This window comes from Oncorhynchus kisutch, linkage group LG11 (genome assembly GCF_002021735.2).
Source record: "Oncorhynchus kisutch isolate 150728-3 linkage group LG11, Okis_V2, whole genome shotgun sequence".
In the NCBI taxonomy this organism is placed as follows: Eukaryota; Metazoa; Chordata; class Actinopteri; order Salmoniformes; family Salmonidae; genus Oncorhynchus; species Oncorhynchus kisutch.
The window spans coordinates 83,423,146-83,495,234 of NC_034184.2; the positions used below are offsets into that span (position 1 = coordinate 83,423,146).

General features: G+C 42.6%; 1 protein-coding gene across 2 annotated transcripts; it reads left to right on the forward strand.

Moving 5' to 3' along the window:
* Nucleotides 1–23,132: 23,132 nt before the first annotated feature.
* LOC109875891 (polypyrimidine tract-binding protein 2-like) lies at nt 23,133–42,457 on the forward strand. Of its 2 annotated transcripts, none has more exons than XM_031836417.1 (13): nt 23,133–23,247; nt 24,038–24,065; nt 29,080–29,146; nt 30,091–30,293; nt 32,683–32,979; nt 34,202–34,312; nt 34,485–34,686; nt 35,045–35,160; nt 37,912–37,945; nt 38,485–38,577; nt 38,858–39,074; nt 39,656–39,733; nt 40,385–42,457. In XM_031836417.1, the coding sequence occupies exons 1-13, from the start codon at nt 23,240–23,242 to the stop codon at nt 40,512–40,514; spliced, it is 1,584 nt and encodes a 527-aa protein (XP_031692277.1). In that variant the 5' UTR covers nt 23,133–23,239; the 3' UTR covers nt 40,515–42,457. The 2 variants fall into 2 exon arrangements, with proteins under 2 accessions (XP_031692277.1, XP_031692278.1); XM_031836418.1 differs by lacking the exon at nt 23,133–23,247 and adding an exon at nt 23,850–23,867.
* Nucleotides 42,458–72,089: the final 29,632 nt, after the last annotated feature.

The following is a 72,089-nucleotide window of genomic DNA, read 5'->3' on the forward strand; positions in this document are numbered from 1 at the left end:
TTAAAACCTGTGACCCTTTATCATGTCTTATAATAACGATGTCTTATAATAAAAGGTACGCGAGAAGCAGCGACGGCCTCCTATAGTTCCATAGAGAGGAAATTGCTGCTATTGTTCACAGGCTGTGGTCAGCCAAGCCAACTGGGCTTCATGGTTTACAAGCCAATCGGGGCTTTAAGCTTCATTAATCAGGAACAACAGCATCCGAGCAGAGTAATTAATTAATCTATGTTAATCATATTGAACCACTACGATTCCATTACTTAGAGAGGCCTCTGGCTAGTCATGGAGGGGAAACACATGTAAGACTTTAGTCAGTGTGAGATGACATCTAGAGGTAAACCTCTAATTGAGACAGTCAGTGTGAGATGACATCTAGAGGTAAACCTCTAATTGAGACAGTCAGTGTGAGATGACATTCAGAGGTAAACCTCTAATTGAGACAGTCAGTGTGAGATGACATTCAGAGGTAAACCTCTAATTGAGACAGTCAGTGTGAGATGACATTCAGAGGTAAACCTCTAATTGAGACAGTCAGTGTGAGATGACATCTAGAGGTAAACCTCTAATTGAGACAGTCAGTGTGAGATGACATTCAGAGGTAAACCTCTAATTGAGACAGTCAGTGTGAGATGACATCTAGAGGTAAACCTCTAATTGAGACAGTCAGTGTGAGATGACATCTAGAGGTAAACCTCTAATTGAGACAGTCAGTGTGAGATGACATTCAGAGGTAAACCTCTAATTGAGACAGTCAGTGTGAGATGACATCTAGAGGTAAACCTCTAATTGAGACAGTCAGTGTGAGATGACATTCAGAGGTAAACCTCTAATTGAGACAGTCAGTGTGAGATGACATCTAGAGGTAAACCTCTAATTGAGACAGTCAGTGTGAGATGACATTCAGAGGTAAACCTCTAATTGAGACAGTCAGTGTGAGATGACATTCAGAGGTAAACCTCTAATTGAGACAGTCAGTGTGAGATGACATCTAGAGGTAAACCTCTAATTGAGACAGTCAGTGTGAGATGACATCTAGAGGTAAACCTCTAATTGAGACAGTCAGTGTGAGATGACATCTAGAGGTAAACCTCTAATTGAGACAGTCAGTGTGAGATGACATCTAGAGGTAAACCTCTAATTGAGACAGTCAGTGTGAGATGACATTCAGAGGTAAACCTCTAATTGAGACAGTCAGTGTGAGATGACATCTAGAGGTAAACCTCTAATTGAGACAGTCAGTGTGAGATGACATTCAGAGGTAAACCTCTAATTGAGACAGTCAGTGTGAGATGACATCTAGAGGTAAACCTCTAATTGAGACATTGTAGAGTCTAGAAAAACCTTGAAAACCTTGAAAAAGTATAGAAAATCCCCAAAATTGTCTTCTCACTGTGACTTTTGTTACCCTCTTAAAACAACATTAAAACAGTGTTTAAAACAACATTAAAACAGTGTTTAAAACAGCATTAAAACAGTGTTTAAAACAGCATTAAAACAGTGTTTAAAACAACATTAAAACAGTGTTTAAAACAGCATTAAAACAGTGTTTAAAACAGCATTAAAACAGTATTAAAACAGCATTAAAACAATATTAAAACAGCAGTAAAACAGCATTAAAACAGTATTAAAATAGTATTTAAACATCATTAAAAGAGCATTAAAACAGTATTGAATGTACCCGGAGGAGCACTTTGAATTTATTTCATCATTGGATTTATTGCGCTGCCAGACTCAGAAGAAGACGAAATCCATGTCTGTGGTTTTTTGGCGAGTTGTTTATGGGATAGCTAGCAACTTGTAAACAATTACCCATTCCTTTATGACTACTATTTTAATAGCAATATTGAATAATACAATACAATAATACAATCTTCAACCTAGCCTAAAACTTCAATCTTCTGATATTTAAAAAAAGGTTCCAAATGTAACCCCTCCCATCAGAAAAAGGTTCCAAATGTAACCCCTCCCATCAGAAAAAGGTTCCAAATGTAACCCCTCCCATCAGAAAAGGTTCCAAATGTAACCCCTCCCATCAGAAAAAGGTTCCAAATGTAACCCCTCCCATCAGAAAAGGTTCCAAATGTAACCCCTCCCATCAGAAAAGGTTCCAAATGTAACCCCTCCCATCAGAAAAGGTTCCAAATGTAACCCCTCTCATCAGAAAAGGTTCCAAATGTAACCCCTCCCATCAGAAAAAAGTTCCAAATGTAACCCCTCCCATCAGAAAAGGTTCCAAATGTAACCCCTCCCATCAGAAAAGGTTCCAAATGTAACCCCTCCCATCAGAAAAGGTTCCAAATGTAACCCCTCCCATCAGAAAAAGGTTCCAGTTCAACAAGAACAGCAACAGTACAACAAGAACAGCAACAGCACAACAAGAACAGCAACAGCAACAGTACAACAAGAACAGCAACAGCACAACAAGAACGGCAACAGTACAACAAGAACAGCAACAGTACAACAAGAACAGCAACAGCACAACAAGAACAGCAACAGTACAACAAGAACAGCAGCCGATCCAATGCAGCGTCTCATTTAGTTTGTTTTCCGTTTCTCATCCAAACTCTCCACATTCATTATAGCAGGGACTGTCTATGCCTGATAAAGCCAAACTATTACAGCTAAACACACAATGCTGGAATGATTAAATGGGCCCCTAAAACCCTGTCTGGGTCCCTGACAGCGACGATGGAAATATGACTATAAGCTTCAACAAAACCAGACAAAAAAGGTAAAAAAATATATATATATTTAAAAGGCTGAACATTGACTGCTGCCTCAGGTATTTCTCTTTACTTTTACATTTTTAACCTTTATTTAACCAGGTCAGCCAGTTGAGAACAAGTTCTCATTTACAACTGTGACCTGGCCAAAGAGAAAGCAAAGCAGTGCGAAACAAACAACAACACAGAGTTACACATGGAATAAACAAAACATACAGTCATTTGCACAATAGAAGAAGTACATCTGTATACAGTGTGTACTAGAACGTAGACACAGAAACTACAGGCCGTCTCTAGGCACACTGTACATGTCACGACTTCCTCCGAAGTCGCCCCCCCCCCCCCCCCCCCTCCTTGTTCGGCGGTCGACGTCACCGGCTTCCTAGTCACCACCGATCCATGTTTCAATTTCGTTTTGTTTTGTCTATATTAAACACACACCTGGTTTCAATTCCCATATCATGTATGTGTATGTTCCTATTCCCATTTCCTATGTGGAATTTTGTTTGACTTTTGTGAGTAAACTCTGTTGTGTTGCTCAAACCTGTGTCCTGCTCCTGGCTCCGCCTACATCTCGGCACCCAATCGCTGACAGTACATTTAATACACCGTTACACAGTGAAGTGAACACACCAGATATGCTACAATACCCACACTAGCATAGGCCTACTATTAACAATGCATTTCCAATGGATGGTGTCATTGTGTTCTACTGTGGATACTGGAACGGAGTCACCATCTACAACAGCATGTATTGATAACCATAATGTAAACAGGGCCACAGCAATACATAGTGAATAACCAGAACGTCACAGGGAAAACAAGGGACATGTGTCTTCCCACTAATACGTATTCATGCTTCTACACCTGCATTGCTTGCTGTTTGGGGGTTTTAGGCTGGGTTTCTGTACAGCACTTTGAGATATCAGCTGATGTACGAAGGGCTATATAAATAAATTAGATTTGTTATACAATGTTGTAAGTCATTTATGTGTCAGCTGATATTGCTCTCTTGCAAAGAGATGATTTATGAAATCACAGATTGTAACAATCAGATCATATCATTACATCATATTTGAGAGGTAATGAAAATATCAAGTTGTCCTTTATTGGAAATGTGAAATAGTCACTTAAGGAAGGACAAGATGGGGCAAGCTGTTCCTAGTACAATAGGGAATAATGGGGCAAGCTGTTCCTAGTACAATAGGGAATAATGGGGCAAGCTGTTCCTAGTACAATAGGGAATAATGAGGCAAGCTGTTCCTAGTACAATAGGGAATAATGGGGCAACTGTTCCTAGTACAATAGGGAATAATGGGGCAAGCTGTTCCTAGTACAATAGGGAATAAGTACTTACTTAGCCAATAGGAGACAATGCCAATAGTGTACAAAGCTGTCATCAAGGCAAAGGTGGCTACTTTGAAGAATTTCAAATAAAAAATATATTTTGATTTGTTTAACGCTTTTTTTTGGTTACTACATGATTCCATGTGTGTTATTTCATCGTTTTGATGTCTTCACTATTATTCTACAATGTAGAAAATAGTTTAAAAAAAAGTTTTTACAAGTTTGGTGTGTCCAAACTTGTTCAAATTGAAATATGGGTAGGTCTACTAGGAGTTACCACGACTAAGAATTAATATGTAAAACTGTGGTGTCCAGATTATTAATTCTCCCCAAAAAACAGTTACCCTTTTAAGAAGAGCTACCGAGAGTACGGAGAGAGCTCCAATGTTCCCCAGTACAGACACATTGCACAATATTTATGCATGACCGTTCCCTCTCTCATGCGCTCTCTCTCTCTCTCTCTCTCTCTGACCTCTCCTCACTCTCTACCTCTACCTCAGGGACACACAGAGAGACTTTTTGGCATTCTCAATTATCCAAATCACCCTTCATTTGAATCACCCATCATTCATGGTTAACACCCCAGCCGTCCTATAATCTAAACTAGAACAACCCTAAATCCTCTTAGATATCATCCTGACCAATTTGCCCTCTAAATACACCTTTGCTGTCTTCAACCAGGATCTCAGCAATCACTGCCTCATTGCCTACCTTAATAATGGGTCCGCAGTCAAACGACCACCCCTCATCACTGTCAAACGCTCCCTAAAACAGCGAGCCTTTCTAATCGGGTATCCTAGAATGATATTGACCTAATCATCAGTAGAGGATGCCTGGTTGCTCTTTAAAAGTGTTTTCCTCACCATATTAAATAAGCATGCCCCCATTAAAAAAATGCAGAACTAAGAACAGATACAGCCCTTGGTTCACCCCAGACTTGACTGCCCTTGACCAGCACAACAAACATCCTGTGGCGTTCTGCATTAGCATCGAATAGCCCCCGCGATATGCAACTGTTCAGGGAAGTCAGGATCCAATATACTCAGTCAGAATAAGAGCACCTCCCCCCAGCTGCACACTGCACTGAGGCTAGTTTACACTGTCACCACCGATAAATCTACGATAATTAATACTTTTTCTACGGCTGGCCATGCTTTCCACCTGGCTACCCCTACCCCGGCCAACAGCTCTGCAGCAACTTGCCCAAGACCCCCCCCCCCCCCGGCTTCTCCTTCGTCCAAATCCAGACAGCTGATCTTCTGAAAGTGCTGCAAAATCTGGACTCGTACAAATCAGCTGGGCTAGACAATCTGGACCCACTCTTTCTAAAATTATCTACCGGAATTGTTGCAACCGGTATTACTAGCCTGTTCAACCTCTATTTTGTATTGTCTGAGATTGGATTGGAATCAAAGATTGGAAAGCTTCCGTGGTCATCCCCCTCTCCAAAGGGGGACATTCTAGACCCAAACTCTTATAGACCTATATCCATCCTTCCCTGCCTTTCTAAAATCTTCGAATGCCAAGCTAACAAACAGATTACCGACCATTCCGAATCACACAGTACCTTCTCCACTATGCATTCTGGTTTCCGAGCTGGTCATGGGAGGATCTCAGCCACGCTCAAGGTCCTAAACGATATCATAACCGCCATCGATAAAAGACAGTACTGTGCAGCCGTCAACATGTGTCAAATCGGATGACTCCTTGCTGTCCCCAGTCCACCTGACCGTGCTGCTGCTCCAGTTTCAACTGTTCTGCCTTATTATTATTCGACCATGCTGGTCATTTATGAACATTTGAACATCTTGGCCATGTTCTGTTATAATCTCCACCCGGCACAGCCAGAAGAGGACTGGCCACCCAACATAGCCTGGTTCCTCTCTAGGTTTCTTCCTAGGTTTTGGCCTTTCTAGGGAGTTTTTCCTAGCCACCGTGCTTCTACACCTGCATTGCTTGCTGTTTGGGGTTTTAGGCTGGGTTTCTGTACAGCACTTTGAGATATCAGCTGATGTACGAAGGGCTATATAAATACATTTGATTTGATTTGATTTGATAAGAGTCCAGCTCCAGAGATTTTTGCAGTTCGTTCCAGTCATTGGCAGCAAAGAACTGGAAGGAAAGGCGGCCAAAAGAGGAATTGGCTTTGGGGGTGACCAGTGAGATATTCCTGCTGGAGCGTGTGTCAACAGAGAACTTTCTGCCCTCATCCGCACGCCCGACCTGCATCACTACTCTGGACGGTTCTGACTTAGAATATGTGGACATCTACAAATACCTAGGTGTCTGGTTAGATGGTAAACTCTCCTTCCAGACTCACATAAATCATCTCCAATCCAAAATTAAACATATTGGAATAAAACCTCCTTCACTCAGACTGCCAAACATACCATCATAAAACGGACTATCCTACCGATCCTTGACTTCGGCGATGTCATTTACAAAACAGCCTCCAGCACTCTACTCAGCAAACTGGATGTTGTCTATCACAGTGGCATCCATTTTGTCACCAAAGCCCCATATACTACCCAACACTGCGACCTTTACGCTCTCGTTGGCTGGCCCTCACTACATATTCGTCGCCAGACCCACTGGCTCCAGGTCATCTATAAGTCTTTGCTAGGTAAAGCCCCGCCTTTTCTCAGCTCATTGGTCACCATAGCAACACCCACCTGTAGCACGCGCTCCAGCAGGTATATTTCACTGGTCATCCCCAAATCCAACACTTACTTTGGTCGCCTTTCCTTCCAGTTGTTGTATGTGTCTCACTGCTTTGCTTTATCTTGGCCAGGTCGCAGTTGTAAATGAGAACTTGTTCTCAACTAACCTACTTGGTTAAATAAAAGGTGAAATCAAATCAAATAAATACATTTGGTGTGTGTGAGTAAGAAGTCGAACATTGAGAAATAAACCCTTCACTTACAGAAATTAGCATTTTGCATTGATGAATTCTCATATGGCATGCTGACGCACCTGCATATTAAAAACATAATCTCTGATCTTTATTAATGGTGTGCGTAAAGAGGCAGGTAGATGGGGAAACAGTTCCATACACCCCTGATCTGATTCAGATGAGAAGTTGCAAACCTCTCTGTCACTGGGAGGACCAGATGTCCACATGAAGGAGAGAGGAGTCAAAATGGTCAAATGAAATGTATTTGAAGGGTACCTTCACCCATTCTTCTGCAGAAGTGTGTAACGGCGTTCTTCGTTTGTAGAAAGAGAGTCGGACCGAAATGCAGCGTGGTGGTTAATCATGATCTTTAATGAAAAAAGTGACACATGAAATAACTATACAAATACGAAAACAACAAACGGAACGTGAAACCTAATTACAGCCTATCTGGTGAAACTACACAGAGACAGGAACAATCACCCACGAAATACAAAGTGAAACTCAGGCTACCTAAATACGGTTCCCAATCCGAGACAACGAGAATCACCTGACTCTGATTGAGAACCGCCTCAGGCAGCCAAGCCTACACTCGACACACCCCTAATCAACCACAATCCGAATGCCTACAAAAAAAACAATACGACAACACAATAACCCATGTCACACCCTGGCCTGAACAAATAATTAAAGAAAACACAAAATACTAAGACCAAGGCGTGACAAAGTGTCTTACTGTATTCTGCTCCACTTCTGTTTTTCTTATTTCTGAACGCAAAACATTCATTAGTATTGTATTATGAATTATTATTAATTAGTATTGTTCTCCACAAAGTGTTGTTTACCCATTACATCTATTGGTGGTTGGAGAAATACAAAATGTAAACAATGATCTGTTCTAAGGAACCCATCCGTCTGAATACAGATTAAGCTGTCTTTGGTGGCCACTTGATTGAGATGTCAATGACCAAAATATTCAATATGCTTCCATTGTGGTGATAGTTTCTCTGTGAGTGAATCAGAATATTTGGCAGTGTCATATCTGGACTGAGCTAGACCCCAGAGGATAACCACGGGAGCCATGTTGGACTGCATATATCTGTGTAAATCACGTGTAAACATTGCTGGGTTGATGCTGAGGGAAAAAACACTCAGGGCCAATCAGTTAAACGTCTGTGAACACATCTCACAGAAATGATTTATTTGTGCTTTCCCTTGCACTCAAGGACACACACATTGAGCAAAAACCATCGCTACAATTTGAAAAGATGATCCAAGGTCAGTTCCAAATACTCGCATACAAGTGAAAGCAGTGAGATAAAGTCATTGGGAAACTGAATATGAGTGAAGTCATAATTCACAATCTGTTAAATGGCCACTGACTAGGTTATTCTTCACTGACACAGGGACCCCGCTGGTCACAAACTGGTTGAATCAAAAGTTGTTTCCATGTAATTTCTCAACGTGTTGTGACGCGGAATCTCCGTGGAAAATACAATGGATTTGAAAAAAGTAATCAACTTAAACTGTTGATTTGAGTTATGAAGACAATATAAAAAAGGAGACTGGAGACTGGAGACTGGAGAGGGGAGAGGGGAGAGGGGATACAGGAGACTGGAGAGGGGAGACTGGATACAGGAGAGGGGAGACTGGAGAGGGGAGACTGGAGACTGGAGAGGGGAGACTGGATACTGGAGAGGGGAGATGGGAGACTGGAGAGGGGAGACTGGAGACTGGAGAGGGGAGACTGGAGAGGGGAGACTGGAGAGGGGAGAGGGGAGACTGGAGAGGGGAGACGGGATACAGGAGACTGGAGAGGGGAGAGGGGAGACTGGAGAGGGGAGACTGGAGAGGGGAGACTGGAGACTGGAGACTGGAGAGGGGAGATGGGAGACTGGAGACTAGAGAGGGGAGACTGGAGAGGGGAGAGGGGAGATGGGAGACGGGAGAGGGGAGACGAGAGACTGGAGACAGGAGACTGGAGACTGGAGAGGGGAGATGGGAGACTGGAGACTGGAGACTTGAGAGGGGAGATTGGAGACTGGAGAGGGGATACAGGAGACTGGAGACTGGAGACTGGAGAGGGGAGATGGGAGACTGGAGACTGGAGAGGGGATACAGGAGACTGGAGACAGGAGACTGGAGAGGGGATACAGGAGACTGGAGACTGGATACAGGAGACTGGATACTGGAGAGGGGATACAGGAGACTGGAGACAGGAGAGGGGAGACAGGAGAGGGGAGACTGGAGACTGGAGAGGGGATATAGGAGACTGGAGACAGGAGACTGGAGACTGGAGAGGGGAGACTGGAGATGGGAGACTGGAGACTGGAGAGGGGATACAGGAGACTGGAGACAGGAGACTGGAGACTGGAGACTGGAGAGGGGATACAGGAGACTGGAGACAGGAGACTGGAGACTGGAGACTGGAGAGGGGATACAGGAGACTGGAGACAGGAGACTGGAGACTGGAGACTGGAGAGGGGATACAGGAGACTGGAGACTGGAGAGGGGATACAGGAGACTGGAGACAGGAGAGGGGAGACAGGAGAGGGGAGACTGGAGAGGGGAGACGAGAGACTGGAGACAGGAGAGGGGAGATGGGAGACTGGAGAGGGGAGACTGGAGAGGGGAGACTGGAGACTGGAGAGGGGAGACTGGAGAGGGGAGACTGGAGAGGGGAGACTGGAGACAGGAGACTGGAGAGGGGAGACTGGAGAGGGGAGACTGGAGACAGGAGACTGGAGAGGGGAGACTGGAGAGTGGAGAGGGGAGAGGGGAGACTGGAGACAGGAGACTTGGAGAGGGGAGACTGGAGAGGGGAGACTGGAGACAGGAGACGGGAGACAGCTTGCAGCTCTGTTTCGCCTCATATCCATCATCATTCTATAGCTGCAGCTGTGATCATAAGGCGTTCTATAGCTTCAGCTGTGATCATAAGGCGTTCTATAGCTTCAGCTGTGATCATAAGGCGTTCTATAGCTTCAAGTGTGATCATAAGGCGTTCTATAGCTTCAGCTGTGATCATAAGGCGTTCTATAGCTTCAGCTGTGATCATAAGGCGTTCTATAGCTTCAGCTGTGATCATAAGGCGTTCTATAGCTTCAGCTGTGATCATAAGGCGTTCTATAGCTTCAGCTGTGATCATAAGGCGTTCTATAGCTTCAGCTGTGATCATAAGGCGTTCTATAGCTTCAGCTGTGATCATAAGGCGTTCTATAGCTTCAGCTGTGATCATAAGGCGTTCTATAGCTTCAGCTGTGATCATAAGGCGTTCTATAGCTTCAGCTGTGACAATATTGTGCAGTGGGTGACACGTCAGGGAAAAACATGATTCTATTACTCTGTAAGTATCCAGGTATAGTCTCCTACTGGCAAGCACAGGGTGGGATGTGCTGCTAAATAGGAGGCTGGAGGATTACTAAACATTGGAACAAATTTTGAAAGATTCAAACAAATTCCATTTCCCTCTTCAGTCGGTCTGTACTATTCAGCATACGGCTAAATTGATAACAAACTAATGTCATAAGCAAGTTAGAAGAAGATTTAAAAAAAGATAGCAACATGTGCATTGAAGGCAGGAAATGAAACAGGAAGTTAGATATACAGTACACTTTCCAATACTCTCCCTTTACAGTAGCGGTCTATTGGTAAAATCACTGGGGAAGCAACGACAGAGGAAAAGCCATATTATAACCTGCTAGTTCGTAGGCCTTCGGGAACAGTGTTATATAGGCCTATGGACGAGAAAATAAGAAGACACAAATTGAACCACATCTTTGTTTCATCACAAAACAGGAGCGCAACCAGTGTCTGGTGAAGTCCACAAAACAGGAGCACAACCGGTGTCTGGTGAAGTCCACAAAACAGGAGCACAACCGGTGTCTGGTGAAGTCCACAAAACAGGAGCACAACCAGTGTCTGGTGAAGTCCACACAACAGGAGCACAACCAGTGTCTGGTGAAGTCCACAAAACATGTGGTATGTAACAAACAGTTACATTTTTATTTGTTTTTATCCCAATTAGCTATCGCCAAGGCATCAGTTACTCTTCCTGGGGTCCAAACACATAACATAACATGACATGACATTATTACACCACTACATCTACAATACAAAATGTATAATACCACCATACAACAATATTACAATGTACAGTACCAGTCAAAAGTTTGGACACACCTACTCATTCAAGGATTTTTCTTTTTTTTTTATTACTATTTTCTACATTGTAGAATAATAGTGAAGACATCAAAACTATGAAATAACACATGGAATCATGTAGTAACCAAAAATGTTTTAAAATCAAAATCTATTTTATATTTGAGGTTATTCAAAATAGCCAACAACTTTCTTTGATGACAGCTTTGCAAACTCTTGGCATTCTCTCAACCAGCTTCACCTAGAATGCTTCTCCAACAGTCTTGAAGGAGTTCCCACATATGCTGAGCACTTGTTGGCTGCTTTTCCTTCACTCTGGGGTCCAACTCATCCCAAACCATCTCAATTGGGTTGAGGTCGGGTGATTGTGGAGGCCAGGTCATCTGATGAAGCACTCCATCACTCTCCTTCTTGGTCAAATAGCCCATACACAGCCTGGAGGTGTGTTGGGTCATTGTCCGGTTGAAAAACAAATGATTGTCCCTCTAAGCGCAAACCAGATGGGATGGCGTATTGCTGCAGAATGCTGTGGTAGCCATGCTGGTTAAGTGTGCCTTAAATTCTAAATAAATCACAGACTTTGTCACCAGCAAAGCACCCCCACACCATCACCAGATTTCCACCGGTTTAATGTCCATTGCTTGTGTTTCTTGGCCCAAGCAAGTCTCTTCTTATTATTGCCATGCGGTAGCAGAGAAAACAGTCTATGTCTTGGGTGACTGGAGTATCTGACAATTTATGGGCTTTCCTCTGACACCGCCTATTATATAGGTCATGGATTGCAGGAAGCTTGGCCCCAGTGATGTACTGGGCAGTACACACTACCCTCTGTTCGCCTTATAGTCAGATGCTGAGCAGTTGCCATACCAGGCGGTGATGCAACCGGTCAGGATGCTCTCGATGGTGCAGCTGTAGAACTTTTTGAGGATCTCTAGTGGCATGTCTTGTGCATGGATGCCTGAGCTGTGGGCCAGTGGTTTAAACAGACAGCTCAGTGCAATCAGCTTGTCACCACTTCATACAAAAACAAAACAGTGATGAAGTCAATCTCTCTTCTACTTTGAGTAATGAGTGATTGACATGTACAGTTGGAAGTTGGAAGTTGGAAGTTAACATACACTTAAGTTGGAGTTAGGGCTAGGCGTCTCGTCAGAGGGACACCTGTCGACAACTTCTGGTGAAACTGGAGGGTGCGCAATTTAAATAAATAATCATTAAAATTATGGATATTAAACATTTAGGAACATACAAGTGTCTTATTTCGGGTTAAAAGCTTAACTTCTTGCGTCGAGCCATCCTGGATCCGGGATCGTGAATACAGCCTCAAGCTCATTACCATAACGCAACGTTAACTATTCATGAAAATCGCCATAGCAAAACAAGCATTTGTGTAACAGCTAGCGCAGCTAGCGTAGCATTTAGCGTTAGCATTAGCAGGCAACATTTTCACAAAAAACAGAAAATCATTCAAATAAAATCATTACCTTTGAAGAACTTCAGATGTTTTCAATGAGGAGACTCTCAGTTAGATAGCAAATGCTCAGTTTTTCCTGAAAGATTATTTGTTTAGGAGAAATTGCTCCGTTTGGTGCATCACGTTTGGCTACCAAAAAAAAATGAAAATTCAGTCTTCAAAACGCCAAACTTTTTTCCAAATTAACTCCATAATATCGACTGAAACATGGTAAACGTTGTTTAGAATCAATCCTCAAGGTGTTTTTCACATATCTCTTCATGATATATCGTTCGTTGAAAGCCTCCTCTCTCCTCTCAATCACTGGATGACTGCGTGCAGCTTGTAGATTACGCACCAATTTAGACAAAGGACACCGGGCAGACCCCTGGTAAATGTAGTCTCTTATGGCCAATCTTCCAATGATATGCCTACAAATACGTCACAATGCTGCAGACACCTTGGAGAAACGATAGAAAAGGCAGGCTCATTCCCGGCGCATTCACAGCCATATAAGGAGACAATGGAAAACAGAGCTTCAAAAATTCTGCCCATTTCCTGGTTGAAGTTTCATCTTGGTTTCGCCTGTAGCATGAGTTCTGTGGCACTCACAGATAATATCTTTGCAGTTTTGGAAACATTAGAGTGTTGTCTTTCCAAAGCTGCCAATTATATGCATAGTCAAGCATCTTTTCGTGACAAAATATTGCGCTTAAAATGGGTACGTTTTTTTATCAATAAATTAAAAGAGCGCCCCCTATATCCAAGAAGTTAAAATCTTGTTCATCTAACTGCATTGTCCAATTTACAATAGGCTTTACAGTTAAAGTATGCCATGCGATTGTTAGAAGATGGTGTTAGAAGACGATGCCCCACATCAAAAAATTTTTTAACCATCACAGGCTTCATAAAATCACAAATAGCGATTAAATATTCACTTACTTTTTGAAAATCTTCCTCTGATTTGTCATCCAAAGCGTCCCAGCTATAACATGTAGTGTCGTTTTGTTCCTTCTTTATATCCCAAAAAGTCAGTTTAGTTGGCGCCATCGATTTGAGCAATCCACTCTTTCATCATGCAGAGAAAGGAACTTAAAAAACTACTGCTAAACTTTGTTAAAACAAGTCTAAATAAGTTTCTATTTCATTCTCAGGTACCCTAAAATGTAATTAAACTATAATATTTCATATAGAAAGAAGTATGTTCAATAGAATAGCAAAATAAGCAGGTGCGCGTCTTCTTTGTCGCGATCGCACAGACTGATTTCTGACTCCCAGTACCAAAACTCAAAATTCCTCATCGTTTGGGAAGAAACAAGCCTGTAACCTTTAATAAAGACTGTTGGCATCTAGTGGAAGTCATAGGAATTGTAGTCTGGGAGCTGGAATTACATATGACCTATAGCTTTCCATTGTTAGAGCTCTCAAAAATAAAGAAAAATAGACCCTAGCCTGAAGAAGTTAAAACCAGTTAAGTGTTAGGGGGCGCTATTTAAATTTTTGGATGAAAAACGTTGCCGTTTTAAACAAGAAAAGATGCTCGACTATGCATATAATTGACAGCTTTGGATAGAAGACACTCTGACGTTTCCAAAACTGCAAAGATATTGTCTGTAAGTGCAACAGAACGGATGTTACAGGCGAAACCCAGATAAAAATCCAACCAGGAAGTGCCGCATTTTTTAAAACCGCCTCATGCCAATGACTCCTTATATGGCTGTGAATGAGCTACGAATGAGCTTACGTTTTCCACGTATTCCTCAAGGTGTCTACAGCATTGTGACGTCTTTTTACACATTTCCATTGAAGAATTTCCGTAAGGGACCATATTTAGCAAGTGGTCACATGGTGTCTCCCGCAGAAAATCTTGCGTAAAATACTGAGGTAGCCATTTTTCCAATTGCTTCTTATGAGAAACCAATTGCCTCGACGGATATATTATCGAATATATATGTTAAAACCACCTTGAGGATTGATCCTAAACAACGTTTGCCGTGTTTCTGTCGTTCATCTGTTCATCTATAAGCCCTGACCTCAATCCTATTCATAATGTGTAATAGTAAAATACTATAGAAAATGTGTGGGCAGAACTGAAAAAACGTGTGCGAGCAAGGAGGCCTACAAACCTGACTCAGTTACACCAGCTCTGTCAGAAGGATTTAGCCAAAAATCACCCAACTTATTGTGCGAAGCTTGTGTAAGGCTACCTGAAATGTTTGACCCAAGTTAAACAATTTAAAGGCAATGCTACCAAATACTAATTGAGTGTCTGTAAACTTCTGACCCACTGGGAATATGATGAAAGAAATAAAAGCTGAAATAAATCATTCTCTCTACTATTATTCTAACATTTCACATTCTTTAAATAAATTGGTGATCCTAATTGACCTAAAACAGGGAATTTTTACTTGTATTAAATTTCAGGAATTGTGAAACTGGGTTTACATGTATTTGGCAAAATGTATCTAAACTTCCGACTTCAACTGTATATAATTAATGTTAGCTCTCCATGTACTTTTAAGGGACAGTCATGCTGCCATGTTCTGTGCCAATTGTCATTTTCACAAGTCCCTCTTTGTGGCACCTGACCACATGACTGGACAGTAGTCCAGGTGCGTCAAAATTATAGGAACTGACTTGTTGAGCTGTTATTAAGAAGGCAGATCAGCGCTTTATTACGTACAGATTTGTTAGCTACTGATGCATCAATATGTTTTGACCATGACAGTTTTACAATCCAGGGTTACTCCAAGCAGTTTAGTCACCTCAACTTGCTCAATTTCCAAATCATTCATTACAAGATTTAGTTGAGGTTCAGGGTCTAGTGGGTATTTGTCCCAAATGCAATGCTTTTAGTTTTTTAAATATTTATGACTACCTTGTTCCTTGCCACTCATTTTGAAACTAACTGCAGCTCCTTGTTAAGATTTGCAGTCATTTCAGTTGCTGTTGTAGCTAAATGTATAGTGTTCAGTCATCCGCATACATAGAAACACTGGCTTTACTCAAAGCTAGTGGCATGTCGTTAGAAAAGATTGAAAAAAGTAGGGGGCCTACACAAGGGCCTACACAGTTGCCCTGGGGAATTCCTGATTCTAACTGGATTATGTTGGAGAGGGTTTATTTAATGAACACCGTCTGTGTTCTGTAGACAGGTACCTTTTTTATCCACCTTATAGCAGGGGGTGTAGAGCAATGACACATACATTTTTTCAGCAGCAGACTATGATCGATAACGTCAAAAGTCACACTGAAGTCTAACAAGACAGCCCCCACAATATTGTTATCATCAATTTCTCTCAGGCAATCATCAATCATTTGTATAAGTGCTGTGCTTGTTGAATGTCCTTCCATACAAGTGTGCTGAAAGTCTGTTGTCAATTTGTTTACTGTAAAATAGCATTGAATCTGGTCAAATACGTTTTTTTCCAAAAGTTTACTAAGGGTTGGTAACAGGCTGATTGGTCTGCTATTTGAGATAGTAAAGGGGGCTTTACTATTCTTGGGTAACGGAATGACTTTGGGCACACACACACCCTGAGGGCACACACTTTCTAGTAGGCTTAAATTGAAGATGTGGCAAATAGGAGTGGCAATATCGTCTGCAATTATCCTCAGCAATTTTCCATCCAGGTTGTCAGACCACGGTGGCTTGTCATTGTTTTTCCCCTCTTTCATAACTCACTTTACGGAATTCAAAAGTACAATTCTTGTCTCTCATAATTCGGTCAGATATACTTGGATGTGTACTGTAGTGTCAGCATTTGTTGCTGGCATGTCATGCCTGAGTTTGATCATATTGCCAATGAAAAAATCTTTATAGTAGTCTGCAATATCAGTGGGTCTTGTGATGAATGAGATATCTGATTCAATGAATGATGGAGCCAAGTTTGCCTTTTTGCCCAAAATGTAATTTAAGGTGCTCCAAAGCATTTTACTATCATTCTTTCTATAATTTATTTTTGTTTCATAGTATAGTTTCTTATTCTTTTTATTCAGTTTAGTCACATGATTTCTCAATTTGCAGTACGTTTGCCAATTGGTTGTGTGACCTCTTATACACTATTTAAGGCCCAGCGTTAGGATCTTTGGTTCTCCTAGATATGGCTCCTATATTGTGATCACTACATCCAATAGATTTGGATACATTAGTAAAGATGTGATCAATATATGTTAATGATTTAATTCCTGTTCTGTTTGTAACTACCCTGGTAGGTTGAATGATAACCTGAACCAGGTTGCAGGCACTGGTTAGAGTTGGAAGCTTTTTCTTGAGTGGGGAAGGTTGATGAAAGCCAGTCAATATGTAAATCACCCGGGTGCAGTGCTAGCTGTGCCACCAGAGATTCTGGGTTCGAGTCCAGGCTCTGTCGCAGCCGGCAGAGACCGGGAGGCCCATGGGGCGGCGCACAATTGGCCCAGCGTGGTCCTGGTTAGGGAGGGTTTGGCCGGCAGGGATATCCTTGTCTCATCGCTCTCTAGCGACTCCTGTGGCAGGCCTGGCACAGTGCACGCTGACCAGGTCGCCAGGTGTACAGTGTTTCCTCCGACACATTGGTGTGGCTGGCTTCCAGGTTGGATGGGCATTGTGTCAAGAAGCAGTGCTGCTTGGTTGGGTTGTGTTTCGGAGGATGCATGCCTCTCCCGAGTCCGTACGGGAGTTGCAGCGATGAGACAAGACTGTAACTACTACCAATTGATATCACAGACATTATCAAGCATTTCACACGTTATCCAGATACTGACTGTTAGCACTTGGTGGTCTATAGCAGCTTCCTGCAAGAATGTGCTTTAGGTGAAGTCATATTACTTCAACAGTATTTAACATGAGATCCTCTCTAAGCTTTACAGGAATGTGGTTCTGAATATAAACAGCAACACCGCCCCCATTGGCATTTCTGTATTTTCTGTAGATGTTATAACCATGTATTGCTACCACTGTATCATCAAATGTATTATCTTAGTGTGTTTCAGAGATAGAATATGAATGTAATCTGTTACAAGAAAGTTATTGACTTCATGAACCTTGTTTCTTATATGTTAATATGGGCCATTTTTTGGCACTTTTCTGGGTTGCTTGATTGCTTTTAATGGTTTACTGGAAGCTAATCAGAAGTAAACTTGCTCATGTTATTTATATTGGAGCTGATAGTGCAGGGTGAGCTGCACAAAGTGGACTTTTTTCTTTCAATTATGTTTTGCTTTCGATGTGATTGGTGTGAAGCCAAATCCAAACTGGCTTCCCTTGGTACTTTTTTGGGGGCGCCCCAAGACCATTCACGGTTGAGTCACTCAGTTTAGCTTAACGCTGATTGGCTATTATTGTATTTTTTTATTTTTTTATCAAGGGAGGCCAAATGCTGGTTGGCTTCCCTTGCATTCAGTGATGTCAGCAACAATGTCATACTCTTGTTGACCAGACAGCATCAGATAGATTGGCTACACATACTGAGACAGATGGGTGCTGTTTCTTTCGCTCAGATACTTTCTCCAATGAGATACGTTTAGCCTCTTTCAAATTTAATACATTTTATTAAACAGAAAGACGAAAGATACATTATTTTATGTTTTTTAATGTTTTTTTCTTCTTTTTCAATCTTTTGGAGAAGCCCGGCTTCCCTTGGCATCCATAAATACACACCACTGTCCCTATATGATATAAAATGCATTATTTTGTGTCCTCCTCCCATGCAAAACCATTAAAGCATTCAGAATGACTTGTCTGCTACCAAAGAGGATTCACCCTGGTTCCGCCACTCTCCAAGATACCCCCGTCCGTCCGCCCGTCCGTCCGTCCGTCTGTCTGTCTGTCCTATAAACAGAACCAAGTGGAGCAGCTGTCTGCATGTGAGGTTGTCCTTCAGCTCAGCTGCAACACCTCTACATTCATATTTCATCACACAATCACACATTGACCTTGTTGGTATGCCCATTTCGTAGCTATTCGTTAGATGTAAAAATGCAATCTCACAACTCCTATTCACCACCAAAGCAAACAATAATGAAAGAAAATATAAACAATATTTTATTTATTTTATTATTTTTTATTTTACCTTTATTTAACCAGGTAGGCTAGTTGAGAACACCTTTATTTAACCAGGTAGGCTAGTTGAGAACACCTTTATTTAACCAGGTAGGCTAGTTGAGAACACCTTTATTTAACCAGGTAGGCTAGTTGAGAACACCTTTATTTAACCAGGTAGGCTAGTTGAGAACACCTTTATTTAACCAGGTAGGCTAGTTGAGAACACCTTTATTTAACCAGGTAGGCTAGTTGAGAACACCTTTATTTAACCAGGTAGGCTAGTTGAGAACACCTTTATTTAACCAGGTAGGCTAGTTGAGAACACCTTTATTTAACCAGGTAGGCTAGTTGAGAACACCTTTATTTAACCAGGTAGGCTAGTTGAGAACACCTTTATTTAACCAGGTAGGCTAGTTGAGAACACCTTTATTTAACCAGGTAGGCCAGTTGAGAACACCTTTATTTAACCAGGTAGGCAAGTTGAGAACACCTTTATTTAACCAGGTAGGCAAGTTGAGAACACCTTTATTTAACCAGGTAGGCAAGTTGAGAACACCTTTATTTAACCAGGTAGGCAAGTTGAGAACACCTTTATTTAACCAGGTAGGCTAGTTGAGAACACCTTTATTTAACCAGGTAGGCAAGTTGAGAACACCTTTATTTAACCAGGTAGGCTAGTTGAGAACACCTTTATTTAACCAGGTAGGCTAGTTGAGAACACCTTTATTTAACCAGGTAGGCTAGTTGAGAACACCTTTATTTAACCAGGTAGGCTAGTTGAGAACACCTTTATTTAACCAGGTAGGCTAGTTGAGAACACCTTTATTTAACCAGGTAGGCCAGTTGAGAACACCTTTATTTAACCAGGTAGGCAAGTTGAGAACACCTTTATTTAACCAGGTAGGCTAGTTGAGAACACCTTTATTTAACCAGGTAGGCTAGTTGAGAACACCTTTATTTAACCAGGTAGGCTAGTTGAGAACACCTTTATTTAACCAGGTAGGCTAGTTGAGAACACCTTTATTTAACCAGGTAGGCTAGTTGAGAACACCTTTATTTAACCAGGTAGGCTAGTTGAGAACACCTTTATTTAACCAGGTAGGCTAGTTGAGAACACCTTTATTTAACCAGGTAGGCTAGTTGAGAACACCTTTATTTAACCAGGTAGGCTAGTTGAGAACACCTTTATTTAACCAGGTAGGCTAGTTGAGAACACCTTTATTTAACCAGGTAGGCTAGTTGAGAACACCTTTATTTAACCAGGTAGGCTAGTTGAGAACACCTTTATTTAACCAGGTGGGCTAGTTGAGAACACCTTTATTTAACCAGGTAGGCTAGTTGAGAACACCTTTATTTAACCAGGTAGGCCAGTTGAGAACACCTTTATTTAACCAGGTAGGCTAGTTGAGAACACCTTTATTTAACCAGGTAGGCAAGTTGAGAACAAGTTCTCATTTACAATTGCGACCTGGCCAAGATAAAGCAAAGCAGTTCGACAGATAAAACGACACAGAGTTACACATGGAGTAAAAACAAACATACAGTCAATAATGCAGTATAAACAAGTCGAATAACTCCTTCGGGTAGATAACGTCGGCAGTCCAGGGAATCATTTAATATTCTTTCAGTCCCCCATGATCTCTACTACTTTGTTATTTAAAAAAATAATCAAGGACATTTAAAAAGCTCTATGACATCTAGAGAAAAATATGACTTGGTTGGGAAAATACTTCTCTTGCCATCTAAAGTCACGGGCTGAGTTCCGCACTCAACCTTTCATAGATGCACAACATATATTAGTGCTGGCCTAATGTTCACCCTGAAAATGCCTTGTATCATCGTCATAGATATCTTTTTTTCACATTCGGCACCTACATGTCTTATCACAAGATTTGGAACAGAGGACATAGACTTCAGTGAATAGACGCATAAAAACCAAACACGTCATCTACTGTATATACACACTCGCATATCCCACAGCGCTGGCAAGACCCTCTGCGTCGACAGACAGCACAAGAAAGATGTCTTCAATAGAGCACCGAATTGGAAATAGAGTAGTAGAGAATACTGAAGGTTTTGCCAGGGCTATTAACACATTGACACATGGAACAGCTTCACATACTTCTGGGAGACTCAAAAAAAATTTAAGCAGAAAATTGTAAATCAATACAGGTGTATCACTAGCAAAAACAGTGCAATTTTAGCTACAGAAGTGACGGCAGGTCTTATGTTGTCATTAATCCTTGGGGGGAGGGAGGGGGGTGTTCTAATAAACAAAAAAATAATATTTCATGAAACATTGAATTTGGCCTTACTGGTATTAGCCCATAGACACACATTGAATAATATATGCATACACGGAAAAACAGATTACAAAATAAATCAAATCTTTCTATCTGCAAATTAAATGTAGGCCTAACCATACTTTATGAATCATATATAATCAATTATACTAATTAGACCCATATAGCATTCACGAAAGTCATCAACAGCTATCGTTTCAATTCAACCCAGTGGTTCAACTAAAAATAACAACACATAAAGGCCTAGGGATTCAAGCTTCGGTTGTCATTTTCAAGGTAATCATTTATATCTTGGATTCACTTCTCTATCTGTTTTAAGATGGTCATACCATGGATCATTTAGCGATTTGACTTTAAATTATAGGAACCCTGAAGGTATCAAATCTGTTTAATTAATTCCTTTTAATTATGTGAACAAATATAGAATTTGGCCTTTACTACTATAGCCCATAGAAACACATTGAATAACACATTCAAAAATGGCCAAACAAACAGTAAAAAAAAACCAGTTTTGAAATGTCTTTCCTACTTCTCGGAGATATAAGAATTAAATAATTTTCTTTTTTTGGACACATTTCACCTTGTTTTTGTCGCCACAAAACTATTTCCATTCTTCCATTATAATTTTTAAAACCGGTACTGGGTTTACCTTCAGATGAGTGCCGTGAAACGGAGAACACTATCGTGTTCGTGAGACTCTCCCCTTTCCATAGTGGGGTGGTATTAGTTTGTAAACCCAAACGGTTCTGACGCTACAGACGGAAGTTGGTACCGACTTCAGACGAGTCCCATGTTCCTGAGAATCTCATCTTTCCATAGAGGATACTGAACAAAAAAATTAACGCAACATGCAACAATTTCAAAGATTTTTTACTTAGTTCATATAAGGAAATCAGTCAATGGAAATAAATTCATTAGGTCCTAATCTATGGATTTCACATGACTGGGAATACAGAGATGCATCTGTTGGTCACAGATACCTTAAAAAAAAGTAGGGATGTGGATCAGAAAACCCGTCGGTATCTGGTGTGACCAATATTGGTCTCATGTAGCACGACATCTCCTTCTCAAAGAGTTGATCAGGCTGTCGATTGTGGCCTGTGGAATGTTGTCCCCACTCCTCTTCAATTGCTGTGCTCAGTTGCTGGATATTAGCGTGGACTGGAACACGCTGTCGTACACATGGGTCCAGAGCATCCCAAACATGCTCAATGGGTGACATGACTGGTGAGTATGCAGGCCATGGAAGAACTGGGACATTTTCAGCTTCCAGGAATTTTGTACAGATCCTTGTGACATGTGGCCATGCATTATCATGCTGAAACATGAGGTGATGGCGGCGGATGAATGGAACGACAATGGGCCTCACGAACTCGTCACAGTATTTTTGTGCATTCAAATTGCCATCGATAAAATGCAATTGTGTTCGTTGTCCATGGCTTATGCCTGCTCATACCATAACCCCACCACCACGTGGCACTCTGTTCACAACATTGACATACATACAACGCCATACATGTGGTCTGCGTTTGTGAGGCCAGTTTGACATACTGCCAAATTCTCTAAACGAAGTTGGAGGCGGCTTATGGTAGAGAAATGAACATTAGATTATCTAGCAACAGCTCTGATGGACATTCCCGCAGTCAGCATGCCAATCACATGCTCCCTCAAAACGTGAGATATCTGTGGCATTGTGTTGTGTGACAAAACTTCACATTTTAGAGTGGCCTTTTATTGTCCCCAGTACAAGGTGCACCTGTGTAATGAACATGCTGTTTCATCAGCTTCTTGATATGCCACACCTGTCTGGTGGATGGATTATCTTGGCAAAAGAGAAATGCTCACTAATACGGATGTAAACAAATGTATGCACAAGATGTGAGAGAAACCAACACTTTACATGTTGGGCTTATATTTGTGTTCAGTGTATGTGTGTAATATAGCCAAGCCCGTGTTTGATATAGGCACAAGTAGCACAACCTAGAGTCACATTAAAAGGATAAACAAACAGACCTACAGCCTAAAAAATAAAACCCAACAACTCAATATCCACAGCAAATGATGTAGACTAATTAATGACAATGCATCAATTTTAATGCCTTTATGAAATACAAAATAGCGTACCATTGTGTCTTAAAATGTTAAAATTGGTTTTACAGAGAAAAATATATGCTGCTGCGTGTAAAACGAAACACGTTTTTTTGTTCGACTATTTCCGCCGGGTTCGACTATTTCCGCCAAGCTCTCAAGTCCCTCCATTTTGTTGTATGTGCTGTTGGCAAGAGAAGTGCAAAAAAAACAACTGTTGTCGTTTATAACGATATTCTAGCAATGGACGGGTATGTATTGGCCATCTATGTGTTTTTCATGAACGATTAATCATCTTCGGCAAGATTTAGTTGTTTCAATTCGAGTAGCTTGCTTACCTCACCCTAGCTTGGTTTTTATGTATTTAAGCTAAAGGTAGCTAGCTAACGTTACGTTAGCTTGGCTAGCTAACGCTAGCTAACTCCTGGATGGACATGTGAACTGCCAGACGACGATGGCTAGTTAGCTTTAGTTAGAGAACTAAAATTATATTTTGTTTATGTAACGGTTAATAAACTAGCTAATAAATTGACTGGGCAATCACGTTCAGCTAACGTTAGTTAACTAGCTAGCTCAAGCGGCTAGCTCTGGCTAGTCTTAAGAGATGAGGACCATTCGAGCATGACAGGGTGTGTCGTCACTTGTCCGGTGATCATTCATTTTATCCTTTGTTGATCGGAAATGTAGCTAGCGTACGCTATGCACTAAAGAAAAACTATCAACATCATTAAACTACAAAATCACTGGCTAATGTGCATTGCCATACAGGTTACCCATTTTATAGGTAGTCAACGTGTGTAGGTGACTAGCTATGTTGTAACTAGGAGTTAACTAGCTGGTGTGGAGAGAAAGAGAGAAACGTTTGTCATTGGTGGGTTTCTTTGTTTTGCGTGTATCCACGGCACTAACGTTAGCCTGCTAGCTAACTTCCTTAGCTACTAGCTAGTTGAACTCCAGATGAGTAAAGCAGCATGCTGCTATAATTGTGGGAAGATTTGGCTTAACGAGGTAGCTAATCATTCTGTTCCCTCTCTTTTTCAGTATGGGAGATGTTGCAGTTGGTGTGAAGGTAAGCTTCAGTCCAATGCCCTCTATATGGCAAGTAGCCTAGTGTTTAGACCGAAAGGTTGCTGGCTCGAATCCCGGAGCGGACAAGGTACAAATATGTCGTTCTGCCCCTGAACCAGGTGTGCCCGATGTGAAATGGCTGGGTCCCTGGTTCGAGCCTAGGTTGGGGTGAGGAGAGGGACGGAAGCTATACTGTTACACACTGTTCCCTGGTAGACTGTCAATGTAAATAAGAACTTGTCTAGTTAAATAAAGGTAAAAAAAAATATATATATATTTATGGCAAAGGTTATAGCTAGTTAGATAAATGGAAACCATATCTTGAAATTCCCTTTCATTGCTATGGCAATACAAACACATTTTTTCTTACCCAGTTGAGTTGTTGCTACTGACACACTTCTCTACAGCAAACAAACATACTGAACAATGTACCAGTCTTCCGGCGCCGACAGAGATGGCCGCCTCGCTTCGCGTTCCTAGGAAACTATGCAGTTTTTTGGTTTTTTACGTGTTATTTCTTACACTAGTACCCCAGGTCATCTTCGGTTTCATCACATACAGCCGAGAAGAACTACTGAATATAAGATCAGCGTCAACTCACCACCAGTACGACCAAGAATATGTTTTTCGCGATGCGGATCCTGTGTTCTGCCTTACAACCAGCGCCACGGGATGGTTCCCATGCAGCGACCCAAAAAAACGACTCAGAAAAAGAGGGAAACGAAGCGGTCTTCTGGTCAGACTCCGGAGACGGGCACATCGTGCACCACTCCCTAGCATTCTTCTTGCCAATGTCCAGTCTCTTGACAACAAGGTTGATGAAATCCGAGCAAGGGTAGCATTCCAGAGGGACATCAGAGACTGTAACGTTCTCTGTTTCACGGAAACGTGGCTCACTGGAGAGACGCAATCCGAAGCGGTGCAGCCAGCGTGTTTCTCCACGCATCGCGCGGACAGAAACGAACATCTTTCTGGTAAGAAGAGGGGCGGGGGCGTATGCCTTATGGCCAACGTGACATGGTGTGATGAAAGAAACATACAGGAACTCAAATCCTTCTGTTCACCTGATTTAGAATTCCTCACAATCAAATGTAGACCGCATTATCTACCAAGAGAATTCTCTTCGATTATAATCACAGCCGTATATATCCCCCCCAAGCAGACACATCGATGGCTCTGAACGAACTTTATTTAACTCTCTGCAAACTGGAAACGATTTATCCGGAGGCTGCATTCATTGTAGCTGGGGATTTTAACAAGGCTAATCTGAAAACAAGACTCCCTAAATTTTATCAGCATATCGATTGCGCAACCAGGGGTGGAAAGACCCTGGATCATTGTTACTCTAACTTCCGCGACGCAAATAAGGCCCTGCCCTGCCCCCCTTTCGGAAAAGCTGACCACGACTCCATTTTGTTGATCCCTGCCTACAGACAGAAACTAAAACAAGAAGCTCCCACGCTGAGGTCTGTCCAACGCTGGTCCGACCAAGCTGACTCCACACTCCAAGACTGCTTCCATCACGTGGACTGGGAGATGTTTCGTATTGCGTCAGCCAACAACATTGACGAATACGCTGATTCGGTGTGCGAGTTCATTAGAACGTGCGTTGAAGATGTCGTTCCCATAGCAACGATTAAAACATTCCCCAACCAGAAACCGTGGATTGATGGCAGCATTCGTGTGGAACTGAAGGCGCGAACCACTGCTTTTAATCAGGGCAAGGTGTCTGGTAACATGACTGAATACAAACAGCGCAGCTATTCCCTCCGCAAACTCCGCTATCAAACAAGCTAAGCGCCAGTACAGAGACAAAGTAGAATCTCAATTCAACGGCTCAGACACAAGAGGCATGTGGCAGGGTCTACAGTCAATCACGGACTACAGGAAGAAACCCAGCCCAGTCACGGACCAGGATGTCTTGCTCCCAGGCAGACTAAACAACTTTTTTGCCCGCTTTGAGGACAATACAGTGCCACTGACACGGCCTGCAACGAAAACATGCGGTCTCTCCTTCACTGCAGCCGAAGTGAGTAAGACATTTAAACGTGTTAACCCTCGCAAGGCTGCAGGCCCAGACGGCATCCCCAGCCGCGCCCTCAGAGCATGCGCAGACCAGCTGGCCGGTGTGTTTACGGACATATTCAACCAATCCCTATACCAGTCTGCTGTTCCCACATGCTTCAAGAGGGCCACCATTGTTCCTGTTCCCAAGAAAGCTAAGGTAACTGAGCTAAACGACTACCGCCCCGTAGCACTCACATCCGTCATCATGAAGTGCTTTGAGAGACTAGTCAAGGACCATATCACCTCCACCCTACCTGACACCCTTGACCCACTCCAATTTGCTTACCGCCCAAATAGGTCCACAGACGATGCAATCTCAACCACACTGCACACTGCCCTAACCCATCTGGACAAGAGGAATACCTATGTGAGAATGCTGTTCATCGACTACAGCTCGGCATTCAACACCATAGTACCCTCCAAGCTCGTCATCAAGCTCGAGACCCTGGGTCTCGACCCCGCCCTGTGCAACTGGGTACTGGACTTCCTGACGGGCCGCCCCCAGGTGGTGAGGGTAGGCAACAACATCTCCTCCCCGCTGATCCTCAACACTGGGGCCCCACAAGGGTGCGTTCTGAGCCCTCTCCTGTACTCCCTGTTCACCCACGACTGCGTGGCCACGCACGCCTCCAACTCAATCATCAAGTTTGCGGACGACACAACAGTGGTAGGCTTGATTACCAACAACGACGAGACGGCCTACAGGGAGGAGGTGAGGGCCCTCGGAGTGTGGTGTCAGGAAAATAACCTCACACTCAACGTCAACAAAACTAAGGAGATGATTGTGGACTTCAGGAAACAGCAGAGGGAACACCCCCCCCCCCCCCATCCACATCGATGGAACAGTAGTGGAGAGGGTAGCAAGTTTTAAGTTCCTCGGCATACACATCACAGACAAACTGAATTGGTCCACTCACACAGACAGCATCGTGAGGAAGGCGCAGCAGCGCCTCTTCAACCTCAGGAGGCTGAAGAAATTCGGCTTGTCACCAAAAGCACTCACAAACTTCTACAGCTGCACAATCGAGAGCATCCTGGCGGGCTGTATCACCGCCTGGTATGGCAACTGCACCGCTCTCCAGAGGGTAGTGAGGTCTGCACAACGCATCACCGGGGGCAAACTACCTGCCCTCCAGGACACCTACACCACCCGATGCTACAGGAAGGCCATAAAGATCATCAAGGACATCAACCACCCGAGCCACTGCCTGTTCACCCCGCTGTCATCCAGAAGGCGAGGTCAGTACAGGTGCATCAAAGCTGGGACCGAGAGACTGAAAAACAGCTTCTATCTCAAGGCCATCAGACTGTTAAACAGCCACCACTAACATTGAGTGGCTACTGCCAACACACTGTCAATGCCACTGACTCTACTCCAGCCACTTTAATCATGGGAAATGATGTAAATATATCACTAGCCACTTTAAACAATGCTACCTTATATAATGTTACTTACCCTACATTATTCATCTCATATGCATACGTAGATACTGTACTCTATATCATCGACTGCATCCTTATGTAATACATGTATCACTAGCCACTTTAACTATGCCACTTGGTTTACATACTCATCTCATATGTATATACTGTACTCGATATCATCTACTGTATCTTGCCTATGCTGCTCTGTACCATCACTCATTCATATATCTTTATGTACATATTCTTTATCCCCTTACACTGTGTATAAGACAGTAGTTTTTTTTGGAATTGTTAGTTAGATCACTTGTTCGTTATTACTGCATTGTCGGAACTAGAAGCACAAGCATTTCGCTACACTCGCATTAACATCTGCTAACCATGTGTATGTGACAAATAAATTTGATTTGATTTGACATTAATCTGATGTAGCCTAATGTATCTCACGCTGGTCAAATTTTGCCTCCATGCAGTTTGTTGAACCCCTAGAGTACTTTATGGGCAGATACCTAACACTGACACACAACTCAAATTTACCTCTCTCCCATTGACGACAATTGTTTAAAAAAAGTTGTGCTTTCAAGTCAGGATCTGGGCATAGGCCTACTGGTATGAGTACAGAATCCTAAATGTAACTTACTACTGTTGAGAGAGTATGTTGTATCGGGGCCCACAAAAAAAAGGTCCTAATTTCTAGCTTTCATGATATTAGATACTAAATAGGAACAACGTAAGTCGCATCTGTTTAGGGAGAAACTTGTTCTCTTATAAATGCTTCGTGATCCTGTACCCTTCCAACTTGATTTACGTCCAATAACCCTTGTTCCATCTGGTGCAAAACAAAAGTGACTTCCTCTTAACGGAAATACTCTTTGCCTCTGTTTATTTCATCAATGTTTCACGTACAAAATAAAGTTTGCTTTGAGAAACATTCGTTTCAGTTACATTCCCTGCCCTGGTGTGAATTAGCCTTGGCCTAGTTGTCACGTTTTTAAGTTGGACAACTTACTAAAATGTATTTGTGAACTCTGGTCCTTCAGAGTTATTGTGTCTATACATTTTTGTTAGAGATAAAGAAATATTCAGACAAAAAGAGAAAAAAGCTCTGGTCTGTCTCTAATGGCTCCAGGCATAGCGTAGTTGTCATAGCGTAGTTGTCATAGCGTAGTTGTCATAGCGTAGTTTTAGCGGAACTCTGAACACGTCAACCACCAACTGCGGCCCAGCGGACAGGCGCTTGCTGAGGCCCAGCAAACAGGCGCTTGCTGCGGCCCGGCGGCTCAGAGCCTTTGGGGATTTCCCAGATGAAATGACATGCCTGACATCTTGAGACTCCATGAGATTAGACTGACTGACACTAGAAAAAATAAAATGAGGCAACTCTTTCTGGTGTTTTATGTTCCCCCCCCCCCCCCTCTGTATTCTCTACCTGTCCAGAGAGAGATCTGTATTTCATTGTTGTCTTTCAGGGGCTCTGCTTGCTCTCAATTTCTTTCTCTCCCTCTCTCTTTGTTTTCTTTCTCCAGAGAGGATCAGATGAGCTGATGTCAACCAGTGTCTACAACAGTGGATCTGACATGAGCAGTATCGGTGGTAAGTTTTTGGATTTTTTTTGTTGCCAGCCCTCTCTGAAGGGATATTTGCATAAGTAATTTGACCGTGTTCCAACGGCATTCAAATAAGTCAAAGGATTAATGAATGTTTGAAGTAGAACGGCTGTATTGGTCAATGTCTTCCTCGCGGCGGGTGTTTCAGTATGTGTAGGTGGGAACACGCTAGCATGTGACTGAAATAGAGTTGCGGTGCAATAGGTTGTATCTCTTCAGAACACAGCTGTAATGTCTTAGAGAAACTATAGTATGGTATTTATTTATTTTTCCTTTTAAAAAACAACATTTTTACCGGGCAAGTCAGTTAAGAGCACATTCTTATTTGCAATGACGGATTACCGAGGAGCGGTGGGTTGACTTCCTTGTTCAGGGGCAGAACGACAGATATTTACCTTGTCAGCTCAGGGATTCGATCCAGCAACCTTTCGGTTACTGGCCCAACGCTCTAACCACTAAGCTGCCTGCCGCCGGGGCTGAAGAGAATGAAGCCTGACACGGGTTGACTGGATTGACATGGGTTGATTGGGTTGGGTTGAAAGGACATTCAGCCAGGTTGACAAAACTGTGGGAAGCATTTAGATCAACATGGGCCAGCATCTCTGTAAAACGCTTTTGACACCTTGTAGAGTCCATGCCCTGATGAATTGAGGCTGTTCTTCGGACAAAAGAGGGGGTGGGGGGGTTCCTAATGTTTTGTACACTCAGTGTATATTGCATTCAGATGCTAAATATAGTATTATACTTTAAATGTTTGAGCAACACTAATACTGAAGTTCAGGTATGACGTGTTCGTCCATCGTAAGAGGATGGAGTCTCGTGGTGTTCATTCCGTGCTCCTCTCAAGTAAGTGGGTGTTTTGTGCTTTCTGGGGGGGTGGCTTTAGAGCAGAGCAGGATTGGGACAATAAAAGCTGTGTCTTCTATCTAGATGTCACAGCCAATGGGAGCGACAGTAAATCCAATGGGAGCGACAGTAAAAAGCTGAGAGTGGAAGACCGGATGGAGGCTCCTCCCTCTCGTGTGCTGCACATCAGAAAACTGCCCAATGAAACTTCAGAATCGGAGGTCATTGCCCTGGGGTTACCTTTCGGGAAGGTCACAAATATCCTGACGCTTAAGGGGAAAAACCAGGTGAGTGTGCCGATCGAACAGGCGATCAGCAATGTTTTACTCTGCCCAAAATCTTTACGAAAAATAAGCTCACAATGTGAATAATTTTTGTGTGTAGGTTAATGAGTGTCGAATTTGGTTAATAAAAAATGTAATTGCTAATTTGCTACGTGAGTTATACTCGATCTAATAGAAGTTACGTAATGGTTAGGTTGTTACAAATGCACTGATATAAGTGGACATGTGGCATTTTGCGAGTGGGGTGAGGGAGGGTTGAAGAGGAAGAGGAGGCTTGGCTTGAAACGCTGGGCATCTTGTTATGTATTAGGTCCACACAGTTATACTGTCTTAACTTCTGAAAGTTAACGTTGGACTAACAAGTTTGTATGCAGAGTGGCACCAGAATTAAAATAAAAACATCTATTTTTTTAGTTAATAAATCCTATTTAAATGTTACCTTTATTTAACTACGCAAGTCGGTTAAGAACAAATTCTTATTTACAATGACGGCCAAACCCGGACGGCGCTGGACCAATTGTGCGCCGCCCTATAGGGCACCTGATCATGGCCAGTTGTGATACAGCCTGGATTTGAACCTGGGTGTCTTGTGACACCTCTAGCACTGAGATGCAGTGCCATAGACAGCTGTGCCGCTCATGTCTTCTTTAATAAAAAAATCTCTCCCTAATTTCTGAATCGAGTAATGTCAGTAGGCTACAGTAGCATATGTTTCAGAAGGGCAGGTAGCCTACACAGGCACAAACACTGGCAAAGATTTTCAATTGGCAGGCAGACGCTGGAACATGTATCTGAGTGACAGAGTAAGGGCTTTGCATAGGCACTATGTTGTTATTAACTGGTTCCCATGCTTTTAAAATAAAGGTTCTCTTCCGTAACAGTGTAGATCACTTTCGTTCCTGGTTCTGATTCTGTTCCTTGACAAATTAATTTTTCTGTTCTCTTCCTTGAACCGGTTCCAACCCCTGCTTGAAAGAGGAGATGGCCTCAATGGCGCTGCCCCAGCTGTCACGGACACTAATATGGCACAGTAACAAAGATACTATGGCCTGTAGTTCACATGCGTATCTGCCCTCTCATTGGCTAGAAGGGTCCCACCTGATCTCCCCTGCCTTCCATCTTTGAGGACATCTTTTTCCATTGTTAGAGCGATCGGTCAGTCGACTGTCCTGTCAATTTAATAGACGATCTTTGGCCCAGAATAATACAGCGGCCAATTTAGATTGTGTTCTCTGTCATGGGGCTTGCTAAAGATTGAGTGTCTATCTTTCAAGAGTAGGCTGTGGTCGGTTGGCCCTTCCTCCTTTCTTGTTTGACCTGTGTTTTAATCCATTGGTATTCCTTGTCACAAGGATAAAAAAACAAACATTGGCTGTGTTTGTTTGTCTGACATGAATGTCGTGTTCACAATTTTGTTTTATTAATCGCTATGTTTTCTTCGTTTATGTCCCACTCCCTGTCTATAAAGTATTTTATGATACCAGAGTTCCATGACTGCTACCATTTGAATCACATTTTGCGGCCCTTTGACTTGGGCTTAGCAAGTAAAAAAAACTTTTAGGAGGTTAAAACCATGTTCTGGTCAAACCGTAAAGTACATTATCCACATGATTCCTGTGATGAGTGTCTACCTGGACCCCCCCCGGTACCTGTTTCCTACTGACGCAGTCGCGCGAACCACTCTTATTTCCTGGGGGGGGGGGGGTGCTCTCGGAAAAAGAAAAGCGTTTTTGGATTGTATAACAAAATTGCCTGAAACACAGCTCTCCTGTTGTCACAGTTGAAGAAAGTTATTATTATTATTCGTTTTCTGTAGGTATGAATACCCCCCCCCCTCGCCCCTTTTTCTCTCTGCTCTCAATTTTGAGCTCAATAGCAACTATCTTACAACCAAGATATATGATATGACTTTGAGATACGGAGCGAGCGAACTGCGCATTTGGTCTTTGCGATTTTTCATAGGCCTTCATTGAGTGGTAGACGACAACGGCAAAGTTCTTTCAGACATGGACAGAATTGTTAGCTCAATACCTGGCTACTAGCAGTGGGTATTATATTTACAGTTAGGCATCTAGCTAATGTGTTTTAGTTATTCAGGTGGAGAATTCTCTAAAATAAATTAGAATATGATGTTGGTGCACATAAAGATGTAGGCAAATTCATTTTATTGAACATTAAAAAAATAAAAATAAATGATAAAAAAAAATATGCTAAGTGTTTTTGTTGAGGGGTGTGAACAAATTGTGGGCTTGTGCCACCAGGGGAAAATGTTTGAACCTTGGATACTGACACGGTACAGTTTCATTGAACCGTATCCTAAGGCTTCCCAGGATGCCGTTGGGTATTTCACCTAACAGAAGTCTTAATGCTGTTCCTATCTATTGGTCTTCAGGCTTTCTTGGAGCTGGGCACAGAGGAAGCAGCGATAACCATGATCAACTACTACTCTACTGTGACACCGCATGTTCGGAACGTCCCCGTATTCATTCAGTATTCCAACCACAAAGAACTCAAAACAGATAGTGGAAACCAGCGTGCCCAGGCGGTCCTGCAGGCGGTGTCAGCGGTCCAAGGAGGAGGTACTCCTGCGTCTGGCTCCATTGTAGATCTAACCGCTGCGTCCAGCCCTGTGCTCAGAATAATCATCGACAACATGTTCTACCCGGTCACTCTGGATGTGCTGCAGCAGGTAACCTACATTCACTATGTATTCTTAGTTTTTCTCATAGATTTGACAGAGGGCAGATTTATGAATGTAATATACAATATTTTTTTTATCCTCCATTTTGTAGACGTGATCCGAATCAATGGCGCTGTACTAGATGGCAGCCGTTTTGCTCCGACCAAACGTTGCTATTTGTGATTTTTAGTTTCTTTTTGCTTTCTTTTCATTCACTATTAATTAATTCTTACAACCGACAATAACTTTTGAACATCAGACCGGCAGTTACTTACTCTAATTCAGTCTTCAACTTCTACTCATCTTCCCTGGACTCTCTGTAATTCTGACCTAATTTTCGGGCTACCCAAGTGGAAACGCCGGCTTCAGAGGCGAAAGGGGTGGAGGATTCTGGTGAGATTAAGGCAAAGGTAAAAACCGGCCACCTCTGCCCCCCCCCTCCAACCCGCTGGCCAAGATAGTCACTCGACAATAAGATGGATGACCTCCGATCGCAGATTTGCTACCAACAAGACTCGAAACGCCCCCCCCATACACATCGACAGGCCTGCAGGTCGAGAGCTTCGTGGTCCTCGGTGTCCAAATCACTAGAGACTTAAACAAAGACGCAGCGGCGTTGAGACAGATGAAACGGGCCCCTCAAATTCCTCGGAGCCGTTGAGAGCATTTTGATTGGCTGTATCACTGCCTGGTATGGCACCGCCCTCCATCGCATGGTTCCACAGAGGGTGGTGTGGACGGCCCAGTACATCACTGGGGCCCGGCTCCCTGCCATCCAGGACCTCTATATCAGGAGGTGTGGTAGGAAGACCTGGAAAATCATTAGACTCCAACCATGAGGGGAGGGGGCGCGCAAAACCAGACAGGAAGACTCAACCCACTCAAGTGACACACCCCTCATAGGGACGGCATGGAAGAGCACCAGTAAGCCAGTGACTCGGCCCCTGTAATAGGGTTAGAGGCAGAGAATCCCAGTGGAGAGCGAGGGGGAACCGGCCAGGCAGAGACAGTGCCTTGCCAATTCACATTGTTATTGATTATTGGTTTGATTTTGAGTTTGCATGAAAGGCATTTCACTGTACTTTTGACATGACAACTTGACTATCTCTTCTGCCCTTTTATCTCATCACTGTAGTTTCATATTACATCTGATAGTTATACATCAGCTATTTCGTAGAGGTTGTCTTCTCAATATTTTTGTATTGCTGCTGTTTTTTTGGGGGGGGGTCAGATCTTCTCAAAGTTCGGAACAGTCATGAAGATCATCACATTCACCAAGAACAACCAGTTCCAGGCTCTGCTGCAGTTCAACGACCCACCCACCGCCCAGCAAGCCAAAATAGTGAGTGGGACTTTTCATTGTTCATTATCAATTTGTTATGTATGGAATTTTATAATTTCATTACACGTTTGTGTGCAAATAAAGTAAATTTGTATAGTTGCTGTTTTGATTTCCGGTATTTCCGGTACACTTATCAAATAACCCCACCTGGAATCCTTCCATTGTTCCTCAGGCCCTGGATGGTCAGAACATCTACAACTCATGCTGTACGCTCCGCATCGACTACTCCAAGCTGGTCAACCTGAACGTGAAGTACAACAACGACAAGAGCCGTGACTACACCCGGCCAGAGCTCCCTGCAGGGGACGGACAGCCTGCCATGGATCCCAGCATGGCTGCTGCCTTCCAAGGCAAGGACTCCAACTCTCTGCTCGGTAAGATCTCAGGTAGCCCCCCTCTGCTTGGTAAGATCCCAGGTAGACCCCCCCCCCCCCTCACCTGCTTGGTAAGGAGCCCCTCTGCTCGGTAAGATCTCAGGTAGACCCCCCCCCCCCCTCTGCTCGGTAAGATCCCAGGTAGACAACCCCCCCTCTCTGCTCGGTAAGATCCCAGGTAGATGCCTGACTGCCGGGGAAACATTCGTTTCACATCGCCCAGGGCTCTGGGTGGGTGGACTTTGCTTATTTTCCACCATTGTGTTGGTCCTAAAGGGAAATCTCTGCCCTCACTAGCCCAGGGTGAGCTGAAATTGATCCTGTTGGGTCTAAATCCTGACCCCTCTGACCTCTCCAGGTGGCCTGAGCCCGCTGAATGCTGCCGCGGCGGCGGCTGCTGCTGCAGGGAGGGTAGCTCTGTCCGGTCACTCTGGCGCCAGTGGCGTGCTCCTGGCCTCCAATCTTAACGAAGAGGTCAGTAATGATCTTTCTACCCCCTCCAGACGGAACTCTTATCACAAACCAACACTATCTCCACTTTGTCTCTCTCCTCTCCATCTCTCTCTCCTCTCCATCTCTCTCTCTCTCTCCTCTCCATCTCTCTCCTCTCTCTCCTCTCCATCTCTCTCCTCTCTCTCCTCTCCATCTCTCTCCTCTCTCTCCTCTCCATCTCTCTCCTCTCTCTCCTCTCCATCTCTCTTCTCTCTCTCCTCTCCATCTCTCTCTCCTCTCCATCTCTCTCTCCTCTCCATCTCTCTCTTCTCTCTCTCCTCTCCATCTCTCTCTCCTCTCCATCTCTCTCTCCTCTCCATCTCTCTCTCCTCTCCATCTCTCTCTCTCCATCTCTCTCTCCTCTCCATCTCTCTCTCTCCATCTCTCTCTCCTCTCCATCTCTCTCTCTCCATCTCTCTCTCTCCATCTCTCTCTCCTCTCCATCTCTCTCTCCTCTCCATCTCGCTCTCCTCTCCATCTCGCTCTCCTCTCCATCTCGCTCTCCTCTCCATCTCGCTCTCCTCTCCATCTCGCTCTCCTCTCCATCTCGCTCTCCTCTCCATCTCGCTCTCCTCTCCATCTCGCTCTCCTCTCCATCTCTCGCTCTCCTCTCCATCCCTCGCTCTCCTCTCCATCTCTCCATATAAATGTCGAAGCCTGCCAGTGCAGACTGAGTCTCTCGTTCTCCTCCTCTGCCATGTTAACACTCTAATCCCTCCTCCTCTGCCATGTTAACACTAATCTCTCCTCCTCTCTGCCATGTTAACACTCTAATCTCTCCTCCTCTCTGCCATGTTAACACTCTAATCCCTCCTCCTCTGCCATGTTAACACTCTAATCACTCCTCCTCTCTGCCATGTTAACACTCTAATCACTCCTCCTCTCTGCCATGTTAACACTCTAATCCCTCCTCCTCTCTGCCATGTTAACACTCTAATCCCTCCTCCTCTCTGCCATGTTAACACTCTAATCCCTCCTCCTCTCTGCCATGTTAACACTCTAATCTCTCCTCCTCTCTGCCATGTTAACACTCTAATCACTCCTCCTCTCTGCCATGTTAACACTCTAATCCCTCCTCCTCTGCCATGTTAACACTCTAATCCCTCCTCCTCTCTGCCATGTTAACACTCTAATCCCTCCTCCTCTGCCATGTTAACACTAATCTCTCCTCCTCTCTGCCATGTTAACACTCTAATCTCTCCTCCTCTCTGCCATGTTAACACTCTAATCCCTCCTCCTCTGCCATGTTAACACTCTAATCACTCCTCCTCTCTGCCATGTTAACACTCTAATCCCTCCTCCTCTCTGCCATGTTAACACTCTAATCCCTCCTCCTCTCTGCCATGTTAACACTCTAATCCCTCCTCCTCTGCCATGTTAACACTCTAATCTCTCCTCCTCTCTGCCATGTTAACACTCTAATCACTCCTCCTCTCTGCCATGTTAACACTCTAATCCCTCCTCCTCTCTGCCATGTTAACACTCTAATCCCTCCTCCTCTCTGCCATGTTAACACTCTAATCCCTCCTCCTCTCTGCCATGTTAACACTCTAATCCCTCCTCCTCTCTGCCATGTTAACACTCTAATCTCTCCTCCTCTCTGCCATGTTAACACTCTAATCTCTCCTCCTCCTCTCTGCCATGTTGAGCTGAAGCTGGTTAACACTCTCCTATTCTCTCTTTCTCCTTTGAGCTGAAATGTAACTGTCTCTCTCCTCTCTGCACTCTCTCCTATCCTGACTTCACCTCTCTGTCTCCATGGAGAGGACCCTGTATTTCACATACTTAATACTTATATTTTTATTTGGGCCCCACACCCTGTTGACATGTATGTCTGTGGGGGTCAAACATGATCTATGGTTGCCATAGTGCTTCCAGGTGGTTTCATATCTGTTTCTTGCATGTCGATGACACTAAACAGAGATTTGACTGCATGCCCTTTTCTACCAGTTATCTTCATTTCACCCCCTTTTTTTTACTATGTACCGATTGATCCTGGACTTCATGCGTTAGCCTATCGCATGCCTTTTTGTTTGTTCATTGCTAGGCTATAACTCGTATGTTTATGATTTTGACATTGACTGTACCTTATCCGTGTTTGTCAATGGGATGATATACATTTGGCCCAGTCGATTTGCTTATTTAGTTGTGATAAAGTACATGAACCAGTCAGTCTGACCAAACTCCTGCATCATTTCCTGTGTACTGACCTGTATTTTAATTTGTCTCCCTCCCTCACTTTGTTTTTTTACATTTACATTTTCCTTCCCTCTCTCCCTCCCCACCTAATTACCCTTCATATCTCTCTCTCCCCCTCTCTCTCTCCACCTACCTTCCCTCCCTCTCTCCCCCTACCTACCTACTGACTCTTCATCCCTCTCTCTCCCTCCCCAACTACCTACTCTTCATCCCTCTCTCTCCCTCCCCAACTACCTACTCTTCATCCCTCACTCCCTCCCTCCCCATCTACCTAACCTTCATCCCTCTCGCGCTCTCTCTCCTCCACCCACCCCCCCATGCTCATGCTTGGTGCTTGAACAAAACCTGTTCCCTCGGACCAACCTTTATCCCCAAATTTAACTGCCTTGAACCATACTCCATGACCACCTTCACCATTCTACGGGAAACCACCCTCCTGGATGATCTGTCCACCTCCGCTCTCTCTACCTCCGCTCCGACTCTTCTACCTGTCTTCCTGTCTTCTGCTGCTTGCTCTCTTCTCCTCTTCTAAAGATGGTTACGCCCCAAAGTCTGTTTACTCTCTTCGGTATGTTGTTGTTAGCTCTCTGTTGCTCTTCTGTTGTTGCTTATTTCTGTTCCAAAGAGACATTCACTTTCTTATTTTATTTTTGTTCATTTCCATATTGCAGTAATTGTTTTTGACTTTTTAGTTTTGTTGTTGTTGCTCCTCGGTTATCATTTGGTTTGGTTCTGTCTCTCTCTTTGGCTATCGAAATTGATCCCATCCATAGATTTCTGTTAAAATGCATGGTACATTGATTTGGCATAGCCTGTACAGTAGTTTAATTAGCCAGACATGTCATTAACGTATCTGTTTATGGGGTGTCTCAATCTGTCCTTAATATATACACACACACACCTCTTGCTCAACTCTCTTCAAATGTTAATTCCGATGAATGATCTCTAGCCTACATTCAGTCTCTCTCTCTCTCTCTATCTAGCCTCTTACTCTGTCTCTGCCTTGCCTAAACTTTCCCTCTATCTCAAGTGCTAAAGTGTTTCCTCACTGTCTCCTCTTCCTCCTCTTCCTCGCCCTCCTCTCGTCTGCTCATGACTTTAACCTAGGGGTGTATGGTGATGCCCAGAGGGTGAAGATCCTCTACAATAAGAAAGACAGTGCTCTGATACAGATGGCTGATGCCAACCAAGCCCAGCTAGGTAAGACCCCGGCCCCGGCTAGGTAAGGCCCCGGCTAGGTAAGGCCCCGGCTAGGTAAGGCCCCGGCTAGGTAAGGCCCCGGCTAGGTAAGGCCCCGGCTAGGTAAGGCCCCGGCTAGGTAAGGTAACATGACCCTCCTCTATTGTCTCATGTTTATTGACAGATTTCCCCAGATTTATTTAGTCTAGTTGATTGGTTGTTCCAGTCTTTTTGAAGTAGATTCTCTCCTAAATGTGACTGCTGTATAAAAACTCACTCGGTACAAATGAAATGCTTCCAGCTATGAGTCACCTGAATGGGCAGAAGATGCATGGGAAACCAATCAGGGTGGCTCTGTCTAAGCACACCTCGGTGCAGCTGCCCAGGGATGGACTGGATGACCAGGGCCTCACCAAAGACTTCACTAACTCGCCCCTGCACCGCTTCAAGAAGCCTGGTTCCAAGAACTTCCAGAATATTTTCCCTCCCACCACTACTCTTCACCTCTCCAACATCCCGTAAGTCTCCCATTCTGTATCTGTTGGTGCATTCCCCTAGACACAGATTTTTTTAAAGGACAGTTTTGTTCTTTCTCACTAGGATTTGGGGAGGGTAATCTGACCCCGGGGAAGGTAATCTGAGGCAACATCTATACCTGGAAGAAAAGTTAAGGGAGCTTTATGTCTAGGGGAAAACACCAACAGACAGGATCTGCTTACCATGTTCAAATCCTAACAATAACCATTATGAGTTAATACAAAACTGTTCTTAGATCAGTGAAGTCTTAGGGCTTCCCGAGTGGCGCAGCGGTCTATAAGGCGCTGCATCTCGGTGCTAGAGGCGTCACTACAGACCCTGGTTTGATTCCAGGCTGTAGCACAACCGGTCGTGACTGGGAGTCCCATAGGGCGGCGCACAATTGGCCCCAGCGTCGTCCGGGTTTGGCCCTGGGGTTCAGGCCGTCATTGTAAAATAATTTGTTCTAAAATGACTTGAAGAAAAAGAAAAGCTATGATCTGTGCCCGGGTCGTGATCTGTGCCCGGGTCGTGATCTGTGCCCGGGTTGTGGCTAGAATGCTAAGTTCACGTGTTTCCACAGAACGGACGTTTCCGAGGAAGACCTCCGACTGCTGTTCTCCAACGCCGGGGGGACCGTGAACGCATTCAAGTTCTTTCAGTACGTCTCTCTTCGCTGTTTTTATAATAACAGAACTGAGCTACAGTTGTTCTTCAATTGGTTGTGAATGAACTTGAGCATAGATTTTTTTTTCGAACACTCCTTAGCTCTGTGGCTAGCTCCAGGGAGTATGTGAGACTTGCTGTGAGGTTGTGTTCCTGTCCATTCTGTAGGTTGTGGTTGAGAGCGGAGCAGAATATACACACTACATTCTGATGGAACAGTTTGGACAGATCCAAATCTTCAAATCAAATTTTATTTGTCACATACACATGGTTAGCAGATGTTAATGCGAGTGTAGCGAAATGCTTGTGCTTCTAGTTCCGACAATGAAGTAATAACCAACAAGTAATCTAACCTAACAATTCCAAAACTACTGTCTTATACACAGTGTAAGGGGATAAAGAATATGTACATAAAGATATATGAATGAGTGATGGTACAGAGCGGCATAGGCAAGATACAGTAGATGGTATTGAGTGCAGTATATACATATGAGATGAGTATGTAAACAAAGTGGCATAGTTAAAGTGGCTAGTGATACATGTATTACATAAGGATGCAGTAGATGATATAGAATACAGTATATACATATACATATGAGATGAGGATGTAAACAAGATGTATTTCAATGTGTTCTTCTGTTCCCAGGGATCACAAAATGGCGCTGCTCCAGATGTCAACGGTGGAGGAGGCCATCCAGGGTCTGATCGACCTCCACAACTACAACATGGGTGACAACCATCACCTGAGAGTCTCCTTCTCCAAATCCACCATCTAAACTTATGCATACTGATCGATCCTCCACAACATCCATCGCTTTCTGTTTTCCCTAGCAGATTTTTGGCTGGCCATTTGTTAAACCCTGTTGACTCGTTCCAGATTCTGGGGACCACGTTTGGACCTTATTGTTTCTTTCTAAGTGTTATCAGTCATTCCTTCAGAGAACCAGAAACCCAAACCGGGGGGGAGAAAATGTTGTACTTCTATGTTTTGAGGACATTTTAACCCCTTAACCTGATTCTGACCCCTGTGTTAGTCCCATACCCTCTGACCCCCGTGTTAGTCCCATAGCCTCTGATCCTGACCCCTGTGTTAGTCCCATAGCCTCTGATCCTGACCCCTGTGTTAGTCCCATAGCCTCTGATCCTGACCCCTGTGTTAATCCCACACCCCCCGGACCCCTGTGTTAATCCCACACCCCCCTGACCCCTGTGTTAGTCCCATACCTCCTGACCCCTGTGTTAGTCCCATACCTCCTGACCCCTGTGTTAGTCCCATACCCTCCTGACCCCTGTGTTAATACCCGACCCCTGTGTTAGTCCCATACCCTCCTGACCCCTGTGTTAGTCCCATACCCCCCTGACCCCTGTGTTAATCCCTGACCCATTTGTATGATCAGCAAACTATTTGCCTTTTCTACCTTCTCATTATGAAGGGTGGATGATTGGACATGGGCGCCTCTTTTTTTTTTGACTGATGATTTAGTTCTACAAGATATGTGCCTTTACCAGACTATCAACTCTTTTTACATCCCAAATATTGACATGAATCCCTGTCTGATGATTTTGAGGCACATTTAATTTTGATGTGAAATTTAACATGATTTGTCTCTTCTCCCGTGTCACTGTTGTAGTTTGTATGTTTCTGCCATCCATGTTTTGCCTTTTTCAGTTGCTGTTCAATTTGTGAAGTCCCCCCCCCCCCTTTTCCCCGTTAAATTCACTGTGGTTGTTGTGGAGTGGGGGAACAATATGAGATTGAAGTTGAATCAGTCTCTTTATTTGACATTTTAGCTCATTTTAGACCATGTTTCTTGTAGAGGAACAACCAACAATACTGATTTATTAACCCTAGTTATTTGTCCTTATTTTTATTTTTTTTAGTTTACACATTTACTAAAATAGTCTTAATGTTTCTGTTCTTTATAGGTTTTTTCATCACATTCATGTACATGGGGTAGGAGGTGAGAGGTTTTCTATGCTTCTACTGCCTGTTCTTGGAATAAAACATTACGTAATACTTTTACTAATTTGAACTGCACTTTAACGGTCACGATGATGTCATACACATGACGAAGCAAATGTTATGACTGTTTTTGAGACATACAGTTCAAACGAAGTGTTACCGGAAAAAAATAAAAAAAAATCTGCTTTTGCATGTGTTGGAAGAGGTTAGCGAAGTAGAACCTGTTGTGAAGTCAACGTGTTGCTGTTTAGAGGGACAACCCCTGGTTGGGACCAAAGTCTGTGCCTTTTTTTTAGTCTTTAATTTACAGTTGTATCACAAAGGAAAAAGAATCAACATTTTAATGAACCCCCTCTGATTATATTTTGTATATCTGGGAGGAGAGAAAAAAAAATTGCGGTAAGGTACACGACACGATTCATTATCAACGACATTAATTCCTTATACAGTTATTTTAAGCAGACCTACTACACATAATACCCATTATGGTTTTAAGAATCCCACAACCTCAACTTGCTGGATAAAAGTGTGTTTTCAAGAGAGAAAAGTCGTGTGTTTTCTATATTGGTTACATTTTTTTACATCTCTGGAAATGTTAAGATTCAGATATAGTTTGGAAGCGGCACAATTAAAATAATTTTCTAACAAAAAGTCGGGAGATTTGGTCGGGCGTGTTTTTAGATGTTTCTCTTCTATCCTGTGTGTGTTCTGCTTTTCCTGTGTAGCATGTTCAATAAACTTCTGTAGTTCTATTCACTTCTGTCTCTCTCTCTGCGACCTGCTCATCTTTTCTCTCCACTCGCGCTTATATATTTTGATTGCATTTTATTCAGATCTCTTATTCAGATCTTTAGCTGTTACTAAAGAGCATCTACTCTTCCCGGGGTCCACATAGAACATGACATTAATACAGAACGGTAATAGACTAGATAAGCACATTGATTACCTTTACAACAGGGGTATAGCCTACTTGGCTGGCATGATAATGAACCACGGGAAAAGCGTCCTCCCCATTCGCTATTTAAGTGCGTCGTATTGCTTTTCCCATGGCCCTGTTCTGAGACCGGTACATGCATGTTTAGATAAGGTTTGTTTGTATCAACTAAAGTGGCCGAGTAACTTCTTAAAATGAAGCACATTAATTTGCTTTACAACAGGAGTAGAGCCTAACTGGCACACACAGGCGGCACGTGAGTTTCAAGTTTGGGGAAGATAATTTTACCATAAAATAACACCTTTTATAATAATCACGTTTGTGGTCACTTATTTTCCCACTAATTGATGGCATTTTGGAACATTCGCGCATATATAGCCTTCTGCCGTGTGCGCATCGCTGCGTTCATAATGTGAAGAAATAGCCTAGTAGTTGATCAACATTTTAAGCTAAACCTTCTGATCTGTTGCATCAGCCTCATTGCTTAATTTTTGTTTTTGTTGTCGGTTGCAATTGATCTTAAATGTATACAATTGTCCCAGATGTTTGGAATATTTATTTAATGACAAGTTGACCAATGGAATAGGTCAACTTGTTGTACTATGGGGGATAGTGGATTGCTGTTCGTTAGGCCTACTCACCCTGTGGACAGATCTTCTAGCATCTTCAATATGCGCCTTGGAATTCGATAAGATGGACCCAGCATTTGTGTCCCGATGTGTCTGTCTTCACTTGGAGCCTACTTCATAGCTGAGATGCCTGTGAGAAGGACCTGATCATGTACGTTGGCTAACAAGAATTAAGATATCTGAGTGAGCCATGTGAGTGAGAGCTGCTTCAGTAAGAATGGAATTATTGGCATATAGAAAAGATGGGACACATGGAGCGGAGGTTGGATTGCCTGCTGAGAATTCATAGGCCAGTGAGTAAACTTCCACTACAATCCATTCTATTGACCAATGTGCAGTCATTGGAAAACAAAATGCATAATATACATTCAAGACTATCCTACCAACACTACATAAATAACTGTAACATCTTATGTTTCACCGAGTCGTGACTGAACGACACACGGATAATGTAGCTGGCGGGATTTTCCGTGCATCGGCTGGACAGAAAAGCTACGTCTGGTAAGAGTCTGGTAAGGGGTGTTTGTCTATTTGTCAACAGCTGGTGCGCGATGTCTAATATTAAAGAAATCTCAAGGGTATTGCTCGCCTGAGGTAGAGTACCTCATGATAAGCTGTAGACCACACGATCTACCAAGAGAGTTCGGAATTATATTGTTCATAGCCGTCTTTTTACCACCACAAACCAATGCTTGCACTTAGATCGCACTCAATGAGCTGTATAAGGCTATAAGAAAACAAGACAATTCTCATCCAGGAGCAGCGCTCCTAGTGGCCGGGGACTTTAATACAGGCAAACTTAAATCCGTTTTACATAATTTCTACCACTTCGTTTGTGGCAGGGCTTAAACTATTACGGACTACAAAGGGAAACCCAGCCGTGAGTTGCCCAGTGACGCAAACCTACCAGTCAAGCTAAATGTATTTTATGCTCACTTTGAGGCAAGCAACACTGAAGCATGCATGAGAGCACCAGCTGTTCCGTACGACTGTGTAATAACGCTCTCGGTAGCCGATGTGAGCAAGACTTTTAAACAGGTCAACATTCACAAAGCCGCAGGGCCAGACGGATTACCAGGACGTGTACTCAAAGCATGCGTGGACCAACTGTCAATTGTCTTCACTGACATTTTCAACCTCTCCCTGACTGAGTGTGTAATACCAACATGTTTCAAGCAGACCACGATAGTCCTTGTGCCCAAGGAAGCGAAGGTAACGTGCCTAAATGATTACCGTCCCATGGCACTCACGTCAGTAGCCATGAAGTGCTTTGAAAGGCTGGTCATGGCTCACATCAACAGCATCATCCCGGATACTCGAGACCTACTGCAGTTCACATACCTCCTCAACAGATCCACAGATGACGCAATCTCAACTGCACTCCACACTGCCCTTTCCCAAATGGACAAAAGGAACATCTATGTGAGAATGCTGTTCATTGACTACAGCTCAGTGTTCAACACCATAGTGCCCACAAAGCTCATCTCTAAGTTATGGACCCTGGGACTAAAAACCTCACTCTGCAACTGGATCCTGTACTTCCTGATGGGCTGCTCCCAGGTGGTAAGGGTAGGCAACGACACATCCTCCACTCTGATCCTCAACACTGGGGCCCCTCAGGGGTGCGTGGTTAGTCCCCTCCTGTACTCCCTGTTAGCCCATGACTGCTTGGCCAAACACAACTCCAACACCATCATTAAGTTTTCCAACAACACAATAGTGGTATGCCTGATTACCTACAACAATGAGACAGCCTATAGGGAGGAGGTCAGAGACCTGACAGTGTGGTGCCAGGACAACAACCTCTCCCTCAACGTGAGCAAGACTAAGGAGATGATCGTTGACTACAGGAAAAGGTGGGCCGTACAGACCCGCATTAATATCGACGGGGCTGTAGTGAAGCGGGTCGAGAGTTTCAAGTTCCTTGTAGTCCACATCACCAACAAGCTATCATGGTCCAAACACACCAAGACAGTTGTGAAGAGGGCACGACAACACCTTTTCATCCCTCAGGAGACTGAAAAGATTTGACATGGGTCCCCAGATCATCCAAAAGTTCTACAGCTGCACCATTGAGAGCATCCTGACCGGTTGCATCACCGCCTGGTACGGCAACTGCTCAGCATCTGACCATAAGGTGCTACAGAGGGTAGTGTGTACGGCCCAGTACATCACTGGGGCCAAGCTTCCTGCCATCCAGGACCTATATACTAGGCATTGTCAGAGGAAAGCCCATAAAATTGTCAGACACTCCAGTCACCCAAGTCATAGACTGTTTTCTTTGCTACTGCATGGCAAGTGGTACCGGAGCACCAAGTCTACGACCAAAAGGCTCCTTAACAGCTTCTACCCCCAAGTAATAAGACTGCTGAGAAATGCATCAAATTGCCCCCATTTGTTTTTACACTGCTGCTACTCGCTGTGTATTATCTATGCATAGTCACTTTACCCCTACCTACATGAACAAATTACCTTGACTCACCTGTACCCCCGCACATTGACTCGGTACTGGTACCCGCTGTATATAGGTTCGTTTTTGTTATTGTTGTTACTTTTATATATCTATTTTTAACTTTAGTTTATTTGCAGCTTTAGAATATATTACAAATGGAAACATACTTATTCATACCTACATAAAATACTTATTTTCCACCATAATTTGCAAATAAATCCATTAAAAATCCTACAATGTGATTTTCTGGATTTTTTTTCTCATTTTGTCTGTCATAGTTGAAGTGTACCTATGATGAAAATTACAGGCCTCTCATATTTTTAAGTGGGAGAACTTGCACAATTGGTGGCTGACTAAATACTTTTTTGCCCCACTGTATATGGTGCATTTGGAAAGTGTTCAGACCCCTTGACTTTTTCCACATTTTCATATGTTACAGCCTTATTCTAAAATGGATTAAATAATACGTTTTCCCCATCAATCTACACACAATACCCCATAATGACATCACAATACCCCATAATGACATCACAATACCCCATAATGGCATCACAATACCCCTTAATGGCAAAGCAAAAACAGGTTTTTAGAAATTGTTACAAATATAAAACACCTTACACTTTGCTATAGGACCTGAAATTGAGCTCATCCTGTTGTTTTCATTGATAATCCTGGATGTTTCTTAATCTTGATTAGAGTCCACCTGTGGTAAATTCAATTGATTGGACATGATTTGGAAAGGCACACACCTGTCTATATAAGGTGCCACAGTTGACAGTGCATGTCAGAGCAAAAATCAAGCCATGAAGTCGAAGGAATTGTCCATAGAGCTCTGAGACAGGATGTGTCAAGGCACAGATCTGGGGAAGGGTACCAAAACATTTATGCAGCATTGAAAGAACACAGTGGCCTCCATCATTCTTAAATTGAAGAAGTTTGGAACCACCAAGACTGGCCGCCCAGCCAAATTGAGCAATCGGGAGAAGGGCCTTGGAAAGGTAGGTGACCAAGAACCCAATGTTCATCTGACAGAGCTCCAGAGTTCTTCAGGGGAGATGGGAGGACCTTCCAGAAGGACAACCATCTCTGCAGCACTCCACCAATCAGGACTTTATGGTAGAGTGGCCAGGGGTGGAGACATCTGTATCCACTCTCCATCACCCAGTCAACAAAATGGGAGCTGTTCTTAATTGTCCTGTCGTTCTTTAAAAAAAAATATTTCTTAATGAATGTCGTGTGGCTGAGAACATCTTGTTGGCGTTGAAGACGTGTTCTCTCTTTCTTTTACAAGTTTTAATTATGTCTCAAATGCTTCTGCTTCTGATCTATGCATAGTCACTTTAATTAACTCTTCCTACATGTACATACTAATTTTTTAAAATATATTTTATACTGCTCCTCTTTAATTACTTGTTACTTTTATCTCTTATTCTTATCTGCATTTTTTTTAAAAACTGCACTGTTGGATAGGGGCTCGTCAATAAGTATTTCACTGTAAGGTCTACTACACCTGTTGTATTCAGCATTTCACTGTAAGGTCTACTACACCTGTTGTATTCAGTATTTCACTGTAAGGTCTACTACACCTGTTGTATTCAGCATTTCACTGTAAGGTCTACTACACCTGTTGTATTCAGTATTTCACTGTAAGGTCTACTACACCTGTTGTATTCAGTATTTCACTGTGAGGTCTACTACACCTGTTGTATTCAGTATTTCACTGTAAGGTCTACTACACCTGTTGTATTCAGCATTTCACTGTAAGGTCTACTACACCTGTTGTATTCAGTATTTCACTGTGAGGTCTACTACACCTGTTGTATTCAGTATTTCACTGTAAGGTCTACTACACCTGTTGTATTCAGTATTTCACTGTGAGGTCTACTACACCTGTTGTATTCAGCATTTCCCTGTAGGGTCTACTACACCTGTTGTATTCAGGATTTCACTGTAAGGTCTACTACACCTGTTGTATTCAGGATTTCACTGTAAGGTCTACTACACCTGTTGTATTCAGCATTTCACTGTAAGGTCTACTACACCTGTTGTATTCAGCATTTCACTGTAAGGTCTACTACACCTGTTGTATTCAGCATTTCACTGTAAGGTCTACTACACCTGTTGTATTCAGCATTTCACTGTAAGGTCTACCTACACCTGTTGTATTCAGTATTTCACTGTAAGGTCTACTACACCTGTTGTATTCAGTATTTCACTGTGAGGTCTACTACACCTGTTGTATTCAGTATTTCACTGTAAGGTCTACTACACCTGTTGTATTCAGTATTTCACTGTAAGGTCTACTACACCTGTTGTATTCAGCATTTCACTGTAAGGTCTACTACACCTGTTGTATGCAGCATTTCACTGTAAGGTCTACTACACCTGTTGTATTCAGTATTTCACTGTGAGGTCTACTTCACCTGTTGTATTCAGCATTTCACTGTGAGGTCTACTACACCTGTTGTATTCAGCATGTCACTGTAAGGTTTACCTACACCTGTTGTATTCAGCATTTCACTGTAAGGTCTACTACACCTGTTGTATTCAGTATTTCACTGTAAGGTCTACTACACCTGTTGTATTCAGCATTTCACTGTAAGGTCTACTACACCTGTTGTATGCAGCATTTCACTGTAAGGTCTACTACACCTGTTGTATTCAGTATTTCACTGTAAGGTCTACTACACCTGTTGTATTCAGCATTTCACTGTAAGGTCTACTACACCTGTTGTATTCAGTATTTCACTGTAAGGTCTACTACACCTGTTGTATTCAGTATTTCACTGTAAGGTCTACTACACCTGTTGTATGCAGCATTTCACTGTAAGGTCTACTACACCTGTTGTATTCAGTATTTCACTGTAAGGTCTACTACACCTGTTGTATTCAGTATTTCACTGTAAGGTCTACTACACCTGTTGTATGCAGCATTTCACTGTAAGGTCTACTACACCTGTTGTATTCAGTATTTCACTGTAAGGTCTACTACACCTGTTGTATGCAGCATTTCACTGTAAGGTCTACTACACCTGTTGTATTCAGCATTTCACTGTAAGGTCTACTACACCTGTTGTATTCAGTATTTCACTGTAAGGTCTACTACACCTGTTGTATTCAGTATTTCACTGTAAGGTCTACTACACCTGTTGTATTCAGCATTTCACTGTGAGGTCTACTACACCTGTTGTATTCAGCATTTCACTGTGAGGTCTACTACACCTGTTGTATTCAGCATTTCACTGTAAGGTCTACTACACCTGTTGTATTCAGCATTTCACTGTAAGGTCTACCTACACCTGTTGTATTCAGTATTTCACTGTAAGGTCTACTACACCTGTTGTATTCAGTATTTCACTGTGAGGTCTACTACACCTGTTGTATTCAGTATTTCACTGTAAGGTCTACTACACCTGTTGTATTCAGTATTTCACTGTAAGGTCTACTACACCTGTTGTATTCAGCATTTCACTGTAAGGTCTACTACACCTGTTGTATGCAGCATTTCACTGTAAGGTCTACTACACCTGTTGTATTCAGTATTTCACTGTGAGGTCTACTTCACCTGTTGTATTCAGCATTTCACTGTGAGGTCTACTACACCTGTTGTATTCAGCATGTCACTGTAAGGTTTACCTACACCTGTTGTATTCAGCATTTCACTGTAAGGTCTACTACACCTGTTGTATTCAGTATTTCACTGTAAGGTCTACTACACCTGTTGTATTCAGCATTTCACTGTAAGGTCTACTACACCTGTTGTATGCAGCATTTCACTGTAAGGTCTACTACACCTGTTGTATTCAGTATTTCACTGTAAGGTCTACTACACCTGTTGTATTCAGCATTTCACTGTAAGGTCTACTACACCTGTTGTATTCAGTATTTCACTGTAAGGTCTACTACACCTGTTGTATTCAGTATTTCACTGTAAGGTCTACTACACCTGTTGTATGCAGCATTTCACTGTAAGGTCTACTACACCTGTTGTATTCAGTATTTCACTGTAAGGTCTACTACACCTGTTGTATTCAGTATTTCACTGTAAGGTCTACTACACCTGTTGTATGCAGCATTTCACTGTAAGGTCTACTACACCTGTTGTATGCAGCATTTCACTGTAAGGTCTACTACACCTGTTGTATTCAGTATTTCACTGTAAGGTCTACTACACCTGTTGTATTCAGTATTTCACTGTAAGGTCTACTACACCTGTTGTATTCAGTATTTCACTGTAAGGTCTACTACACCTGTTGTATTCAGCATTTCACTGTGAGGTCTACTACACCTGTTGTATTCAGCATTTCACTGTGAGGTCTACTACACCTGTTGTATTCAGTATTTCACTGTAAGGTCTACTACACCTGTTGTATTCAGCATTTCACTGTAAGGTCTACTACACCTGTTGTATTCAGTATTTCACTGTAAGGTCTACTACACCTGTTGTATGCAGCATTTCACTGTAAGGTCTACTACACCTGTTGTATGCAGCATTTCACTGTAAGGTCTACTACACCTGTTGTATTCAGTATTTCACTGTAAGGTCTACTACACCTGTTGTATTCAGCATTTCACTGTAAGGTCTACTACACCTGTTGTATTCAGCATTTCACTGTAAGGTCTACTACACCTGTTGTATTCAGCATTTCACTGTAAGGTCTACTACACCTGTTGTATTCAGCATTTCACTGTAAGGTCTACCTACACCTGTTGTATTCAGTATTTCACTGTGAGGTCTACTACACCTGTTGTATTCAGTATTTCACTGTGAGGTCTACTACACCTGTTGTATTCAGTATTTCACTGTGAGGTCTACTACACCTGTTGTATTCAGTATTTCACTGTAAGGTCTACTACACCTGTTGTATTCAGTATTTCACTGTAAGGTCTACTACACCTGTTGTATTCAGTATTTCACTCTAAGGTCTACTACACCTGTTGTATGCAGCATTTCACTGTAAGGTCTACTACACCTGTTGTATTCAGTATTTCACTGTAAGGTCTACTACACCTGTTGTATTCAGTATTTCACTGTAAGGTCTACTACACCTGTTGTATTCAGTATTTCACTGTAAGGTCTACTACACCTGTTGTATGCAGCATTTCACTGTAAGGTCTACTACACCTGTTGTATTCAGTATTTCACTGTAAGGTCTACTACACCTGTTGTATTCAGTATTTCACTGTAAGGTCTACTACACCTGTTGTATGCAGCATTTCACTGTAAGGTCTACTACACCTGTTGTATTCAGTATTTCACTGTAAGGTCTACTACACCTGTTGTATGCAGCATTTCACTGTAAGGTCTACTACACCTGTTGTATTCAGTATTTCACTGTAAGGTCTACTACACCTGTTGTATTCAGTATTTCACTGTAAGGTCTACTACACCTGTTGTATTCAGTATTTCACTGTAAGGTCTACTACACCTGTTGTATTCAGCATTTCACTGTAAGGTCTACTACACCTGTTGTATTCAGTATTTCACTGTAAGGTCTACTACACCTGTTGTATTCAGCATTTCACTGTAAGGTCTACTACACCTGTTGTATTCAGTATTTCACTGTAAGGTCTACTACACCTGTTGTATGCAGCATTTCACTGTAAGGTCTACTACACCTGTTGTATTCAGTATTTCACTGTAAGGTCTACTACACCTGTTGTATTCAGTATTTCACTGTAAGGTCTACTACACCTGTTGTATGCAGCATTTCACTGTAAGGTCTACTACACCTGTTGTATGCAGCATTTCACTGTAAGGTCTACTACACCTGTTGTATGCAGCATTTCACTGTAAGGTCTACTACACCTGTTGTATGCAGCATTTCACTGTAAGGTCTACTACACCTGTTGTATGCAGCATTTCACTGTAAGGTTTACCTACACCTGTTGTATTCAGCATTTCACTGTAAGGTCTACTACACCTGTTGTATTCAGTATTTCACTGTAAGGTCTACTACACCTGTTGTATTCAGCATTTCACTGTAAGGTCTACTACACCTGTTGTATGCAGCATTTCACTGTAAGGTCTACTACACCTGTTGTATTCAGTATTTCACTGTAAGGTCTACTACACCTGTTGTATTCAGCATTTCACTGTAAGGTCTACTACACCTGTTGTATTCAGTATTTCACTGTAAGGTCTACTACACCTGTTGTATTCAGTATTTCACTGTAAGGTCTACTACACCTGTTGTATGCAGCATTTCACTGTAAGGTCTACTACACCTGTTGTATTCAGTATTTCACTGTAAGGTCTACTACACCTGTTGTATTCAGTATTTCACTGTAAGGTCTACTACACCTGTTGTATGCAGCATTTCACTGTAAGGTCTACTACACCTGTTGTATTCAGTATTTCACTGTAAGGTCTACTACACCTGTTGTATGCAGCATTTCACTGTAAGGTCTACTACACCTGTTGTATTCAGCATTTCACTGTAAGGTCTACTACACCTGTTGTATTCAGCATTTCACTGTAAGGTCTACTACACCTGTTGTATTCAGCATTTCACTGTAAGGTCTACCTACACCTGTTGTATTCAGTATTTCACTGTGAGGTCTACTACACCTGTTGTATTCAGTATTTCACTGTGAGGTCTACTACACCTGTTGTATTCAGTATTTCACTGTGAGGTCTACTACACCTGTTGTATTCAGCATTTCACTGTAAGGTCTACTACACCTGTTGTATGCAGCATTTCACTGTAAGGTCTACCTACACCTGTTGTATTCGGGATTTCACTGTGAGGTCTACTACACCTGTTGTATGCAGCATTTCACTGTAAGGTCTACTACACCTGTTGTATTCAGTATTTCACTGTAAGGTCTACTACACCTGTTGTATTCAGTATTTCACTGTAAGGTCTACTACACCTGTTGTATTCAGTATTTCACTGTAAGGTCTACTACACCTGTTGTATGCAGCATTTCACTGTAAGGTCTACTACACCTGTTGTATTCAGTATTTCACTGTAAGGTCTACTACACCTGTTGTATTCAGTATTTCACTGTAAGGTCTACTACACCTGTTGTATGCAGCATTTCACTGTAAGGTCTACTACACCTGTTGTATTCAGTATTTCACTGTAAGGTCTACTACACCTGTTGTATGCAGCATTTCACTGTAAGGTCTACTACACCTGTTGTATGCAGCATTTCACTGTAAGGTCTACTACACCTGTTGTATTCAGTATTTCACTGTAAGGTCTACTACACCTGTTGTATTCAGTATTTCACTGTAAGGTCTACTACACCTGTTGTATTCAGCATTTCACTGTAAGGTCTACTACACCTGTTGTATTCAGTATTTCACTGTAAGGTCTACTACACCTGTTGTATTCAGCATTTCACTGTAAGGTCTACTACACCTGTTGTATTCAGTATTTCACTGTAAGGTCTACTACACCTGTTGTATGCAGCATTTCACTGTAAGGTCTACTACACCTGTTGTATTCAGTATTTCACTGTAAGGTCTACTACACCTGTTGTATTCAGTATTTCACTGTAAGGTCTACTACACCTGTTGTATGCAGCATTTCACTGTAAGGTCTACTACACCTGTTGTATGCAGCATTTCACTGTAAGGTCTACTACACCTGTTGTATGCAGCATTTCACTGTAAGGTCTACTACACCTGTTGTATGCAGCATTTCACTGTAAGGTCTACTACACCTGTTGTATGCAGCATTTCACTGTAAGGTCTACCTACACCTGTTGTATTCAGCATTTCACTGTAAGGTCTACTACACCTGTTGTATGCAGCATTTCACTGTAAGGTCTACCTACACCTGTTGTATTCGGGATTTCACTGTGAGGTCTACTACACCTGTTGTATTCAGCATTTCACTGTGAGGTCTACTACACCTGTTGTATTCAGCATTTCACTGTAAGGTCTACTACACCTGTTGTATGCAGCATTTCACTGTAAGGTCTACCTACACCTGTTGTATTCGGGATTTCACTGTGAGGTCTACTACACCTGTTGTATTCAGTATTTCACTGTAAGGTCTACTACACCTGTTGTATGCAGCATTTCACTGTAAGGTCTACCTACACCTGTTGTATTCGGGATTTCACTGTGAGGTCTACTACACCTGTTGTATTCAGTATTTCACTGTGAGGTCTACTACACCTGTTGTATTCAGCATTTCACTGTGAGGTCTACTACACCTGTTGTATTCAGCATTTCACTGTGAGGTCTACTACACCTGTTGTATTCAGTATTTCACTGTGAGGTCTACTACACCTGTTGTATTCAGTATTTCACTGTAAGGTCTACTACACCTGTTGTATTCAGTATTTCACTGTAAGGTCTACTACACCTGTTGTATGCAGCATTTCACTGTAAGGTCTACCTACACCTGTTGTATTCGGGATTTCACTGTGAGGTCTACTACACCTGTTGTATTCAGTATTTCACTGTGAGGTCTACTACACCTGTTGTATTCAGTATTTCACTGTAAGGTCTACTACACCTGTTGTATTCAGTATTTCACTGTAAGGTCTACTACACCTGTTGTATTCAGTATTTCACTGTAAGGTCTACCTACACCTGTTGTATTCGGGATTTCACTGTGAGGTCTACTACACCTGTTGTATTCAGTATTTCACTGTAAGGTCTACTATACCTGTTGTATTCAGTATTTCACTGTAAGGTCTACCTACACCTGTTGTATTCAGTATTTCACTGTAAGGTCTACTACACCTGTTGTATTCAGCATTTCACTGTAAGGTCTACCTACACCTGTTGTATTCAGTATTTCACTGTAAGGTCTACTACACCTGTTGTATTCAGCATTTCACTGTGAGGTCTACTACACCTGTTGTATTCAGTATTTCACTGTAAGGTCTACTACACCTGTTGTATTCAGTATTTCACTGTAAGGTCTACTACACCTGTTGTATTCAGTATTTCACTGTAAGGTCTACTACACCTGTTGTATGCAGCATTTCACTGTAAGGTCTACCTACACCTGTTGTATTCGGGATTTCACTGTGAGGTCTACTACACCTGTTGTATTCAGTATTTCACTGTGAGGTCTACTACACCTGTTGTATTCAGCATTTCACTGTGAGGTCTACTACACCTGTTGTATTCAGCATTTCACTGTGAGGTCTACTACACCTGTTGTATTCAGTATTTCACTGTAAGGTCTACCTACACCTGTTGTATTCAGTATTTCACTGTAAGGTCTACTACACCTGTTGTATTCAGCATTTCACTGTAAGGTCTACCTACACCTGTTGTATTCAGTATTTCACTGTAAGGTCTACTACACCTGTTGTATTCAGCATTTCACTGTAAGGTCTACCTACACCTGTTGTATTCAGTATTTCACTGTAAGGTCTACTACACCTGTTGTATTCAGTATTTCACTGTAAGGTCTACTACACCTGTTGTATTCAGCATTTCACTGTGAGGTCTACTACACCTGTTGTATTCAGTATTTCACTGTAAGGTCTACTACACCTGCTGTATTCAGTATTTCACTGTAAGGTCTACTACACCTGTTGTATTCAGAATTACACTGTGAGGTCTACTACACCTGTTGTATTCAGCATTTCACTGTGAGGTCTACTACACCTGTTGTATTCAGCATTTCACTGTGAGGTCTACTACACCTGTTGTATTCAGTATTTCACTGTGAGGTCTACTACACCTGTTGTATTCAGTATTTCACTGTAAGGTCTACTACACCTGTTGTATTCAGTATTTCACTGTAAGGTCTACTATACCTGTTGTATTCAGTATTTCACTGTAAGGTCTACCTACACCTGTTGTATTCAGTATTTCACTGTAAGGTCTACTACACCTGTTGTATTCAGCATTTCACTGTAAGGTCTACCTACACCTGTTGTATTCAGTATTTCACTGTAAGGTCTACTACACCTGTTGTATTCAGTATTTCACTGTAAGGTCTACTACACCTGTTGTATTCAGCATTTCACTGTGAGGTCTACTACACCTGTTGTATTCAGTATTTCACTGTAAGGTCTACTACACCTGTTGTATTCAGTATTTCACTGTAAGGTCTACTACACCTGTTGTATTCAGCATTTCACTGTGAGGTCTACTACACCTGTTGTATTCAGCATTTCACTGTGAGGTCTACTACACCTGTTGTATTCAGTATTTCACTGTGAGGTCTACTACACCTGTTCTATTCAGTATTTCACTGTAAGGTCTACTACACCTGTTGTATTCAGCATTTCACTGTGAGGTCTACTACACCTGTTGTATTCAGTATTTCACTGTAAGGTCTACTACACCTGTTGTATTCAGTATTTCACTGTAAGGTCTACTACACCTGTTGTATTCAGCATTTCACTGTAAGGTCTACTACACCTGTTGTATTCAGTATTTCACTGTAAGGTCTACTACACCTGTTGTATTCAGTATTTCACTGTAAGGTCTACTACACCTGTTGTATTCAGTATTTCACTGTAAGGTCTACCACACCTGTTGTATTCAGCATTTCACTGTAAGGTCTACTACACCTGTTGTATTCAGCATTTCACTGTAAGGTCTACTACACCTGTTGTATTCAGCATTTCACTGTAAGGTCTACTACACCTGTTGTATTCAGCATTTCACTGTAAGGTCTACCTACACCTGTTGTCTTCAGCATTTCACTGTAAGGTCTACCTACACCTGTTGTATTCAGCATTTCACTGTAAGGTCTACTACACCGGTTGTATTCAGCATTTCACTGTAAGGTCTACCTACACCTGTTGTATTCAGCATTTCACTGTAAGGTCTACTACACCTGTTGTATTCAGCATTTCACTGTAAGGTTTACCTACACCTGTTGTATTCAGCATTTCACTGTAAGGTCTACTACACCTGTTGTATTCAGCATTTCACTGTAAGGTCTACTACACCTGTTGTATTCAGCATTTCACTGTAAGGTCTACCTACACCTGTTGTATTCAGCATTTCACTGTAAGGTCTACCTACACCTGTTGTATTCAGAATTTCACTGTAAGGTCTACACCTGTTGTATTCGTTGCGTGTGACTAATAACATTTGATTTGATTTGAACTGGGGCGACAGGTAGCCTAGTGGTTAGAGTGTAGAGGCGGCAGGTAGCCTAGTGGTTAGAGTGTAGAGGCGGCAGGTAGCCTAGTGGTTAGAGTGTAGAGTCGGCAGGTAGCCTAGTGGTTAGAGTGTAGAGGCGGCAGGTAGCCTAGTGGTTAGAGTGTAGAGGCGGCAGGTAGCCTAGTGGTTAGAGTGTAGAGGCGGCAGGTAGCCTAGTGGTTAGAGTGTAGAGGCGGCAGGTAGCCTAGTGGTTAGAGCATTGGACCAGTAACCGAAAGTTTGCTAGATCGAATCCCCGAGCTGACAAGGAAAAAATCTGCTCTGCCCCTGAACAAGGCAGTTAACCCACTGTTCCTAGGCTGTCATTGTAAAAATAAGAATTTGTTCTTAACTGACTTGCCTAGTTAAATAAAATTAAAAACCCGTAACAATCAGTGACTGTTCAGTTCAGAGACAGATCTTAGCAGCGTTCTGCTCTGGATAATGTACAGTTTAGGCCCTTTAGCAATCAGGCAGTCATACCATGCAGCTGCGCTCTTCTCATCCCGTCTCATTCCCTTTTATAGAGACACGGTGGTAATATTGTATTCCATTTACTAAGTTCACTACCTGGTCATCAGCACGTTGGGGGGGTGGGGACCGTAACTGCTAATCCATACTGCTCCACACAGCCAATACACATAGACCACTTAATCTCTTCTCATGTGGCAGCCTCCCCTTGGCCCGAGGTAATGCTACTGTTCAGCAGGCCCGGTTGCAAAATTACTGTATTGGTTTGGATTGTGTTCCTGTTTGAGAGAGAAAGAGAGACTGCATTTTACTACATGATCTCCTCGGTGCTGAGATCCCCCTCACAACTAAACTAACCACTCTCCCCCCCTTTCCCTCACTTGGTCTGGCCCAGTGGAAGTACATGTTGTGGGATCGGCATGGCGAAGGGCAAGGGGGACGATCATGGCTACAGAGAGATCCTTGATGAAAACCTACTCCAGAGCACTCAGGACCTCAGACTGGAGAAAAGTTTCACCTTCCAACAGGACAATGACTTGAGGCACACAGCCAAGACAACGCAGGAGTGGCTTCGGGACAAGTCCCTGCATGTAATTGAGTGGCCCAGCCAGAGCCCGAACTTGAACCCAATCGAACATCTCTGGAGAGACCTTAAATTGCTGTGCAGCAACACTCCCAATTCAACTTGACAGAGCTTGATGCATCTGCAGAGAAGAATGGGAGAAATACAGGTGTGCCACGCTTGTTGCGTCATACCCAAGAATGACGCTGTAGTTGTTGCCAAATGTGCTTCAACAAAGCACTGAGTAAATGGTCTGAATACTTATGTAAATGTGATATTTAATTCTTTTTTGCTAAAAACCTGTTTTTGCTTTGTCATTAAGGGGTATTGTGTGTAGAGTGATGAGCGAAAATGAAAAAAAATGTAAACCATTTCGGAATGTCTGTCACGTAACAAAATGTGGAAAAAGTCAATGGGTCTGAATACTTATCCGAATGCACTGTGCCATGCTTTTTGAGAAGACTAGTATGTTTCACTTCTTACTACTGTCTCTGGAGTCATCTGGGGAAACACTACCTGGATTGGAGATTTAGGGAGTGGATCCGCCCCACATAAAACTGTCCTGAATCCTGACTCTTGACTTCTGACTCCTGAATCCTGACTTCTGAATCCTGACTCCTGAATCCTGACTCCTGAATCCTGACTTCTGACTCCTGAATCCTGACTTCTGACTCCTGAATCCTGACTCCTGAATCCTGACTCCTGAATTCTGACTCCTGAATCCTGAATCCTGACTTCTGAATCCTGACTCCTGACTCCTGAATCCTGACTCCTGATCAATGACAGAATCCTCTTGCGGTTTTACACAAATTACATTTATTTTGTTTTTTTTGTAGCTTTTCTCCGAAAAATGTATAATATTTCATACTCAATACTATAGCTAAGTTAGGAGAAAATCCAATCAAAAGTATGCATTTAATTTATGTGTAGATTGTAGTCTTAATTAGATTGATCTCCTACTGTACCTTAATACAAACAAATACAAATGAAGTCCCTGGTGTGACATCAGCACAATGCCGTTTTTCCACGTTTGAATCAGTAAAGGAACTGGTTAGAGGTGGGAGAATATAACACTTCCGCACTCTGTTTTTTTTTTTTTTTTTACCTCATTGGCGCCATTAAAGTTGACGGCAATCTTTTTTTCATAGGGAACAAGTCCACTTTCTGAGGTGGGGATTCGTCACGTGGTAATTTAAGGTTTGTTCGTCTCAAGAGCTGGCCGTCGGACATGCAAATCAAAATGCCCTGATATTTCCATTCCTCACGAGCCTACACATTATCACATTTTATTATCTTATGTACATTTATATCTGCATTTTTCACATACAGATGGAAGAGTAAGGGAGGTATCACATACAGATGGAAGAGTAAGGGAGGTATCACATACAGATGGAAGAATAAGGAAGGTATAATCTGCAGATGGAGGAGTAAGGGAGATATCACATACAGATGGAGGAGTAAGGGAGGTATCACATACAGATGGAAGAATAAGGGAGGTATCACATACAGATGGAAGAATAAGGGAGGAATCACATACAGATGGAAGAATAAGGGAGGTATCACATACAGATGGAAGAGTAAGGGAGGTATCACATACAGATGGAAGAGTAAGGGAGGTATCACATACAGATGGAAGAATAAGGGAGGTATCACATACAGATGGAGAACTCCCACCCTTAGTGTCCTCATAGCCATACGATGTAGAACTCCCACCCTTACAGTGTCCTCATAGCCATACGATGTAGAACTCCCACCCTTACAGTGTCCTTATAGCCATACGATGTAGAACTCACACCCTTACAGTGTCCTCATAGCCATACGATGTAGAACTCACACCCTTACAGTGTCCTCATAGCCATACGATGTAGAACTCCCACCCTTACAGTGTCCTTATAGCCATACGATGTAGAACTCCCACCCATAGTGTCCTCATAGCCATACGGTGTAGAACTCCCACCCTTAGTGTCCTCATAGCCATACGATGTAGAACTCCCACCCTTACAGTGTCCTCATAGCCATACGATGTAGAACTCCCACCCTTACAGTGTCCTCATAGCCATACGATGTAGAACTCACACCCTTACAGTGTCCTCATAGCCATATGATGTAGAACTCACACCCTTACAGTGTCCTCATAGCCATACGATGTAGAACTCACACCCTTACAGTGTCCTCATAGCCATACGATGTAGAACTCACACCCTTACAGTGTCCTCATAGCCATACGATGTAGAACTCCCACCCTTACAGTGTCCTTATAGCCATAAGATGTAGAACTCCCACCCTTAGTGTCCTCATAGCCATACGATGTAGAACTCCCACCCTTAGTGTCCTCATAGCCATACGATGTAGAACTCCCACCCTTACAGTGTCCTCATAGCCATACGATGTAGAACTCCCACCCTTACAGTGTCCTCATAGCCATACAATGTAGAACTCCCACCCTTACAGTGTCCTCATAGCCATACGATGTAGAACTCCCACCATTACAGTGTCCTTATAGCCATATGATGTATAACTCACACCCTTACAGTGTCCTCATAGCCATACGATGTAGAATTCACACCCTTACGGCAGGTAGCCTAGCGGTTAAGAGTGCTGGGACAGTAACCGAAAGGTTCTATTATTTTAGTCTGGATCTATTGTTTTAGTCTGGTTCTATTGTCTTAGTCTGGGTCTATTATTTTAGTCTGTGTCTATTGTTTTAGTCTGGGTCTGTCTATTATTTTGGTCCTAGTCTATTGTTTTGGTCTGGGTCTAATGTTTTAGTCTGGGTCTATTGTTTTAGTTTGAGTCTGTCTATTATTTTGGTCTGGGTCTATTGATTTAGTCTCAGTCTGTCCTATTTTGGTCTGGGTCTATTGTTTTAGTCTGGGTCTAATGTTTTAGTCTGGGTCTATTGTTTTAGTTTGGGTCTGTCTATTATTTTGGTCTGGGTCTATTGATTTAGTCTGGGTCTGTCTTATTTTGGTCTGGGTCTATTGTTTTAGTCTGGGTCTGTCTGTTGTTTTAGTCTGGGTCTATTGTTTTAGTCTGTGTCTATTATTTTAGTCTGTGTCTATTGTTTTAGTCTGAGTCTATTATTTTAGTCTGTGTCAATTGTTTTAGTCTGGGTCTATTATTTTAGTCTGTGTCTATTGTTTTAGTCTGAGTCTATTATTTTAGTCTGTGTCAATTGTTTTAGTCTGGGTCAATTGTTTTAGTCTGAGTCTATTGTTTTAGTCTGGGTCAATTGTTTTAGTCTGGGTCTATTGTTTTATTCTGGGTCTGTCTATTATTTTGGTCTGGGTCTATTGTTTTAGTCTGGGTCTAATGCTTTAGTCTGGGTCTATTGTTTTAGTCTGGGTCTATTGTTTTAGTCTGGATCTGTCTGTGGTTTTAGTCTGGGTCTATTGTTTTAGTCTGGGTCTGTCTATGGTTTTAGTCTGGGTCTATTGTTTTAGTCTGGGTCTATTGTTTTAGTCTGGGTCTGTTTATGGTGTTAGTCTGGGTCTATTGTTTTAGTCTGGATCTGGTTTTTAAATCTGGGCCTGTCAATGGTTTAAGTCTTGGTGTTCTCCCAATATGGAGAAAAAATATGGTGTGCGGGTGATCAACAGTCAGACATGTTGAACACAGCCTCCCTTCTCTCCTCGACATTTACACGTAGAATATACACAAATACTTGTACTGGCTCTAACAGACACACACAGACAGACATACTCTCTCCGTCTGAATGGAAGGCATTTATACACAACACAGAACAGACTCAAATAGTTTCTTTCCCAATCCCCCTCCCTCTCGCTCGCTCCCTTTCTCCCATTCCCCTCCCTCTCGCTCCCTTTCTCCCATCCCCCTCTCGCTCGCTCCCTTTCTCCCATTCCCCTCCCTCTCGCTCCCTTTCTCCCATTCCCCTCCCTCTTTCCTCTTGGCTGGAAAATGGGGTTGTGGGTGTGTGTGTGGATGTGTGGGTGTGTGCATGTGTAAATAATCTATGAATTAAAGAGACGGGACAGAGCATTAATGAGATGCTTTGAGAGAGAGTGACAAGAGGTGTGCATGTGTAAATAATCTATTATTTAAAAAGAGGAGTAGAATGATTAGGAAACCTTTTCCCGTGATTTGTTCATCCTTCCATCTTCCCATCCTCCTCTTCCTCCTGCCCCCCTCCTCCTCCTGCCACCTCTTCGTCCTCCTCCACCTGCCCCTCCTCCTCTTTCTCCCGCCCTCCTCCTCCTGCATCCTCCTCTTCCTCCTCCTGCCTCCTCCTCTTCCTCCTCCTGCCTCTTCCTCCTCCTTTCTCCTCCTCCACCTGCTTCTTCCTCCTCCTGTCTCCTCCTCCACCTGCCCACTCCTGCCTCCTCCTCCTCCTGCCCCCTCCTCCACCTGCCTCCTCCTTTCTCCTCCTCCACCTGCTTCTTCCTCCTCCTGTCTCCTCCTCCACCTGCCCACTCCTGCCTCCTCCTCCTCCTGCCCCCTCCTCCACCTGCCTCCTCCTCTTCCTCATCCTGCCTCCTCCTCTTCCTCCTCCTGCCTCCTCCTCTTCCTCCTCCTTCCTCTTCTTCCTCCTGTCTCCTCCTCCACCTGCCTCTTCCTCCTCCTGTCTCCTCCTCCACCCGCCTCCTCCTCCTGCCTCCTCCTACCTCCTCCTCCTCCTCCTCCACCTGCCTCCTCCTCCTCTTCCTCCTCCTCCTCTTGCCCACTCCTGCTTCCTCCTCCTCCTGCCCCCTCCTCCACCTGCCTCCTCCTCCTGCCTCCTCCTACCTCCTCCTCCTCCTCCACCTGCCTCCTCCTACCTCCTCCTCCTCCTCCACCTGCCTCCTCCTACCTCCTCCTCCTCCTCCTCCTGCCTCCTCCTCCCCCCTCTTCCTCCTCCTCCTCTTCCTCATCCCTCCTCCTCCTCCTGTATAAAACATATTATGTACAATATCAAACTAACTTTTATATAATATACAAATGACTCCCCTCTACATATTTGAATAATGTATTTGAAGGTTTCAAAGTGAGGTGTGCGATAACCCAGTTAGGCTACAGAGGAAACCATTTCAAAAATATATATATTTTTGAACCAGAGTTTATTTCTTTCAATTACAGCAATTGCTTTCGTTGTGGGTTGAGCTATGGGAACCATGTTTTTCTCTGAGTATTTTGCCTACAGGGCTTTCACCGGGTAATGTCAATATCAGGTGCTTTTCTCCTTCCTCAAGCCTCCGTCAAACCTCTTGTCACATATCAAGACGTCACTCTACTCAGACATGGGGGATATAGGTAATTTCATCCCACGTTGAAGGCGTTTGTGGTCGTGTGTCAGCTCTTACCAGATATGACACCTGTCCCCTTCAATAGCCCAGGTGGCGCTCTCCTGTCGGTCACATGATCAGAGAGGCATAGGGATGGTCCAGGGAGATATTCACCTCCATGTAAAGACACTTGACTGTAGATGACTGGTGTTTTTATATTGTGTATATGTAAACAGTATAACTTTAGACCGTCCCCTCGCCCATACCCGGGCGCGAACCAGGGACCCTCTGCACACATCGACAACAGTCACCCACGAAGCATCGTTACCCATCGCTCCACAAAAGCCGCTACTTCAAGGTCTCAGAGCAAGCGACGTCACCGATTGAAACGCCACTAGCGCGCACCGCTAACTAGCTAGCCATTTCACATCAGTTACATATATATATTATTATTATTATTATTATGTTTTTTTAAGGGTGTAGATCAGCTTTAATATTGCAGATAGATTGTAGCTTCCATCAATGTAATTGTCTGCATCACTTCCAATCCCCCATATATTTTTTGGCAAATATATGTATATATACTGTCTATACGTATGTGTATATGTATGTATTTATATGTGTATGTATATACGTATATACAGTATATACACATATATTTGCCCAAAAAATATATGGGGGATTGGAAGTGATGCAGACAATTACATTGATGGAAATTACAATCTATCTGCAATATTAAAGCTGATCTACACCCTTAAAAAATACATACATACATTCACATATATACACATATCTTTAAAAATATATATATTTCCTTTACTACCCTACCTTTATATTATCATTGTTTCTACAGATAAAAAAAAAAAGAAGAAAAAATGTAAACTAAAAATATTAAAATATTGATAATTGACTGTGACTTTTCAGATCGCCCAGTAGTGCTACATGCAGGGTTAGCTCCAGGTAAATGTTGTAATTCTTCAGCCATTCCTGGACATGTGACCAAAAACAAGCTACAGATGGAGAGTACCAAAACAAATGATCTAATGAATCTTGATGACTGGTGTTAGAAGACTTGCCCTGTGTACCGTCTGCCTTCACGCTGTGTACCTTCTGCCTTCACGCTGTGTACCTTCTGCCTTCACTTTGTGTACCGTCTGCCTTCACGCTGTGTACCTTCTGCCTTCACACTGTGTACCTTCTGCCTTCACACTGTGTACCTTCTGCCTTCACGCTGTGTACCTTCTGCCTTCACTCTGTGTACCTTCTGCCTTCACACTGTGTACCTTCTGCCTTCACACTGTGTACCTTCTGCCTTCACGCTGTGTACCTTCTGCCTTCACGCTGTGTACCTTCTGCCTTCACGCTGTGTACCTTCTGCCTTCACTCTGTGTACCTTCTGCCTTCACTCTGTATACCTTCTACCTTCACACTGTGTACCTTCTGACTTCACGCTGTGTAGAATCTGGAGAACTCTCTCCTACTGTCATTTACTGAACTGACCTAGAATCCCTATCAGTGTTAATTTCGTCAACAAAAATAACGAATAAAATATGAATTAAACTCCTTATTTTTCAGTGGCAATTGACAAGACTATCACTGACTAAGTAGAAACAGATCAAACTATAACTAAACAAAAATGATTTTTCATTTCAGTTGATTAAACGAAACTAGACAAAATTACCTCTGTGACTAAAATCTGACTACTAAGTGGACTGGGCAAGAGGTTTTGGAGAAATTGAGAGCTTTTCATTGATAATGTAAGCACAATTAATTTCAGCAGCACAGATGAGCAGCGCAGTTCAGCAGTGGGAAGGACATGTCACACCAGGCACAGCCTACATCAGCTGGTGAGCTGCGGGGGCGCAAGCGATGAGTGTGGGCAGACAGGCAGACAGGCTCTGCTCTGGGGACACACATGAGGCAGGCCAGTCACTTGCTTCCCTGTAGCTAACCAGTCACCACCATCCTTCTAGTTAGCAACCCTTTGCCAGGTTAAGAAACACAAGTTGCTTTAAGAAATTAAAAACAATAGCAGCATTGAGTTTAATAGTAAAACAACAGTCTAGCTACATGTTTTTCTCTCCCTTGAGCATAGAAAAGTAGGTTGTCTTTGAATTTATAGTCTCGCTCAACCCTCCTACTTTCCTCACTGTATTTCACAGTCAGGTTCGGGCGCCAACGTAGCCACGTCTCCCTCTTTTCATCAGAGAACATGACTGATTCCAGCCCTTTATGGTTCAAAACATATGACCCATAATACCGGCGCTACGTTTTGTTCTTTCTGTCATGCGTTGGTCGGCTGCATTTCACAGTCATAAAGCATATCACAGGCCGTTGTAAAACTAGGCTACTTGCAGACCGGACTGTTAACCATTTGTTTAGGCCACACCTTATTCAGTCAAGTTACCTAAGTAGCTAGCAATAGCAAAACAACTTGGGGAGCGTTTAGCAGGAGGCAGCGTTTTGGAACTCTCAGTTAGGAATATGCTATAGAACAAACATGCCACTCTGACATGTTGAATAAGGAATAACGTTGGCTCTATTCATGTGATTTCTATCTGCAAAGTTCGAAAATGTTTTTTAACTGAACTTGGCCCTGGAAGCCTACTGAATGTAACCATGGTAACACTACCAGTAGCCTACTGAAAGTAGAAATGGTAACACAACCAAAAGTCGACATGCAAACACTTGTGAAAAAGGATAGCAAATAACGTATTGACTACACCCCTGTTGCCACTGTACTATATATGACTGAGTAAATAACTCCTCTGACTGGGTTAATAACTCCTCTATATCTGACTGGGTAAATAACTCCTCTATATCTGACTGGGTTAATAACCCCTCTATATCTGACTGGGTAAATAACCCCTCTATATCTGACTGGGTAAATAACTCCTCTATATCTGACTGGGTAAATAACCCATCTGACTGGGTTAATAACTCCTATATATCTGACTGGGTAAATAACCCCTCTGACTGGGTTAATATCTCCTCTATATCTGACTGGGTTAATAACTCCTCTGACTGGGTTAATAACTCCTCTATATCTGACTGGGTAAATAACCCCTCTATATCTGACTGGGTTAATAACTCCTCTATATCTGACTGGGTTAATAACTCCTCTATATCTGACTGGGTAAATAACCCCTCTATATCTGACTGGGATAATAACTCCTCTATATCTGACTGGGTAAATAACTCCTCTATATCTGACTGGGTAAATAACTCCTCTATATCTGACTGGGTAAATAACCCCTCTATATCTGACTGGGTAAATAACTCCTCTATATCTGACTGGGTTAATAACCCCTCTATATCTGACTGGGTAAATAACTCCTCTATATCTGACTGGGTTAATAACTCTTCTATATCTGACTGGGTAAATAACTCCTCTATATCTGACTGGGTAAATAACTCCTCTATATCTGACTGGGTAAATAACTCCTCTGACTGGGTAAATAACTCCTCTATATCTGACTGGGTAAATAACTCCTCTATATCTGACTGGGTTAATAACTCCTCTATATCTGACTGGGTAAATAACTCCTCTGACTGGGTAAATAACCCCTCTGACTGGGTTAATAACTCCTCTATATCTGGCTGGGTAAATAACTCCTCTATATCTGACTGGGTTAATAACTCCTCTATATCTGACTGGGTTAATAACTCCTCTATATCTGACTGGGTTAATAACTCCTCTATATCTGACTGGGTTAATAACTCCTCTATATCTGACTGGGTAAATAACCCCTCTGACTGGGTTAATAACTCCTCTATATCTGACTGGGTTAATAACTCCTCTATATCTGACTGGGATATAACTCCTCTGACTGGGTTAATAACTCCTCTATATCTGACTGGGTAAATAACCCCTCTATATCTGACTGGGTTAATAACTCCTCTATATCTGACTGGGTAAATAACTCCTCTATATCTGACTGGGTAAATAACTCCTCTATATCTGACTGGGTAAATAACCCCTCTATATCTGACTGGGTAAATAACTCCTCTATATCTGACTGGGTTAATAACCCCTCTATATCTGACTGGGCAAATAACTCCTCTATATCTGACTGGGTTAATAACTCCTCTATATCTGACTGGGTAAATAACTCCTCTATATCTGACTGGGAAAATAACTCATCTGACTGGGTAAATAACTCCTCTATATCTGACTGGGTTAATAACCCCTCTATATCTGACTGGGTAAATAACCCCTCTATATCTGACTGGGTTAATAACTCCTCTATATCTGACTGGGTTAATAACTCCTCTATATCTGACTGGGTAAATAACCCCTCTATATCTGACTGGGTAAATAACTCCTCTATATCTGACTGGGTTAATAACCCCTCTATATCTGACTGGGTAAATAACTCCTCTATACCTGACTGGGTTAATAACTCTTCTATATCTGACTGGGTAAATAACTCCTCTATATCTGACTGGGTAAATAACTCCTCTATATCTGACTGGGTAAATAACTCCTCTGACTGGGTAAATAACTCCTCTATATCTGACTGGGTTAATAACTCCTCTATATCTGACTGGGTAAATAACTCCTCTGACTGGGTAAATAACCCCTCTGACTGGGTTAATAACTCCTCTATATCTGGCTGGGTAAATAACTCCTCTATATCTGACTGGGTTAATAACTCCTCTATATCTGACTGGGTTAATAACTCCTCTATATCTGACTGGGTTAATAACTCCTCTATATCTGACTGGGTAAATAACCCCTCTGACTGGGTTAATAACTCCTCTATATCTGACTGGGTTAATAACTCCTCTGACTGGGTTAATAACTCCTCTATATCTGACTGGGATATAACTCCTCTGACTGGGTTAATAACTCCTCTATATCTGACTGGGTTAATAACTCCTCTATATCTGACTGGGTAAATAACTCCTCTATATCTGACTGGGTAAATGACTCCTCTATATCTGACTGGGTAAATGACTCCTCTATATCTGACTGGGTTAATAACTCCTCTATATCTGACTGGGTAAATAACTCCTCTATATCTGACTGGGTAAATAACTCCTCTTTATCTGACTGGGTAAATAACCCATCTGACTGGGTTAATAACTCCTATATATCTGACTGGGTAAATAACCCCTCTGACTGGGTTAATATCTCCTCTATATCTGACTGGGTAAATAACCCCTCTATATCTGACTGGGTTAATAACTCCTCTATATCTGACTGGGTTAATAACTCCTCTATATCTGACTGGGTTAATTTCTCCTCTATATCTGACTGGGTAAATAAGTCCTCTACATCTGACAGGGTAAATAACCCCTCTGACTGGGTTATTAACTCCTCTATATCTGGCTGGGTAAATAACTCCTCTATATCTGACTGGGTTAATAACCCCTCTATATCTGACTGGGTTAATAACTCCTCTATATCTGACTGGGTTAATAACTCCTCTGACTGGGTTAATAACTCCTCTATATCTGACTGGGATATAACTCCTCTGACTGGGTTAATAACTCCTCTATATCTGACTGGGTAAATAACCCCTCTATATCTGACTGTGTTAATAACTCCTCTATATCTGACTGGGTAAATAACCCCTCTATATCTGACTCGGTAAATAACCCCTCTATATCTGACTGGGTTAATAACTCCTCTATATCTGACTGGGTAAATAACTCCTCTATATCTGACTGGGTAAATAACTCCTCTATATCTGACTGGGTAAATAACCCCTCTATATCTGACTTGGTAAATAACTCCTCTATATCTGACTGGGTTAATAACCCCTCTATATCTGACTGGGTAAATAACTCCTCTATACCTGACTGGGTTAATAACTCCTCTATATCTGACTGGGTAAATGACTCCTCTATATCTGACTGGGTAAATAACTGCTCTATATCTGACTGGGTTAATAACTCGTCTATATCTGACTGGGTTAATAACTCCTCTATATCTGACTGGGTTAATAACTCCTCTATATCTGACTGGGTAAATAACCCCTCTGACTGGGTTAATAACTCCTCTATATCTGACTGGGTTAATAACTCCTCTGACTGGGTTAATAACTCCTCTATATATGACTGGGATATAACTCATCTGACTGGGTTAATAACTCCTCTATATCTGACTGGGTTAATAACTCCTCTATATCTGACTGGGTAAATAACTCCTCTATATCTGACTGGGTAAATAACTCCTCTATATCTGACTGGGTAAATAACTCCTCTATATCTGACTGGGTTAATTACTCCTCTATATCTGACTGGGTAAATAACTCCTCTATATCTGACTGGGTAAATAACCCATCTGACTGGGTTAATAACTCCTATATATCTGACTGGGTAAATAACCCCTCTGACTGGGTTAATATCTCCTCTATATCTGACTGGGTTAGTAACTCCTCTGACTGGGTTAATAACTCCTCTATATCTGACTGGGTAAATAACCCCTCTATATCTGACTGGGTTAATAACTCCTCTATATCTGACTGGGTTAATAACTCCTCTATATCTGACTGGGTTAATTTCTCCTCTATATCTGACTGGGTAAATAAGTCCTCTACATCTGACTGGGTTAATAACTCCTCTATATCTGACTGGATTAATAACTCCTCTATATCTGACTGGGTAAATAACCCCTCTGACTGGGTTAATAACTCCTCTATATCTGACTGGGTAAATAACTCCTCTATATCTGACTGGGTAAATAACTCCTCTATATCTGACTGGGTAAATAACTCCTCTATATCTGACTGGGTAAATAACTCCTCTATATCTGACTGGGTTAATTACTCCTCTATATCTGACTGGGTAAATAACTCCTCTATATCTGACTGGGTAAATAACCCATCTGACTGGGTTAATAACTCCTATATATCTGACTGGGTAAATAACCCCTCTGACTGGGTTAATATCTCCTCTATATCTGACTGGGTTAGTAACTCCTCTGACTGGGTTAATAACTCCTCTATATCTGACTGGGTAAATAACCCCTCTATATCTGACTGGGTTAATAACTCCTCTATATCTGACTGGTGTTAATAACTCCTCTATATCTGACTGGGTTAATTTCTCCTCTATATCTGACTGGGTAAATAAGTCCTCTACATCTGACTGGGTTAATAACTCCTCTATATCTGACTGGATTAATAACTCCTCTATATCTGACTGGGTAAATAACCCCTCTGACTGGGTTAATAACTCCTCTATATCTGACTGGGTTAATAACTCCTCTATATCTGACTGGGTAAATAACTCCTCTATATCTGACTGGGTAAATAACTCTTCTATATGTGACTGGGTTAATAAGTCCTCTATATCTGACTGGGTTAATAACTCCTCTATATCTGACTGGGTTAATAACTCCTCTATATCCGACTGGGTTAATAACTCCTCTATATCTGACTGGGTAAATAACCCCTCTATATCTGACTGGGTAAATAACTCCTCTATATCTGACTGGGTAAACAACTCCTCTATATCTGACTGGGTAAATAACTCCTCTATATCTGACTGGGTTAATAACTCCTCTACATCTGACTGAGTAAATATTTTTATTTTGGGGTAATTTGGACCTAGATACTCAGACTTGAGCACTGGGACTCAGGCTTCAACCATAGGGACTCCTGACTCGACCATTTGTGACTTGGACTTGGGACTCGTTTCGGACTCGAGGTTTAGTGACTCAACTACATCACTGGGTGAAAAAGTCATTAGCTCCCGTTCAAAATCATTACGCCCCCCCCCCCCCCATTCTACTTTTAGACTTCAGTGTCGCTGCGGCTTCGGTGGAACGGTGATAACAATGGCGATGACGCAACGGAGTGACGGAGGTGCAACCCATACTACATTACCAATAGTTTACAGCACCATCTGGTGATTGTGCTTCTCTCTCTCTCTGCTTGTATGTGTCTGTTTGTTCTGTATGTGATGTGCAATGTATGTGTAAACTGAATCAGGAATTTACATGGTCAGATTATTCTTATAATAAAACATTATAAAACATTTTTTTTGTCAAATTTCAGCTGTTGGGAAGAGTATAGGATGTTATGCAGAATAATATGTTGGTAGGACAGGGCTTTGTATGTCTGTACACATGGTAGTCAGTTATTTATGTTTACTATAGGTTAATGAGCCAATACAAATGCATTGTGACTCAAATGAAAGGCCATTTTCTCTCGTCTTTCTGTGTGTGCTCAAATAGGTCAGCAAACAAGGAAACAGCCATAATCTAAGAGTCACACTCAAGGGGAAATGTACTTCAATACTCTGATGTACTTTTAATGCCTTAGACCATTCAGACTGCATACTCACCATAGTATACTCTTAGGCAGGGATGATATATAATTGAACGGCCGCTGATGTGGTGTTTGTAAAGGTTAACTGAGTGGATTGGCACATTTGCAGATTTTTTTCCCCCCTCTCACATTGCTTGATTTCAGTTGAGCTTTTTCCAGATAATAAATGAGCCGTGAGCACTGCTCTAGTAAAAATGACTGGTGGCAAAGGCTATTATATTGTTATCTTATCTGTTCTACAGTATGTCTTCTGCCCTCTAATTTCCCATCAAGTGCTTCTGCCTCCAGCTAGTCTCAGGAATCCCAGACCGAGGGCAACAGTAAATGGTCTGGGAATTAGGTTGGATTTTCTTGGACTATTTGGGGAGGGAGTTTTTCAGACAGACAACTCTCCTAACAAATCACTGTAACGTTCGTCGTAGGTGGAAGGAGAGGAGGACCAATGCGCAGCGTGGTAAGTGTCCGTATTGATAATTTATTATCATGAACACAAGATAACGAGAACGAAACCGAAACAGTCCTGACCGGGAGAATACAAAAACACAGAACAGAAAACAATCAACCCACAACTCAAAGGTGAAACCAGGCTGCCTAAGTATGGTTCTCAATCAGGGACAACCAGGCTACCTAAGTATGGTTCTCAATCAGGGACAACCAGGCTGCCTAAGTATGGTTCTCAATCAGGGACAACCAGGCTCCCTAAGTATGGTTCTCAATCAGGGACAACCAGGCTGCCTAAGTATGGTTCTCAATCAGGGA

Excerpts from the sequence above, each read along its gene's own strand:
- LOC109875891 (XM_031836417.1), top strand. Across the intron at positions 34,313-34,484 it reads CCGCCCAGCAAGCCAAAATA|GCCCTGGATGGTCAGAACAT; the intron begins GTGAGTGGGACT and ends ATTGTTCCTCAG. Across the intron at positions 39,734-40,384 it reads AACGCATTCAAGTTCTTTCA|GGATCACAAAATGGCGCTGC; the intron begins GTACGTCTCTCT and ends TTCTGTTCCCAG.